The following is a 62,881-nucleotide window of genomic DNA, read 5'->3' as shown; positions in this document are numbered from 1 at the left end:
ACAACCGACGTGGTACTGCATAGCCATCAATACTGTGAAATGTATTCTATTATATCTACAGCTGACACCGTTCAGACGCCTGACTGCGGCACCGAGTTTGAATTCTTCTCCCCTCCTCACTTGATGAATTCATTGGGAGGCGTTATATTTGTCTGTGAGGTTGCGTCAGACTGCGCTGTATTTGTTGGAATCAGTCAATGTTCTGTTGTAAAGTCAGTGAGTTGGCAAATGTTGAAATAGGAAACAAACTCGGGGAATGCTGGAAACACTGAACCCCAAGCAGTTTGTATGGAAAGAGAAATCAGTTAACACTCGTGTCAGAGGTGTCTCAGAGAACAGTTCTGTGGAGAGAATCTTCAACTGTTTCCCACATATTTTGTTTTGTCTGGATATGTGTTTCCAGCATTTCCTGTTTTTGTTTCGTCCGTCGGCTGTTCTGTCGCCGACAGGAATCGCCATGGAAGTTGTTGATTGTGTGATGGAAGAATTCCGCCATCAGCGTCCGGATTTGTTCATTTCAACCAGACGAGAGGCGTGAAATCGCCGGTAGAAAATGTTCCATCCAGTATTGATAATGCGGAGGTAGTTACCCAGTTTTTGCTTTCCGCTGCCACTTCACATTTCGCTCATCAGTAAGGAATCCATATTCAGATCATATTGACTTTATTTTAATGCGTAAACTCCTTCCCTGTCCCCGCCAGCTCTGCCCCCTCTCTCGACCCTCCCACCGCTAAATGTAACAATAAAGTGGAAATATTACAGGATCCCATCAAACTGCCGCATTGGCTTCTGCTTAGTATTTTCTCAACTTGCTGTTCCTGTCTCTCTTCCAGCGAACTTGGTGGCGATTGTGATCCTGTCCCGGGGAAAGTGCGGTCTCTCCAAATGTGTCAGTCGCTACCTGGTGGGAATGGCAGCGGCCGATCTCCTGGTCGTTATCTCCGATCCGCTGCTGAACTGGACTGCTCCGATTTATTTTCCCCGATCGTTCCTGTTCACCACTCCTGTGTGCAGACTCGATGGATGGTTGATTTCTGCGAGCACTGCGGCCTCAGTCTGGCTGACTGTCGCTTTCACCGTCGATCGATTTGTGGCGATTTGCTGTGAGAAGCTGAAAACAAAATATTGCACCGAGAGAACGGCGGCTGTGGTTATCGGGACAGTGAGTGTGCTGGCCTGTTTGGTGAGTGTACCCTGCGGATTTATATATGGGCCTGTGGTAATAATTGATGGTGTTCCCTGGGGTTGTGTTGCTACACCGAGCTTCACAAACTCTCCCTCATGGGCGGCATTTGAGATGTTTCACCTCATTTTAACCCCTTGTGTCCCATTCTTTCTGATTTTGCTATTCAATATTCTGACTGTCAGGCGGATTGTAGCGGCCAGTCGAGCCCGCAGGGGGCTCCAGGGACAAAAGAGTGGAGAGAATGACAAGGACCGGGAGATGGAGAACCGACGCAAATCCATCGTTTTGCTCTTCAGCATAACCGCTAGTTTCATATTGCTGTGGGGAACACAAATGGTATTTTCCATCTATAGACGGATTTCAATGAGTTTTTTTTATTCTGTCACGGATCCCCGTTACATCATAAGACACACATCGGACATGCTGCAGATTCTCAGTTCCTGCACCAACACGTGTATTTACGCCCTGACTCAGAGCAAATTCCGAGAGGAACTGAATAATGCGTTGAAATACCCACTGAATCAGATTCTGAAACTCTTGAAACATAAGAGATAAATTCTGTAAGGTATTACAATTCAGCTGCCTACATGCTCCCTATTTTATCCCCCACTTGTGGGGAAATGGAAACAACGTGATGAACAGAGTAACAAAACAAACACGGGAAAATCTGCATCCGCTCGAAATACAAAACAGCACACTCAAAGTCAGATCCTGATGAAGGGTCTCGCCACGAAACCTCGACTGTTTTCACTTTTCCTCACAGAAAATGCCAGAGGAACTCAGCAGGCCAGGCAGCATCTATGAAAAAGAACAAACTTTCGACGTTTCGGTCCGAGACCCTTGTTCAGGTTCCTGTTAACTTTTTCACTCTTTTCCCGCTTTGTTTGTGTTGCCTTAGATACAAATCAGCTGTTTACAGCTGATCTCGACGGCATCACTGGCCTCACCATCCCAGAGAAATCCCCTTTGCTCCTCTCGTCCCACCCTGTTAAATTGAATCTTGGGGTGAACCTGTTTCCCCTGTTTCCCGGTTCTGATTAAACTGCCTGAACTTGTGGAATATTTTCGTCTCTGTCAACCTCTCCTGCTCCCGTCAATACCCGTCCTTTCCTTCATCATCTTTTGTTTCTCCTCCTTCTCTACCTGTAGGTTTTCCTTCTCACTGCCAACTTGAACTATCTCTCTGTAAGAGCATTTTCCTGTTTGACATTTCAAGACAAAGTCGCGTCACTTTCACTTGTTTCTCTGTGAGAGATGGAGATGCGAGTGCTGAGGGCGCGAATGAGACATCGCGAGGAAAGGGCGCGCGGGAAAGCCCGTGAGGGAGAGGACGCGAGGGAGATGATGCCACGGAGATGACGCTAGAGTGAGCGTGACGTAGAGGGCGTGAGGGAGAGGGTGCGGGCGATGGGGCGCGCGAGTGAGAGCGACAGGAGGAGACATCGCGAGGGCGCGAAGGAGAGCACGTGAGGGAGAGCGTGCCGGGGATAGGACAGGAGGAAGATGTGGCAAGATTGAGCGCCAGGGAACGGGAGTGTGAGAGAGGCAGAGAAAGTAGAGTGAGAGAGACAGAGAGATAGTGATGCGACTGAGACAGCGTGAGGGAGTCAGGGAGAGGGAGAGGGTGGGGGGAGAGAGAGAGAGAGAGGGAGAGGGAGAGGGAGGGGGAGAGAGAGAGAGGGAGGGGAGAGGGAGAGGGAGGGGAAGAGGGAGGGGGAGAGAGAGAGAGATAAATAGATGGTTAGATAAATAGTTAGATAGGTAGAAAAAAAAACAGTCCGAGGAACATTGCCGGATCTGTGGTTTCACTCTTTCACAGAGATCGGCTTGTTTAGTGATGATAAGTATTCTTTTGAATTATGTGCAGCTACTACTGTAGACATTAGTTTATTTTTTTTTTGTTCTATGTTAAAATCCTACGAGTTCTAACAAATTGCGTGGTTTCAAAACCTGTGGAGTCTCCTTTGTTTGCGAATGCACAAGTAAATTGCCTGAGCTGAATCAAAGAAGAATACAATGAATGAATTCTCATACAATGTTCATTACAAACAGGCTATAAGAAATCACATAAATACATGGGGATGTAAGGATATGACTCACACGTAGCAAACACTTTAGCGGGATCACAGACGGGAGTCTGTGTGTAAATGAGTGAGACTGCAGGATGATGCGTTACCCCAATCATACCATGGCCAAGGATGTCTCTGAGAAGTTACGGGTCATTCTGAAAGGGTCGGGTGAACAGCCAGAGGTCATGTTCCTTATTAGAACTAACAACAGAGACAAGTTCCTGCAAACAGAATTTAAGGAGTAGGGCAGAAAGTTCGGAAATAAAAACTCTCGGGTGGTGATTTGGGGATTAGTTCAGGTGCCACATGCTTGAGAGGTAACAGATGGTAAGTTGGTACACTTAAATATGAGGCTAACAATTTTGTACAGGAAGGAGGGCATCAGGAACACAGATAATTATGCTCTCTTCCAGGATAAGTGGGACTGGTGTAACATGAATTGGTTACAGTGAAGAGAAAGTAATATTCTCACAGAGAATCTTGCTGGAGCCACGCTGACGATATTTATCCTGTGACATGAGGAGGGGGTGTTGGGATCCAGAGCTACAGGTCAGTAAGTAGTATTGAGAGGACGGGGCATTATTTGTTTGGTGTGTTCAGGAAGGTTTCCAGAAACAGTATGTAGATGGTCCACCAGGGAGGGAGACATACTTGGTATGGTATTGGGAAATAAACCTGTCAAGATGATTGGAGTTTAATTCGGAAAGATTTATGGATCTCAGTTCTAGAGGGTTTCAGATGGTTATTGTTAAGAGCATGTTTGGACCTGCAGGTCGATGATTGTAAATTTGTGGAAGAATTGGGCAGGTGTCATAGAGATTTGCCTCGGAGCTGATATTACTGGCTGTTACTGGATGGAGCTAATGTTAGCTGATGTTTGACATGTGAGAGTCACCAACATCATGCCGATCAGTATTTAGTAGTTCCCTGTGGCTGTGAGGAGGGTAGAGAAGGACAGGGATAGTCAGGTACTTAGGGTGATGAGAAATATTGTATTTGTTTTAAAATGTAAAAGGCGTCATACGTAAGGACGAGGAAGATTAAATTGGACAGGGTCTTGGAAGAACATACAGGAAGCAAGAAAGAAGTCACACAGTGAATCAGAAGAGTGAAGAGTTACCAGGAAATGTCCTCATTCAGGAGGATCAATCAGAATCCCAAGGCATCTTATGCATACACAGAAAACAACAGTGGAGTGGGGAGAGGACAGGACCACTCAAGGACAAAGGTGGGAGTTTACACCCGGAGGCAGAGTTAGCATGTGAGGTAGTAAATGAACACTGGTGTTCACTCAGTGTACAAGGAGGAAAGCGTGATGAGAAAGGCGGTATGGTGATATTCTCCAGCGTGTTCATACTAAAGAGGAGGTGCTGTTGGGTCTCTCAGACCATTTAGGTGGGTAAGTCCTTTGGGGGATTTAGACCATTGGGGGGACACAGACCACATGCAGTTAAATGTGATGTTTAAACTGCCGGCACCGTACTGTAAGAACAGAAATCTTAACAACATCTGACCCGTACTGTAAGGGAACGGACTGGTCTATCTCTGGTGTAAGCATATCCTGCATATGTGACTGCACAAGAATAATCAACATTTGACTACAGAGACAGTGAACTTCACAATATCTAGAGCTTCACTACCAGGACACAGACCAATAAAACTCACAGCACTGTGCAGTGAGCACACGGTCCTGTACACACCCAGCACTGTACTCCACCGTTAAACACTTCAAGCACAGGGAACTGTACAAACGTGATATTGGACTGCAATTCATGAACACTATCTATCCCCTCAGTCCCACTGGACATCTCTCAGGATGTAACAGAGAGTTGACAAAGAAGAACCTTGAATGATGTGTGCTTCAATTTGCAAAGGTTTTTGAAATGCTGCTGGCAGAAAGAGGAACAGAAACGTAGGCAGATTCTGTAAAGTTGGAAAGAGTAGTGTGTGGCTGTAATTTCCCCAACATCTACTCAGATTTTCTTAGTGTAGAGGCTCCGAGGAGTGGAATTTGTTGGCATTCTGGAAATACTTACCAGCATTTACAGCCTATACTATGTCAGTTTCAGCAGATTTAGCGTGTGATCTAAAACTTTGATAATGTTCTCTAGATATTTAGTGGAGAATAGCCTGACTGGTCTGGTTTAGAAACACCAACGCCCTTGAATGCAATAACAATTGAAATACTGTGGATGCAGCCAGTCCATCACAGGTAAAGCCTTCCTCACCACTGAACACATCTACAAGGAGCGCTGTCACAGGAAAGCTGCATCCACATTCAAGAACCCATCATCCAGGCGATGCTCTCTTCTCCATGCCGCCATTAAGAAGGAGTTACAGGAGCCTCAGGTCCCACAGCACCAGGTTCAGGAATAGCTATTAAACCCCAACGATCAGGCTTTGGAAGCAGAGGGGATAATGTCACTCAGCACAACAATGAACTCGCTCTCAGGGAATCCACAGCTCATGTTCTTGATAGTTACAGCATATTTATCATCCATTTTGCTTTGCTTTTTGTTGACTTACACAATTTAGTCTCTTTGTTGTCTGTTCTACATTGGTGATTTGCCAGTCTCTGATGTGTGCAGTGTTTCATTGATTCCTTCTCGTATCTTTGTATTTACTGTGCACGCCCGCAACAAAATGTATATGTTGACATTTGTACTTTAACAATACATTTACTTTCAACATTGAACTTCACAGAAAGTATCTTGTGAGGATAGGTGGAGTAAGATAGGGCTTTTCTCTTTGGCAGGAAGCAGGATGAGAGGGGACTTGATGGAGGTATACAAAATGATAGGAGGCATCAAATGAGTGGAAATCCAGAGCATGTTTCCCAAAGGGGATCTCGCTAAAACAAGGAGGCCCAATTTTAAGGCGATTTGGAGAAAAGTGTGTGTGTGTGTTTGGGGGGGGGGGGGTTGTGGCGGGTGGGTTGTGCGGATGACTGAGGATAACTTTTAAGCACAGAAAATGTGTGGAGTTTACTGCTAGGGATGGCGGTAAAGGCAGATGCATTAGGGACACTGAACAGTCCTTGCACTGGGCATGACCCTTGCAATTGATGAATTTCAGTGGGAGATCATTTTGATAACAGTCATCCTCAAAGATGGATACAATCTTGAAGGATTTTGCTAAACTAAGGGCAGCTAATGATCACATACCACCTTGTACTTCCTGCTCACCTTCTACTGCCTTCTTATCCTGACTGATGGAATGAAGGGATAGGTAAATAGGGGGAAACAGCGGAGAATGATTAAATTATAATCAACCACCTTGTGGGCGCCTTAGCTTACTGTTTTGGACAGTCAAAAAGAAGCTTTACCCAGCAACCGGTGACGTACTAGACATTGTTCTCTAAAGATTGGCAAAGGCTCAAATAAGGAGCAATCTGATCTTGCAGAAGGAGCTCAAGGTATAGCTAAATATGGGAGGGATGAGGTAACGCCTAGAATGTTCTGGAGAAAGGGGGAAGGTTCCGAACGAGGAACTGATGGGCTAGTTTTGGCTTAAGATAATTATAACTAACTTACCAATGATTATCTTACACCTAGTTGTATTTTAGCATGTGATTAAAATGATTCTAATGTTGTCTGAACTTGTAATCGTAAGATTTCCTGCTACCTGATCAATGTTATAAATTGTGGAGAATTGTGTAATTCGGGGGCAGTTTCTGGACTGGTTCCTTTGGGAGGTCAGTCTGTAACTTCCCCCATAGCATGCTATGAGTAGAGAATAAAGGTTTGAAAAGAATTACGTGTGTCAGTGTATTTGTAGTACAATTCCTATTGCATCGGGTCCGATCAAGTACGACAGTATGATTGTCGCCATTTTGACGCGCGCGTGTGTGTGTGTGTGTGTGTGTGTGTGAGAGAGAGAGAGAGAGAGAGAGAGAGAGAGAGAGAGAGTTTTCCCGTGCTTGAAAGAATGAGAAAGAGAATCTGAGAGTTCCCATTTGGATTCAGGAATGTTTCCAGTAACTGGTGTGTCTCGAAAGAGGGGTCACAGTGATGGGACGAATATTCAGATCAGAACAAAATCATTTACGCAGCAGGTAGTGAACCTTGGGAGCTCACATTCCACTCTTGTGTTTGAGAGAGACATTTACAAATTTAAATGTACAATTTAAAATGAACAAAGTAAATGTATTGTCAAAGTATATCTATGTCACCATGCGCAATCCTGAGATTCATTGCTTGAGGCAAACTCAGTAAGTCCAAGAATCAAGACTGAATCAATGAAAGACCAAACCCAAGATCATGGACATAAATACAATGTGCAAAAGAGAACAAACTATGCAAATACAATATAAAAAAAGGAAATAATAAATAAATAATAATAAATATTAAGAAGAGAGAGAAAAAAAAAATAATAAATAAATAAGTAAATAAATTACAGTATACATATATTTAACAGATTAAAAATATGCAAAAACTGAAATACTGTATATTAAATAAGTAAGGTAGTGTCCAAGGGTTAAATGTTCATTTAGGAATCGGATGGCAGAGGCGAAAAAGCTGTTTCTTCATCGCTGAACGTGTGCCTTCAGGCTTCTGTGCCACCTACCTGATGGTAACAGTGAGAAAAGTTCATGTCCTGGATGCTGGAGATCCTTAATAATGGACGATGCCTTTCTAAGACACCTCTCCCTGAAAATGTTCTGGATACTTTATAGGCTAGTACCCAAGATGGAGCTGACTACATTTACAACTATCTGCAGTTTCTTTTGGTCCTGTGCAGTAGCACGCCCCCCCCCCCCCACTCCCACCCGCATACCAGACTGTGATGCTCACGGTCAGAGTGCTCTCCATTATACTTCTATAGAAGTTTTTAAGCCTATTTGTTGACATGCCAATTCTCGAGTTTGTTCGTCTATAAATACTTCAATAATTAATACAATATGAATTTTGACCTCTAGATGATGCACCCTTAAAAAATCTATATAGCTAAGGTGAAAGAATATTAGAAAAGGATTTGAAAAAATTCTACTGTGAAACCATTCGAACCAGGTGCTTTACCTGAATTCATCGAAAAAATAGATAAAGATCCCACAGAATGTGTACAATATAGGCCTATAACTTTGCTGAATGTAGATTCCAAATTTTTTTCTAAAATATTAGCGGCCAGATTGGAAAAAGTATTGTCTCAAATTATTTATGTTGATCAGACGGGTTATATTAAAAATCGTTGTTTTTTTTTAATATTAGGAGATTAATGAATATTGTTTTTACTCCTTCACCTTGAACTCCAGAACGTGTCATTTCACTAGGTGCTGAGAAAGCGTTTGACAGGGTTGAATGGACGCATTTATTTAGTTCGACGTTTATATCTTGGACTAAATTAATATACTTTACCCCTTCGGCGTCGGTATTTACCAATAATCAGAGATCTCCTATTTTTCAGTTGTTTGGCGGCAGCAGGCAAGGTTATCCTCTTAGTCCATTGCTGTTTGATATTGCTTTAGAACCCTTGGCCATTGCTATTCGTGAATCAACTATTATATTTGTTGTCACTCGTGGGAATGAAACACCTAAGTTATCACTATACGCTGATGATTTATTACTATATATTTCTAACCCCGAAATTCCGGGCACTCCTATCCTTGCTTGATAAGTTTAGTAATTTTTCGGGCTCTAAATTGAACCTTAATAAAAGTGAACTTTTCCCTTTAAACATGCAGGTTCCAATTTATAGATGTTTACCATTCAGACTGCTTAATGATTATTTTACTGATCTGGGTGTTAAAATTACTAAGAAACATAAGGATTTATTTAAGCATAACTTTTTTTTGCCTTGAATTGATCAAATTAATCACATTTTTATTAAATGGTCGCCATTGTTTCTCTCAATGCTTGGTCGAATTAACGCTATTAAGATGATTCTCCTACCAAAACTTGTATACTTGTTTCAAGCATTACCAATTTTTATTTCTAGATCCTTCTCTGATACTTTGGATTCTAAAAATCTCTTCATATATATGGCAGAACAAAAATCCTAGATTAAGTAATAAATATTTACTGAAGTCTAAAGAGGGCGGTGGTTTGGCTTTACCAAATTTTAGATTTTACTATTGGGCAATTAATATCCGATATTTAATATTTTGGACACAGGATTTGGATATAACTTTACGCCCGCAATGGGTAAACCTGGAATGTAAATCTCTCCAAGGGTTTTCTTTGACTTCCATTTTAAGGACTTCTTCACCATTTGTTAGTTCTAAATTAAATAAACAAATGGTTAATCCAATAATTAAACACAAAATACAAATAAGGTTTCAATTTCGTAATTTTTTTTGGCTTGACCCAATTTATTTCATCAAGCCCTATTACGTCTAATTTTTTCTTTCAACCTTCTATTATAGATCAAGCTTTTTCGGTATGGAAAATGAAGGGTATATTTAGCTTTCGTGATCTATTTTGGAAAACTGTTTCATATCGTTTGAACAGTTATCTAATAAATATAATTTGCCTAGATCTCACTTTTTCAGATAATTACAAATTAGAAACCTTTTAAATATTAATTTACCCACATTTCCAACTTCACATCCAATTGATATTATGGAAAAATTCCAAGTTTAAATCCTTTTCAGAAGGGTTTAATAGCATTCATTTATCATTTGAATTTGAAAATAAATTCAGGTATATCTGACAAAATTAAGACTGAATGGGAAGGAGAACTCCAACTTCCTTTACCTATAGAAAAATGGGGGAAACATTTCAATTAGATAACACGTCCTCTTCATGTGCTAAACATACATTGATACAATTTAAGGTGGTACATAGGGCACATAAGTCTAAAGACAAATTAACTCGTTTCTATGCAGGTATAAGCCCAATTTGTGATCGATGCCATTATGAAGTTGCTTCCTTGACTCATATGTTTTGGTCTTGCCCTTTCTTACATAAATATGGGAAAGATATCTTTGATATTATTTCTACTGTTTTGCATATTAATTTACAACCACACCCTGTTTCTGCAATATTTGGGTTACCAATGATGGATGATAGTTACTTCTCCCCTTCATCCTGTCGAATGATTTTTTTTTTTAACATTAATGGCTAGAAGATGTATCTTATTGAACTGGAAAGAGGTCAATCCCCCTACTACATTTCAATGGTTTTCTCAAACTACATCTTGTTTAAATTTAGAGAAAATTAGAAGTGGCACCTTCGACCCTTCCATTAAATTTGAAGAAACTTGGAGACCATTTATTCAACATTTCCATATGATATAATTTGACCTTCTCGAATCCTTTTTTTTTTAACTTATAATACACGTATAGAGGAGTGGAGTTAACGACATTAATGATTTTATCTAATGTAATATGTTAGCCTGTCTTTTATTTTTCTATAGTCCTGTTTTCAGTTTTATTTAGTTTAGGTTAATATTGCTTAGTTTAATTAATATGTCTTTTTTTTTCTTTTCTAATTTGTTTTTTTTTAGATTTTTTCTCATTTATCCTTCTACCATGTTTAATTATATTTAGAGTCTGGGAAACTTTATACATCTGTATTATTACCAATGCAATATTTGCAATGCCAATTATTAATAATGTCATCCCAATCTCTGTTTATTAATAGTGTTGCTATGTTTATAATTTTGAAAATTAATAAAAAGATTGGAAAATAAATTTTGAACTCTGTTCTTGCTTTTTTTTAAATGGCGACAGCCATTTTGTGAACAGTTTTATGAACAGTTGTGAACAGATACATGGATGGGAGGTGTATGGAGGGATATGGTCCGTGTGCAGGTCAGTGGGACTAGGCAGAAAATGGTTCGGCACAGCCAAGAAGGGCCAAAGGGCCTGTTTCTGTGCTGTAGTTTCTATGGTTTCTATGGTTTCTATAAGTTTGAAATGATTCTTGCTCTGGGATTATCTCATGAGCAGGTGGTGGTGTCTGCTGATTTGGAGCTGTTACAAGTCTCAAGGTTGTTTCATTTGTACATGCATTAATAATAAATGCAGTTTGAATCTTGACCTCAGCTCTTGCTTCTTGATGGTTGAGGTAGACATTTTGTGAAGTGCTTGAAATGAGAGTTCGAGGGCACCTGCAGTTTTCGGAGACAGATGGGAAGGTTCTAAACCAAGGGGGATGAACTGAATTGGATACGGACACGAGTATATACGGGCAGGGTCAAGCAGAGACGATGGATCTACCCCCCCCCCCCACACACACACAGAAACACACTGACACACACTGAGACACACACACACACACACACACACACACACACACACACACTCACACACACACACACAGAAACAAAGACAGACAAATGCACAGAGACACGGACACACACATACGCACACAACCACACTTTCTTATCTCCGTTTCCAGCTCTCTGCCGTGTTCTTTGACACATACGGGGTGATAGGATTAGACTGCTGTGTTTGATGACCATGCGTTATGGTTAGGGATAGGTCCTGAACGAGCCCACAGATGTTCTGATTGTGACTAAGTCACTGAAGATATTAGAGGGTTGCGCGGACGTGAAAGTGTTTATTCATCACCACAGACATTTTCTTGGAGACCCTCTCGGTAGAGTCCCCCGAACACAAACTGCATTGCGAATTTATAATCTTGAGGAGAATGGTAACAGTAGGTGATTCAATACTATTTCAAAAGCTACAATGACATAATTTACTTCAATATTCTGTGTTTGACAAATGGTTCCTTTGAAGTACATATTTACAGTAAAAGCACATTTAATTGTTAAGACACCTCGGAGGGTTCAGTTACCTTTGTTGGGACAAACTAACTCCCACAAATGTCTAAATAGTAATTCAGAAAATTAAACACAAACTGTCACCGCGGGTATTGCAGCTGTCTGAGGTAATCGGCTTGTAAATACTGTAATGTGAAACCCTTTATTTTTAAATCTGTTGAATCTGTCCCTGTGGAGTAGCTAAATGGCATTAAAACCACAGGCATGTGCTGCCTTAACATTTCACTCAGAGACACCGCGCAGGGGGACAAGTCACTGGACAGAGACAATATCTGCAATGTTGGATAGGTACGAGCGTGTGGCGAAAATGTTGTACGTGTTCATTGCCGTCATTGGAGTTCCTGGTGAGTGAGCAGAGCAATTCATGTTTGGTATTTCTGAGTGTTAACCGGCGTGAACCTGTTTATGACAATTTTACAAGTTTCCCACTTGATGACCATTACAAAAATAATCGACAGAGATATCGATCCCGTCAGCTCAACACTCTCATGCTCAGTACGTATTGATAAGTGGAATTAAGCCTCTGTCTGTCTTTTAACTCACGGGATCGACTTGAACGATGTTCTTTCCTTTAATGACACCATGTCCAGATTTATCCCAGTGTAGGGGAGGGGAATCTCCCCGTAAAGGGTTGACTGCGGGGGGGGGGGGGGGGGGGGGATGGTTACATTGTGAAGTTCCCTCTATAGAACATAGAACATAGAATAGTACAGCACAGTACAGGCCCTTCGGCCCACAATGTTGTGCCGAACCTCAAACCCTGCCTCCCATATAACCCCCCCCACCTTAAATTCCTCCATGTACCTGTCTAGTAGTCTCTTAAACTTCACTAGTGTATCCGCCTCCACCACTGACTCAGGCAGTGCATTCCACGCAAAAAACACTCTCTGAGTGAAAAACCTCCCTCTAATATCCCCCTTGAACTTCCCACCCCTTATCTTAAAGCCATGCCCTCTTGTATTGAGTAGTGGTGCTTTGGGGAAGAGGCGCTGGCTATCCACTCTATCTATTCCTCTTATTATCTTGCACACCTATATCATGTCTCCTCTCATCCTCCTTCTCTCCAAAGAGTAAAGCCCTAGCTCCCTTAATCTCTGATCATAATGCATACTCTCTAAACCAGGCAGCATCCTGGTAAATCTCCTCTGTACCCTTTCCAATGCTTCCACATCCTTCCTATAGTGAGGCGACCAGAACTGGACATAGTACTCCAAGAGTGGCCTAACCAGAATTTTATAGAGCTGCATCATTACATCGCGACTCTTAAACTCTATCCCTCGACTTATGAAATCTAACACCCCATAAGTTTTCTTAACTACCCTATCCACCTGTGAGGCAACTTTCCGGGATCTGTGGACATGTTCCCCCAGATCCCTCTGTTCTTCTACACTACCAAGTATCCTGCCATTTACTTTATACTCTGCCTTGGAGTATGTCCTTTCAAAGTGTACCACCTCACACTTCTCCGGGTTGAAATCCATCTGCCACTTCTCGGTCCACTTCTGCATCCTATCAATGTCTCTCTGCAATCTTCGACAATCCTCTACACTATCTACAACACCACCAACCTTTGTGTCGTCTGCAAACTTGCCAACCCACCCTTCTACCCCCACATCCAGGTCGTTAATAAAAATCACGAAAAGTAGAGGTCCCAGAACAGATCCTTGTGGACACCACTAGTCACAATCCTCCAATCTGAATGTACTCCCTCCACCACCACCACCCTCTGCCTTCTGCAGGCAAGCCAATTTTGAAGCCACCTGGCCAAACTTCCCTGGATCCCATGCCTTCTGACTTTCTGAATAAGCCTACCGTGTGGAAACTTGTCAAATATCTTACTAAAATCCATATAGATCACATCCACTGCACTACCCTCATCTATATGCCTGGTCACCTCCTCAAAGAACTCTATCAGGCTTGTTAGACACGATTTGCCCTTCACAAAGACATGCTGACTGTCCCTGATCAGACCATGATTCTCTAAATGCCCATAGATCCTATCTCTAAGTATCTTTTCCAACAGTTTTATCACCACAGACGTAAGGCTAACTGGTTTATAATTACCCGGACCACCCCTACTACCTTTTTTGAACAAGGGGACAACATTCGCCTCCCTCCAATCCCCCGGTACCATTCCCGTGGACAACGAGGACTTAAAGATCCCAGCCAGAGGCTAAGCGATCTCTTCCCTCGCCTATGGAGCAGCCTGGGGAATATTCCGTCAGGCCCCGGGGACTTATCCGTCCTAATGTATTTTAACAACTCCAACATCTCCTCTCCCTTAATATCAACATGCTCCAGAACATCAACCTCACTCATATTGTCCTCACCATCGTCAAGTTCCCTCTGATTGGTGAATACCGAATAAAAGTATTCATTAAGTATCTGAGATATTGATCAGAGAAAACCCCTAGTCCTGTATTTCACCTCTCCCTGTGGAGATCACAGTCGGATCCCGCTGACTGTTGGTCAATAATTGGGTCCGATCACCTGGATCAGAGTCCTTGGATCTGCTGACAAGAGTTATCAAATTGAACTGCGCTGTGGAATTAATCCTTAACGGACGCGCTCAGCCTCCGGTTACTAAGTTGTCGCTACTTTCCCCTGAGATCCGTCGTAAATCGGGACAGCGTTTCGTCCTGAAGACGGTCTCGGCCCGCATCAAGAGTTTGTTCAATTCCATGGATGCCGCCTGCCCTGCTGAGTTGCACCAGCATTTTGTGCGTGTTACTCCCCTCTGTATCGCTTCTCGGCCCCCTCAGATGCTGAGTTTCCAGAGACCTGGTGAGTCACGGTTAAATCGGTGAAACCGGCCCCATCAGCGACTGGAATCGGGATCAGCACCGATTGTTCTTCTCCATGTCGCTCGTTCTTATCGCCGACGATTGCCGACTCATCATCTTATCTGCACACTGAAGAAGGCAGGTTAGAGACAGTGTGACCCGTGTCTATTGTTAGATTAGCAGCCGCTCACAGAGTCTAGCACTCCTGAGGTTCAGCTGAAACACGATCCCTGGTCAATTCCCGGAAAATAAATTCAGTTATGCCCACTGTCTGCCCTCTCTCTCTGTCTCCCCCTCTCCAGTGAATTTAGTGGCGATTGTGATCCTGTCCCGGGGAAAGTGCGGCCTCTCTACCTGCACCACTCGCTACCTGGTGGCCATGGCAGCGACCGATCTACTGACCATTGTCACCCAGGTCATTTTGTATCGAATTAATGTGTATTACTTCCCGTGGAGTTTTCTGAGCATCACCCCTGTGTGCAGTGTTATCGAAGTCCTGACGTTCACAGCCACAGACTGTTCTGTCTGGTTCACCGTCACTTTTACCTTTGATCGGTTTGTCGCCATTTGCTGCCAGAAGCTGAAAACAAAATATTGCACCGGAAAAACTGCGGCTGTGGTTCTGACAACAACCGGCGCAATGTGCTTTCTGAAACACGTCCCCCGGTACTTCACACTCGAACCCAGAGTGATCATCGGCGACGTACTGTGGTTCTGTGTGATGAAAGACAATTACTTCACCGACCCCGGGTGGGTGGGATATGACTGGTTCGATACGGTTTTAACTCCGTTCCTGCCTTTCGCTGGGATCCTGCTGCTCAACGCTCTGACAGTCAGACACATTTTAGTGGCCAGTCGGGTCCGTAAGGGTCTGAAGGGTCAGAGCAAGGGGGAGAACCGCAGTGACCCGGAGATGGAGAGCAGGAGGAGGTCTGTGGTTTTACTCTTCACCCTCTCCGGCAGCTTCATCCTCCTGTGGATGACATACGTTGTAAATTTCATTTATTATCAGGACTCAGGAAAAGGATTCGATTTCAATGATTCTGAACGGATCTTTCAGCTCGTCGGGTTTTTGCTGAGGGATTTCAGCTGTTGCATCAACACATTTATTTACGCGGTGACTCAGTCAAAATTTAGGGAGCAGGTGATCAGCGCGGTGAAATATCCGGTCTCCTCGGTGCTTCAGTTGATTAATAAAGCCGCGACCTGAGCACAAGCCAGAGGCGGCCGCAGTGTCTCCAGTCCGGGCTGTGGCTCCTCACAATCACCGCCTGATCTCCCAGATATTAATCCCGGGCGGATTGTTCCATCGACCGGCAGGTACGGGACATTAGGATAGTGTGTCGGGGATGGGGGGGAGGATAAGCAAAACATCGTTCTGGAGACTGATTACAGTCCTTCATTAGGCCCGCCAGATGTCAGTCACAGAACTACTGCAGAATGCGCACATCCATTAGTCTGTGGATATGTCCATCTAATCCGATTCCGCCTACCAACCTCACAGTCCGACGTTACAAGACGGCTGCGGTCTAGTCTGATGCTGGTTGGCTAATCCAATGACAATCACAACAGTCTCCGCCTTCCCATTTAATGATTGGCCAACGTGTTGAAGTAGGGCGGGCTTTGCATAAACGGCGATTGACACTCCAAATTGAAGTCGCATTTACGCGACTACTGAACTGAGGTGTGGTGTAGAGAATTGGGAAACAACGCTTACTAAAAGCTAAATTACCCCCCAAATCCCCATAGATTGTACGTAATGAAACACTGTATCGCAAATTAAATTAAAGACACTCCCATAATTTAAGAAATTTTTCAAATGAAAGCTTTCAAACAACAAAGATTGTAGTGAAGCTGCATTTGATTTCCTTCTGCCTGATATGCTTCACCCTGAAATAGTATCTGTTCAACTGTTTCAAATGACAAAACCGACAAGACTCGGAATCATGTGTTCCAAAAAAGATAGAAGAAATACTCAATCGTACAATATACAATTCTCAGTCCTTTCAATATAATCCCCCCCCTTATTGTTTTATCCCTTTTCCAATAGACCTAACTGTGATGTTCTCTGCAAAGTTGTCTCCTCCCATGCCCATTATCCCAGCAGACCTGCAATTCTTACCACACCATCCCCTTAACTTCTGCTTTGCTCAGTGGAAGGTCTTTATCCACAGTTGAAATTTGAACAGCTGTTGTAACTAAAGCTCTAAGTGCAAGGATCCATAACAAGTGGACAGAGAAACTAATACTCTCTGTATGAAATAATGTTTGATCAATTTCCAATAGTAAATCTGACCGACTGCTAGAGTAACCTGTTTAAGACTCATTAAATCCGAAAAGGCATTGAACACTTTACATAGTCAAATTTCCTCCACCCACTGTAATTCTATTTTATATACTGATAAATGATTGGTAAGTTGTTTATTTATCGTTACCTGTAGTTCAGGCACAACAAACAGCTACATCAACATTCATAGTTGACCTATACTTTGATTCTTCTGTAAGAATGGTAACAGATCATGATAATTTTGCTTCATAAACTGAGAACCAACAGACTCTCAGGCATAACAGAATGCTTTGACTTTATTAAACTGTGTAACCTGAGACCAACTAGTCATAGGGAGAAGATGGTGTTTCAGAGAACGTGACAGTGAGCATTTGCGTAATCCAACAATCCCATTTTCCCAGCGTGATGAGATCCCAACCTCCTAAAACTAAAAACACTCTTCCTGTGATGCTCCCAACAGTTCTCTTACACAACTGCAACAGGATGATCATTTCATTGTCCAGTCAACTTAATCCAGTGTGTTAACATTAACTGCAATCTCCACAATTGATTAGATTAGATTGGATTAGATCAACTTTATTGCCATTGTGCCGAGTACAGATGCAAAGCCAATGAGATGCAGTTAACATCTGACCAGAAATGCAAAGAAGTGTTATTTTCAAAATAGCTGCAAATAAAAAAGTGCTACAGCACACAAATATAACAGTACTGAGACAGTACAACATGGATGTAATACTGCTTAGCGCTGTGATGAGAGGTTCAGCAGTGTCACAGCCTCAGGGAAGAAGCTCTTCCTGTGTCTGCTGGTGCGGGAGTGGAGGCTCCTGGAGCGCCTACCGGATGGGAGGAGAGTAAAAAGTCCATAGTTAGGGTGAGATGCATCTTTGATAATGCTTTTCACTCTGCCCAGGCAGCGTTTATGGTAGATGTTCTCAACGGTGAGCAATTGGGTGCCGATAATCCGCTGGGCAGTTTTCACCACACGCTGGAGTGCTTTGCGGTCCGAAACGGTACAACTGCCATACAACACTAAGATACATTCGGTGATTATGCTCTCAATGGTACAGTGGTAAAAGTCCATCAGTATCCTGGGACAGAGGTGAGCTTTCTTGATGCTCCACAGGAAATAAAGGCGCTGTTGCGCCTTTTTCATCAGGATGGCGGAGTTCAGGGACCAGGTGAGATCCTCGGAAATGTGGACACCAAGCAATTTTAAGCTTGATACACGGTCCATTACAGTTCCGTTGATGTAGATGGGGATGTGAGTGTGACTCTTAGCATGCCTGAAGTCCACAATTATCTCCTTGGTCTCCTGGGTGTTAAGGGCCAGATTGTTGTCGGCACACCATGAGGCCATGTGCTGGACCTCGTCTCTGTAGCCCGTCTCGTCATCCCCTCTGATCAGGCCAACCACCGTGGTGTCATCTGTGAAGTCGATTATGGAGTTAGAACCATGTAGAGGAACGCAGTCATAGGTTTCAGTCGAAGCAAGCAGCTGGGAAGAAGAGAGTGAAGAAATCGGGTAAAAAAAAGTCATTTTTTTTAAACACTGCTCGGGGAGAAGGGTCTGCACTGCGCAGGCGCGTGACGTAGCGTGCCAAGGTTTAAAAGCAGACCACCATATACAACGGCCATCGCCGGAGTGGACTGAGTCAGAGTGGGACGGCTTTGGCTCAACAGGCTTCGGCAAGAACAGGCAGAGGCCGGGGTAGGTTCTGGCAAGTTTCTTTGTTCAGATTGTTGGAGTAGAGAGAATGGCAGGCAGGATGTTGGAATGCTCCTCTTGCAGGATGTGGGAAGTCAGGGAGCCCTCTGGTGTCCCGGACAACGACACCTGCAAGAAGTGCATCCAGCTGCAGCTCCTAACAAACCATGTTAGGGAACTGGAGCAGGAGCTGGATACCTGCGGATCATTCAGGACAATGAGGAGAGTAGAGATAGTAGCTACAGAGAGGTAGTTACGCCTAAGGAGCAGAGGACAGGAAATTGGGTCACTATGAGGCGAGGGAAGAGGAAAGGGCAGGCAGAGCAGGGTTCCCCTGTGGCCATTCCCCTCAACAACAAGTACACCGCATTGGATACTGTTGGGGGGGATGACTTACCTGGGACTAGCTGCAGTAGCCGGATCTGTGGCACTGAGTCTGGCTCTGCAGTGCAGAAGGGAGGGTGGAAAAAGAGGACAGCGGTAGTGATAGGGGACTCGATAGTTAGCGGTGCAGATAGGAGGTTCTGTGGTCGTGACAGAGAATCCAGGATGGCTTGTTACCTCCCGGGTGCCAGGGTCAAGGATGTCTCTCATCGCTTGCATGACATTCCGAAGTGGGAGGGTGATCAGCCAGATGTTGTGGTGCACATCGGTACCAATGACATAGCAAGGAAGAGTGAGGAGGTCCTGGAGAGTGAGTATGGAGAGCTTGGTAGGAAGTTGAAAAGCAGGAGCTCAAGGGTGGTAATCTCAGGATTGCTACCTGTGCTACGTGCCAGTGAGGGTAGGAATAGGATGCTCTGGAGGATGAACAAGTGGCTAAGGAAATGATGTAGGGGGCAGGGTTTCAGATTTCAGGATCATTGGGACCTCTTCTGGGGCAGGTGGGACCTGTACAAGAGAGACGGGTTACACTTGAACTACAGGGGGACCAATATCCTTTCAGGGAGGTTTGTTAGTGCTTTTGGGGAGGCTTTAAACTAGATTTGCAGGGGGATAGGAACGAGAGTGCCAGAGCTGACAGTGTGGCTGGGGTGAAAATAAATGTTAAAAGTTCAAGCAAATCCGCTAATAGAAAGGTTGTGAATGGTGGTAAAAATATTCTGAGGTGTATATATTTCAATGCTAGGAGTATTGCGGGGAAGGTGGATGAGTTGAGGGCATGGATTAACACATGGAATTATGATGTTATAGCAACTAGTGAAACTTGGCTACAGGAGGGGCAGGACTGGCAGCTTAATATTCCAGGGTTCCGATGTTTCAGATGTGATCGAGGCAGAGGAATGAACGGTGGGGGAGTGGCATTGTTTGTTCGGGAAAATATTACAGCAGTGCTCTGGCAGGACAGATTAGAGGGCTTGTCTACTGAGTCCTTATGGGTGGAGCTGAGAAACAGGAAAGGTATGGCCAGATTAGGGGGATTGTATTACAGACCACCCAATAGTCAACGAGAATTAAAAGAGCAAATCTGCAGAGAGATAGCAGACAACTGCAGGAAACATAAAGTTGTGGTGGTAGGGGATTTTAATTTTCCATACATTGATTGGGACTCCCATACTTTTAGGGGTCTAGATAGTTTAGAGTTTGTAAAATATGTTCAGGAAAGTTTTCCAAATCAGTATATAGAGGAACCAACTAGAGGGGATGCATTATTGGATCTCCTGTCAGGAAACGAGTTAGGATAGGTGACGGAAGTCTGTGCAGGGGAGCGGTTTGGTTCCAGTGATCATAACACCATTAGTTTCAACTTGATCATGGACAAGGATAGATCTGGTCCTAGCGTTGAGGTTCTGAACTGGAAGAAGGCCAAATTTTAAGAAATGAGAAAGGATTGAAAAAGTGTGGATTGGGACAGGTTGTTCTCTGGCAAGGATGTGATTGGTAGGTGGGAAGCCTTAAAAGGAGAAATTTTGAGAGTGCAGAGTTTGTATGTTCCTGTCAGGATTAAAAGCAAAATGAATAGGAATAAGGAACGTTGGTTGTCAAGGGATATTGCAACTCTGATAAAGAAGAAGAGGGAGTTGTATGACATGTATAGGAAACAGGGAGTAAATAAGGTGCTTGAGGAGTATAAGAAGTGCAAGAAAATACTTAAGAAAGAAATCAGGAGGGCTAAAAGAAGACATGAAGTCGCCTTGGCAGTCAAAGTGAAGGATAATCCAAAGAGCTTTTACAGGTATATTAAGAGCAAAAGGATTGTAAGGGATAAAATTGGTCCTCTTGAAGATCAGAGTGGTCTTTTATGTGTGGAACCAAAGGAAATGGGGGAGATCTTAAATCGCTTTTTTGCGTCTGTATTTACTAAGGAAGCTGGCATTAAGGGAAACAAGTAGTGAGATCATGGAAACTGTACAGATTGAAAAGGAGGAGGTGCTTGCTGTCTTGAGGAAAATTAAAGTGGATAAATCCCCGGGACCTGACAGGGTGTTCCCTTGGACTTTGAAGGAGACTAGTGTTGAGATTGCAGGGGCCCTGGCAGAAATATTTAAAATGTCGCTGTCTACAGGTGAGGTGCCGGAGGATTGGAGAGTGGCTCATGTTGTTCCGTTGTTTAAAAAAGCATCGAAAAGTAATCCGGGTAATTATAGGCCGGTAAGTTTAGCGTCGGTAGTAGGTAAGTTATTGGAAGGAGTACTCAGAGACAGAATCTACAAGCATTTGGATAGACAGGGACTTATTAGGGAGAGTCAACATGGCTTTGTGCGTGGTAGGTCATGTTTGACCAATCTATTGGTGTTTTTCAAGGAGGTTACCAGGAAAGTGGATGAAGGGAAGGCAGTGGATATTCTCTACATGGACTTCAGTAAGGCCTTTGACAAGGTCCCGCATGGGAGGTTAGTTAGGAAAATTCAGTCGCTAGGTCTACATGGAGAGGTGGTAAATTGGATTAGACATTTGGCTCAATGGAAGAAGCCAAAGAGTGGTAGTAGAGAATTGCTTCTCCGAGTGGAGGCCTGTGACTAGTGGTGTGCCACAGGGATCAGTGCTGGGTCCATTGTTATTTGTCACCTATATCAATAATCTGGATGATAATGTGGTAAATTGGATCAGCAAATTTGCTGATGATTCAAAGATTGGAGGTGTAGTAGACAGTCAGGAAGGTTTTCAGAGCCTGCAGAGGGACTTGGAACAGCTGGAAAAATGGGCTGAAAAATGGCAGATGGAGCTTAATACAGACAAGTGTGAGGTATTGCACGTTGGAAGGACAAACCGAGGTAGAACATACAGGGTTAATGGTAAGGCACTGAGGAGTACAGTAGAACAGAGGGATCTGGGAATACAGATACAAAATTCCCTAAAAGTGGCGTCACAGGTAGATAGGGTCATAAAGAGAGCTTTTGGTACATTGGCATTTATTAATCAAATTATTGAGTATAAGAGCTGGAATGTTATGATGAGGTTGTATAAGGCATTGGTGAGGCCGAATCTGGAGTATTGTGTTCAGTTTTGGTCACCAATTTACAGAAGGATATAAATAAGGTTGAAAGAGTGCAGAGAAGGTTTACAAGGATGTTGCCGGGACTTGAGAAAGTCAGTTACAGAGAAAGGTTGAATAGGTTAGGACTTTATTCCCTGGAGCGTAGAAGAATGAGGGGAGATTTGATAGAGGTGTATAAAATTATGATGGGTATAGATAGAGTGAATGCAAGCAGGCTTTTTCCACTGAGGCACAGGGAGAAAAAAAACAGAGGAGATGGGTTAAGGGTGAGGGGGGAAAAGTTTAAAGGGAACATTATTGGGGGGGCTTCTTCACACAGAGAGTGGTGGGAGTATGGAATGAGCTGCCAGACGAGGTGGTAAATGCGGGTTCTTTTTTAACATTTAAGAATTTTTTGGATAGATACACAGATGGGAGGTGTATGGAGGGATGTGGTCCATGTGCAGGTCAGTGGGACTAGGCAGAAAATGGTTTGGCACAGCCAAGAAGGGCCAAAAGGCCTGTTTCTGTGCTGTAGTTTTTCTATGGTTTCTATTTGTCGGAGCTGTTGGGGAAGGTGTAAACTAACTTGGCAGGGCAGGGTGGGAATCGGAGTGAAAAGACTCAGATTAAGATGGATGGTAAAAAAGTAAAAGCAGCGTGCAGTCAGACTGTCAGGAAGGGCAGGCAGGTGTTGGGACTTAGATGTAGCCAACAAATCATTAGGGATGCAAAATCAGAAAGGACAGCAAATACAGTACTCAAGGTGTTGTATCTAAATGCGCGTAGTATAGGAAATAAGGTGGATGATCTTGTTGTTGCAATATTACAGATTGCCCGGTGTATGTTGTGGCCATCACTGAATGGTGGCTGAAGGATGGTTATAGTTGGGAGCAGAATGTCTCAGTTTACACATTATATTGGAACATTGGCAGAGGGGGTGATGTGGCTCTACCGGTAAAGAATGACAACAAATCAGTGGAAAGATGTGACAAAGAGTCAGAAGATGTTGAATCATTGTGGGTTGAGTTAAAAAACTGCAAGGGTAACTGGACATTGATAGCAGTTATATACAGGTCTCCCAACAAAGCAAAAATTAGTGGGAAAATAGACGATTGGAACAGTTTTAAAAAGCTACAGAGAGCAATTAAAAAAAATTAGAAATTAAAAATTAAAAATAATTAGAAGGGAAAAGATGAAATCTGAAACCAAACTAGCAAATGATAACGAAGTGGATAGGAAGAGTTTTCTCAAGTATGTTAAAAATAAAAGAGAAATGACAGTGGACATAGGACCGCTAGAAAATGAGGCAGGAGAAATAATAACAGGGGACAGGGAGATGGCTGATGAACTAAATGAGTATTTTGTGTCAGTTTTCACTGTGGAAGACACTAGCAGTGTGCCTGATGTTGTAATGTGTGAAGGAAGAGAAGTGGGTGCAGTTGCTGTTTCAAGAGAAAAGCTGCTCAAAAAGCTGAAAGACCTAAAGGTACATAACTCCCCCGGACCAGAGGAACTGCACCCTAGGGATCTGAAAGAGGTAGCACCAGAGATTGTTGTGGAATTAGAAATGATCTCTCAAAAATCAATGGACTCTGGCATGGTGCCAGAGGACTGGAAAATTGCAAATGTTACTCTACTCTTTAAGACAGGAGGAAGGCAGCAGAAAGGAAATTATAGACCAGTTAGCCTGGCCTCAGTGGTTGGGAAGATGTTAGAGTCAATTGTTAAGGATGAGCTGATGGAGTACTTGATGACACAGGACAAGATAGTACAAAGTCAGAGTGGTTTCCTTCAGGGAAAATCTTACCTGACAAAACTGTTGGAATTCTTTGAGGAGATTACAAGTAGGATAGATAAAGGGGATGCAGTGGATGTTGTGTATTGGGACTTCCAGAAGGCCTTTGACAAGGTGCCACACATGAGGCTGCTTACCAAGTTAAGAGCCTATGGTATAACAGTAAAGTTACTAACATGGTTGGAGCATTGGCTGATTGGTAGGAGGCAGCAAGTGGGAATAAAAAGATCATTTTCTGGTTGGCTGCCAGTGACTAGTGGTGTTCCACAGGGCTCGGTGTTGGGACTTCTTTTTATTCTGTATATTAATAATTTAGATGATGGAATAGATGGCTTTGTTTCCAAGTTTGCTGATGACACGGAGATTGGTGGAGGGGCTGGTACTGTTGAGGAATCAGGTAGGATGCAGAAGGACTTAGGCAGATTGGGAGAATGGGCAAGAAAGTGGCAAATTAAATACGATGTTGTAAAATACCTGGTCAGGCACTTCGGCAGTAGAAATAAACGAGTGGAATATTATCTAAACGGGGAGAAAATCCAAGAATCTGAGCTGCAGATGGACTTGGGAGTCCTTGTGCAGAACACCCTGAAGGTTAACTTGCAGGTTGAGTTGGTTCGGTGATGAGGAAGGCAAATGCCATGTTAGCATTCATTTCAAGAGGTCTAGAATACTAGAGCAAGGAGGTGATGCTGAGGATTTATAAGGCACTGGTGAGGCCTCACCTTGAGTATTGTGAACATTTTTGGCTCCCTCATCTGAGAAAAGATGTGCTGGCATTGGAGAAGGTCCAGAGGAGGTTCACAAGGATGATTCCAGGAATGAAAGGGTTATCATACGAGGAATGTTTGATGGTTCTGGGTCTGTACTTGCGGGAATTCAGAAGGATGAGGTGTGGGGGGGGATCTCATTGAAATCTTTAGAATGCTGAAAGGCCAAGACAGTAGATATAGAAAGGATGTTTCCCATGCTGGGAGTGTCCAGGACAAGAGGGCACAGCCTCAGAATAGAGGGGCACCCTTTCAAAACAGAGATGCGAAGAAATTTCTTTCAGCAAAGGGTGGTGAATTTGTGGAATTTGTTGCCACATGAAGCTGTGAAGGCCAGGTCATTGGGTGTATTTAATGCAGAGATTGACAGCTTCTTGTTTGGACATGACAGCAAAGGTTACAGACAGAAGGCCAGGTTCTGGGATTGAGGAGGAGATTTAAAAAAAAAAGGATCAGCCATGATTGAATGGTGGAGCAGACTCGATGGGCCAAATGGCCTAATTTTGCTCTTGTGTCTTATGGTTCTTATACTGTACCTGGACTTTCAGAGAGCCTTTGATAAAGTTCCACATAGGAGATTAGTGGGCAAAATTAGGGCACATGGTATTGGGGGCAGAGTACTGACATGGATTGAAAATTGGCTGGCTGACAGAAAACAACTAGTAGCGATTAACGGGTCCCTTTCGGAATGGCAGGCGGTGACCAGTGGGGTACCGCAGGGTTCAGTGCTGGGACTGCAGCTGTTCACAATATATATTAATGATTTAGATGAGGGAATTAAAAGTAACATTAGCGAATTTTCCGATGACACAAAGCTGGGTGGCAGTGTGAAATGTGAGGAGGATGTTATGAGAATGCAGGGTGATTTGGACAGGCTGGGTGAGTGGGCAGATGCAGTTTATTGTGGATAAATGTGAGGTTATCCACTTTGGTGGTAAGAACGGGAAGACAGATTATTACCTAAATGGAGTCAAGTTAGGAAAAGGGGAAGCACAACGAGATCGAGGTGTTCTTGTACATCAGTCACTGAAAGCAAGCATGCAAGTACAGCAGGCAGTGAAGAAAGCTAATGGCATGCTGGCCTTCATAACAAGGGGAATTGAGTATAAGAGCAAAGAGGTCCTTCTGCAGCTGTACAGGGCCCCAGTGAGACCACACCTGGAGTACTATGTACAGTTTTGGTCTCCAAATTTGAGGAAGGACATTCTTGCTATTGAGGGACTGCAGCGTAGGTTCACAAGGTTAATTCCCGGGATGCCGGGACTGTCATATGTTGAAAGATTGGAGCGACTGGGCTTGTATTCTCTGGAATTTAGAAAGCTGAGAGGGGATCTTATTGAAACATATACGATTATTAAGGGATTGGATACGCTGCAGGCAGGAAGCATGTTCCCGCTGATGGGTGAGTCCAGAACCAGAGGCCATGGATTAAGAATTAGGGGTAGGCCATTTAGAACGGAGTTGAGGACAAACTTTTTCACCCAGAGAGTTGTGGATAAATGGAATGTTCTGCCCCAGAAGGCCAAGTCTCTGGATGCTTTCAAAAAAGAGATGGATAGAGCTCTTAAAGATAGTGGAATCAAAGGTTATGGGGATAAGGTAGGAACTGGATACTGATAGTGGATGATCAGCCATGATCACAGTGAATGGCGGTGCTGACTCAAAGGGCCGAATGGCCTACTCCTGCAGCTATTGTCTAATGGACTATTTTCTAAATGGAGAGAAAATTCAAAAACTGAGATGCAAAGGGATTTGGGAGTCCCTGTGCAGGATTCCCTGAAGGTTAATTTGCAGGAGTCTGTGGTGAGGAAGGCATATGTGTTGTCACCATTCATTTGAAGAGGACGAGACTACAAATGCAAAGATGTAATGTTGAGTCTTTATAAAGCACTGGTGAGGCTCACTTGGAGTACTGAGAGCAGTTTTGTGTCCCTTATCTTGGAAAGGGTGAGCTGAAACTGGAAAGGGTTCAAATGCAGTTCATGAAAATGATTCCAGGATTAAATGGCTTGTTATATGAAAATCGCTCAATGGCTCTGGGCCTGAATTCACTGGAATTCAGAAGACTGAAGGGTACCCTAATTGAAACCTATTGAATACTGAAGGACTGTGATGGAGTGAATGTGGAGAGGGTGTTTCCTCTGGTGGGTGGGTCTAAGACCAGAGGACATAGCATCAATATAGAGGGGTTCCTTTTGGAGCTGAGATGAGGAAGAATTTCTGTAGCAGAGAGAACTGAGTCTGTGGAAATCTTTGCCCCAGGCAGCTTGGGAGGCCAAGTCATTATGTATATTGAAGACAGAGGTTGATTGATTTTTGATTGGTCAGGGCATGACGGGATATGGGGTGGGGGGTGCGGCAGGAGATATTGTAGCTGCAGACAGGAAAAAATTGATCAGTCATGATGAAATGGTTAAACAGACATTATAGGGAAAATGGTCTCATGGTCTAATACAAGAATAAAGATCTCCTCTGAAGGTATGTGGGGTCCTGTTGAGGGCCAACATGGAACACTGTGCACAGGTCTGGTCTCCTTCCCAGAGACAGTCTATGGGATAAAGGGAATGAAGGATTTTCCCAGATTGACTTCAGGGATGTGGTTGTGTCCTCCGAGAGATTACACTGACTGGGCCTGTCTCAAAACTAGATAAATGAGAGGTGGTCTGACTGAGACAGACACAGTTTCACAGGGTTTTGACAGGGTGCGGAGAAATTTCCTCACTCAGATTGTGGTGAATATTTGGAATGTTCTTCACAAGTTTTCTAAATTCAAAAAGCCAAATTTAAGGGCTCTGCGATGTTGGGAACGTTGCAGGAAAGTGGCGCTGAGATCAAAGATCGGGTGTATTCTGAGGAAAGGGTAGGACAGGCGCAACGGGCCGAATGGCCACGCCTGCTCCTGTTTCTTATTTTCTAAAGTACGAGTTTACCTTTGTGCCTTGTTTTCCTTTGGATTTCAGCCATTCGGATTGCACAGGGGAGCGGTGAGAGCTCCGGAGATCCATCGGCAGCCGCTGCGGGGCAGCTCCCGTCTCCCAGCAGCAGGGGACGAGTCCAGACAACAGGCCCCGATCCTCGGCGGGGAAAGGCCGGGCGCCCTCCGTGTAGCTGAAACATATCACGGAATCTCCGTCAGTCTCTTCAGCTCTGCCTTCGAAAGGATTCAGGACCCGCCGGTGTTGCAGCCGAAACCCGAGGCGCAGCTCCCAGTCTCCGGCCTCACTCGGTCCCGATTCCGGACTCCGGCCCGCTTCCAGCGCTCAGCGTCCCGCCCACTGACACCCCTCAGCCAATGAGAACATCCTTCTCCCAGCAGTGATCGCTGATTGGCTGAGAGTTTGTCTGAGAACGGGCTGCTACTGGGAGCTGGAGATGTCAGTCTCAGTTCGTTTTCAGAATCAAAGGAAGTCCCCCGAAACTCAAATTTAAAAGTAAATTTTATTATCCGAGTACATATAAATCACCACGTACAACCCCGAGAATCATTTTCCTGCAGACATACTTAGAAAAAAGTATAGGATAGTAACCACAGCAAAATCAGGCAGCGAAAGATCAACCAGCGTGTTGAAGGTAACAAACTGTGAAAATGCAAATATAAATAAATATCGATAAATAACGAGAACATGAAATAACCTCAGCGTCTGTTGATGGATCTCTGGAGCTCTCACCGCTTCCCTGTGCAATCCGACAGACTGAAGGCCAAGGGAGAACAAGGCGCAAAAGTAATCTCGTGTTTTAGAAAATAAGAAACAGGAGCAGGCGTTGCCATTCGGCCCCTTGCCCTGTTCTGCCGCTCACTCAGAACATGGCTGATCTTTGACCTCAGCGCCACTTTCCTTCAACGTTCCGAACTTCGCCGAGCCCCGAAATTTGTCGTTTGAATTTAGAATCCTTGCGGAGAAAATTCAAAAGATTCACCGCGCTCTGCGTGAGGAAATTTCTCCGCATCTCAGTCCTGCTGAGGTGACTTCGGATTTTGAGTCTGTGACCCCTGGTTCCACACCCCAGCCGGGGAGAAACATCATTCCTGCCCCTACACTGCAAATACCCTGTGAGACTGTGTCTGTCTCAGTCAGGAAGCTTCTCCATGTGAACCTCGTGATAATGATGTTGGTTACAGTTCTTTCAGACCAGCAGCTTTGACCACAAGAACATCAGACAGTGGTCAGCACGGAATGTCCTGCAGTTCCTGCAGGAGAAGGACTGGATGGACACAGTGAAGTGGTTCCCTGAGCAGACAGTCCAGACCATCTGGCAGAATATCTCATCACCAGATCTCACCAACAGGCAGCAAGACCTTACCTGGCTGGCGGCGAGAGGGGCCTCCCAGTCTGATCCTTGCTGCATGCCCGGAGATCACTCCCACAGCGCGCTGCCCCGAGATTACTGCAGTGGAGACGAGACGGTCTCTCACCTCTTTGCGGACTGTGGGATGGTGAAGATGTGTGGAGAAAGATACAAGGGCCTGCGCCACAGCAGCTGCGTGACAGAAGGATCACTGATCCTCGGGCTGTTCCCTGGACGCACAGAAAGACGGACATCAAGTGCTGCTGGCAGATCATCAACTCGGTGGAAGACCCCCAAAGCCTGTTGGTCTGTCATCACATCGAGATGTCCGCAGAGCTGATGTTCCCAACCTGGGGTCCACGGTTAATGACATTGATCCATGGCATGGAAAATGTTGGGGACCCCTGTCGTACAGGAATGTTGCCGACCGGCACTTTCCAGGCTGCAGGGACAGCATTGAAACTACAGGGTCCCCCTGCTCCTGGACAGGGAGGGGCCAGGTTGGCTGAGGAAGCTTCTCAGTTATTGTCGTAGTGAAACACCCCGGGGGACACATGAGCGACAACAGTCCTATCGGTTTTATCGAATGTAAAATAGCACTAAATACCCCACTGGCAAAGAATGTAAAATCACTGGGTAAAGGCACTGCACGATTTAACCCTGTGAATATCTATATGGACTTTAGTCACCATAATAATATTCAACTTCTGGGCTGAGTGAGGGAGACCGGGCCTTCCATTGGAGCCGGGATGGACATGCGTTAAATCACGAAGTTTCTCTCACAAAGGGCTGTTGAAATCAGGACGTTACCGAAAAAATAATGTTTTGCTCCCTGTGACGTTGAATATCCGGTCCTGTGTTTTTTTTCCCAGTAGTCACAGGTCGGTCATTATCACTTCATCTGTCTCCGCAAAGCACAATATTCTCTCCATAACCCCAGTTTCATGGCATTAACTAATTTTATAGTTGCTTTCAATATTTGCCACCGTTTTGCACCCAAACCTTACTCTCTTTAGACCTGGAGAAACAATAAAAAGGAGCTGCTGGAATTACTCATCAGGTCAGGCATTTCAGGTTGAGACAGTCCAGATGAAGGATCCCGACCCGGAAAGTCGATTTTACATTCCCCTCCACAGATGCTGCCTGACCCCCTCAGCTCCTCCAGCATCATATTTCTGACTCGAGATTCCAGCATCTGCAGTCTCTTGTGCCTCTCTTTTCAGAACTTGCCCCTTTCAGTCCTGCCTCAGACTGAACCAGGCTCTTCTCTCCGGCTTCATTTCTGTTCTGCTTCTTCCTTCGCCCATCACGCCTACTGGGGCACAGGCCAACAGCAGCTCTCCAGCGTTCCCTGAAGTATCTGTCGCACTGGGATTACTAGCCCCATGCCCACCATCCTCCTTTTGCAGCCGGGCTTGGGCAGTCCATGGCCAAGTGTTTATTTCCGACCAGTTTATGTGTTTCCGATCCCACCCTGGTGTGGAAATCACAGGCAGTAACGTAATGTTCATTCGCTGAGTCTGCAGCGCCTGTAGTGGACAATCGCGGTACTGCAGGGGATCGGCAGCGTTCTGAATCAGGAAGTGCCAGGAGTTAACATGGCTTCGAAAGGACAGGTCGAGAGTTTGAGCGAGGAGGCAATTTGTCCCATCTGCCTGGATTTCTTCACAGATCCGGTGTCGCTGGAGTGCGCGCACAACTTCTGTCGCTCTTGTATCACACGGTGTTGGGAAAGGGAGGAGAGAAACTCCTGCCCGGAGTGTAGAGAGGTGTTTGCTGACCGCACCCTCAGGGCCAGTCGGGCCTTAGCAAATCTGGTTGAAAAAATTCGAAATCTAAACCTGAATCCGAAAGGGAAGGAAAGTAAACTTCACTGCGAGGAACATGAGGAAGAACTGAAGCTGTTTTGTGAAACGGACAAGACACTGATCTGTGTGATCTGTAGAGATGCGCAGGAACACACAGAGCACCGCTTCATGCCGATTAAAGAAGCTGTTAAAATCTACAAGGTAAAACTAATCCGAATTTGATACTCACCCCATCGTCAACTGAATCTCCAAAGTGCTACCTACAAACACACGAGGTTCCATAACTAACATATCGTTCTCTGCATCTTTCACCATCTCCAACGCGATTCTATCACCAAGCACATCCCACCGCCATGTCACTTCCACAACTCTCCGCTCTCCGTAGAGATCGCTCTCTACGTAACTCCCTTATCCACTCGCTCCGTCCAACTGATCTCCCTCCTGACACCGATATCTGTAAACGGGACAGGTGATACACCTGACTCCGACACCTCCTCCCTCGTCACCATTCAGGGGCCCAAACAGACCGAATTCCTCCCTTTACTTCCATGGCCAATTGTCCTCTCGTGTTAGTTTCCTCCTTCTTCAGCTCTTTGCCTCTTCCACCTGTCCCCTCTCAGCTTCTCACTTCACCACCCTCCCCCACGTTCCCCCTCACGTTGTCTCACCCGTCACCTGTCAGCTGGTTCTCGTCCCCAACCTTTTTACTCTGGCTTCTGCCCCATTCCTTCCCAGTCCTAGTGAAGGGTCTCATCCCGAAACGTCGACTGTTTCTTTGTCCTGCACACAGTGGCTTGCAAATTTTGGGCACTCCTGGTCAAAATTTCTGTTCCTGTGAATAGCTAAGCGAGTAAAAATGAACAAATTTTGAAAAGGCATGAAGTTAAAGATGACACATTTCTTTAATATTTTAAGCAATAAATGTTTTTATTTCCATCTTTTACAGTTTCAAAATAACAAAAAAGGAAAAGGGCCCGAAGCAAAAGTTTGGGCACCCTGCATGGGCAGTACTTACTAACACCCCCTTTGACAAGTATCACAGCTTGTAAACACTTTCTGCAGCCAGCTGAGTTTTTCATTTCATGTTTGGTTGATTTTTGCACATTCTACCTTGCAAAAGGCTTCAAGTTCTGTGAGATTCTTGGGCCGTCTTGCATGCACTGCTCTTTTGAGTTCTATCCACAGATTCTTGATGATGTTTTGGTCGGGGGAACTGTGAGGGCCATGGCAAAATCTTCAGCTTGCGCCTCTTGAGGTAGTCCATTGTGGATTTTGAGGTGTGTTTAGGTTCATTATCCTGTTGTACAAGCCATCCTCTTTTCAGCTTTTTTACAGACGGTGTGACATTTGCTTCCAGAATTTGCTGGTATTTAATTAAATTCATTTTTCCCTCTACCAGTAAATGTTCCCCAGACCACTGGCTGCAACACAAGCCCAAAACATGATCAGTCCACCCCCGTGCTGAACAGTTGGAGAGGGATTCTTTTCATGAAATCCTGCACCCTCTTTTGCTCCAACATACCTTTGCTCATTGTGGCCAAAAAGTTCTATTTGAAGAGTTCAAAGAACATCCAAACAAGCCTGATGCATTTTGGAAACAAGTCCTGTGGACTGATGAAGTTAAAATAGAACTTCTAGGCCGCAATGTTATTGTTATTTTGAAACCGCAAAATATGGAAATAAAAAAACCATATTTGCTTAGAACATTAAAGAAATCTGTCATCTTTAACTTTATGCATTTTGGAAATCAGTTCATCTTTTACTCGCTTAGCTATTCTCAGTAAAAGAAATTTTGACCGGGGTGCCCAAACTTTTGCATGCCACTGTAGATGCTGAGTTCCTCTGGCATTTTGTGTGCGGTAATCGCGTTTGATCCCCTGTTTCTTTTGTTCTCCCTTTTTTCTATTTCTTACGCTCTCTGACTTTCAGGATCAGCTAAAATCTTCCTTAGACTCTCTCACAAAAAAGAAATCAGACTTCCAGGAAAAGGAGCAGCAACAGAAAGAGAAGATTTCCGGAGTTCGGGTGAGGCTTCCTGAGCGGATTTTCTGATATTACTGTATACTTTTGCTCCCTTTAATGCAGAATAGCAGAGTATCGCAGCTCTAGTGACTCGGGTTCGATCTTGACCTCTGGTACTGTCCGTGTGGAGTTTGCATGCTCTTCCTGTGACCACGACAGTTTCAGACACATCCCAAGGACATGCTGGATGAATGGTTAATTACAATTAACCCTGTGAAGGTGGGGGAAGTTGTATGTGAATCAGGTAGGAGTTAATAGGTCAATGAGGGAGGTTTCAGGAAAACGTGAGGGAATGGGGTTGACGGGAATGATTCAGAAGCATGAACTTTAATGGACCGAATGGTCACCTTAACGTCATCAGGAAATACAGACAGCAATATAGTAAATTAATCTTCACCTTTCATTCGATAGGAACAGTCACACAGTGTTCAGACCCACATCACGTCTCAGTTTGCAGAACTGCGCCAGATTATCACTGAGAAAGAGCAGAGCTTACTCAGGGATCTCAGGGAGGAAGAGGAGAGGATTCTAAATCGAATGGAAAAAAATATTCGAGAGATTCAAGAGAATATCGGGTGGATTCAGGAGGAAATCTCAAAGTTAAAGGAACAGATGGATCAAAAAGACAGTGTGATATTTCTCAAGGTGAGGGATTATATTTCAATTTTTTCCTGTCAAAGAGCACGAAATGAACAGTGGTATATTTGAAATAAACACAGCACAGTGACCAGTTCTGACAAATCAATTGCCGCTGCAGGCAACCTCACACAGATTGTTATACTTGAATGACGCACCCTCCAATCACTCCAACGATGACGTTCCAAAATGTCTAAGATATGTATTCGATCCTCTATAAGCAACATACAATCTAGAAGCGATGAATCTTAAGTATTATAAATCGTAAGTTAAGCTGCAACGTATCGTTCAACAAAGATATGACATCCGTCCGTCCCCAGCTCAAAACTTTTGAGAACAAAGTTCGAATATGTAACTTATTCGGTTCGCTTTTCCCACGCCCCCACTCACATGACGTGTTACCATAATAAACACGTAACACAGAATACATTGCAGACAGAAAACAGATGCATTGCTCCAACACACAGCATTTACAAATGGCAGTAAACTGTTTCTCACTAGACAATTGATGAAACTATACAGGGTTGTTGCTGTCCCAGAACTGGACTTCCACAACTTCTGTACATTCCAGGACAGAATGTAATCTGCTCTGAAATTATTTGCTCTGAAAATAACACAGAGTTGCAGACTGTGTCCTTAATTACCTGTTAAATATCCTCTAAATCTCACATTAACACCCAGTTCCAATCACAGGCTGTGAGTGTGTCTGATGTGGTGGGTGTGAGGGTCTCTCTGTCAATCACTGAGAACAAAGAATGTGACCCACACATCAGACTTATCCTCAATATCCGGTTTCCATCAGATTAGGGAAACATTCACTGTTTCTTTACTTTCTCGGATAAACTTCATACAGGATAATATCCCATTCTCCATCATAAACAGGCCATTCGGTCCATCTTCTCCGATCTGCTTCCCTGCTAAACAAACCTCCTCCCACCTACTCACCACACCCAGCAACAGTGCCCGAACTCCCTGGTCCCTCGTGTTCATCCAGTTTCCCCATGACATTCAATCTCTGCTGTTCCGCTTCAATCACTCCTGTGCTTGTGAGTTCCACGTGCTCTTCACTAAATTTCTTATGGGATTTTTTAAGATCCATCTGCCCATAAATAGATATACTTTCTCCACATGCACACAATCAAATCCATCATTGATCTTAAATTACTCCATCTTATCACCCTGACGTCTTATCCAGATGAAAATGCGCAACCCGTCCTGTCTTTCCTGTAAGTTTCATCCTCTCAGTAATGATCTAATTTTCAGAAACCTTTCCTGTAATTTAACCCCTGGTTCTGTATTGTCTGTGTGTGTGAGTGACTGCAGGAGTGGGAATTTTCAACCCCTGGTTCTGCATTGTTTGTGTGTGTGAGTGACTGCAGGAGTGGGAATTTTCAACCCCTGGTTCTGTATTGTCTGTGTGTGTGAGTGACTGCAGGAGTGGGAATTTTCAACCCCTGGTTCTGTATTGTCTGTGTGTGTGAGTGACTGTGGGAGTGGGAATTTTCAACACCTTGTAATGGTTTGGATGAAATTCAGGATGTCGGTAGTCTCAGTCTATTCAGATTTGTGTTTTATTTCTTTCAGGAGGAAGCTCATCGGAACAGGAGGTAGGACATGCTCTTTACTGAAACCCTGTATGGATTTGTAAAATAGTGTAGAATAGCAGTTTATCACCATCAGTTTATTATTTACAGGATTAATGATGATGTCCCGGAATTGTCAGTGACAGATGAGGCCCTACCGGTTGAAAAATTTGATCACCTCTATTTGCTGAACACAGTGCTGAGAGAAACACTTGATGCCATTAATCGAGGTAAAACTTACAAAAATTCATTTCTTCTTGTTTGTGAGATCACAATTAATTTCAAATTTGAGGCAAAGATTACTGTAATATTGGGTTGAAGTGGAACTGAAGTTTATTCCACATCAACCCCACCGACTGGGGGGGGGGGGCGTCACTGTCACATGGTCAGCTGGAGATGTCAGACCCCTGAACACACCAGCACAGAGCCACAATACAACCAATACACGGGACTGGCCGATGAACCACTGTGTCCCGATCCCAGGCACACTGCACTAACACGCCAAGACATGAGTTTGAATCCTACCAGAGGAGCTGGGAAATTAATACTGACTTGATGATATTGTAGGGAATAAAAGCGGGCATCAGTGTGATCACCGGGCTTGTCAGAAAAATACACAAGTCCTTCGTGCGCTGTGAGTGCAGACTCTGAATGATGCAGGTCTCCCTCCTTCTGGATTGGCAACTCTCACTGTTGTTCGAGGGAAAAGAGGGGAGTGGTAGTGATTGGGGACTCAGTCGGGAACAGACAGGAGAATCTGTGGATGTGAACGGGACACCCGAATGGTATGTTGCCTCCTAGGTGCCAGAATCAGGGATGCTTCGGGTCGTGTCTGCAGCATTTTAGAGAGTGAGGGAAAACAGCTGGATATGTTGGTATATTTCGGGACCAATGACATTGGAAGTAAAAACAAAGAGGTCCTGAAAATAGAATTTGGAGAGCTTGGTGGAAAGCTCAGAAGCAGTACCTTCAGGTTTATAATTTCTGGACTGCTGCCTGTGCGACGTGCTGGTGAGGGTAGGAGCAGGATAATTTGGCAGATTAAAGCATGCCTGAGAAGCTGGTGCAGGGGGCAGGGCTTCAGGTTTTTGGATCATTGGGATCTTTTCTGGTGGAGAAATGACCTGCTCAAAAGGGATGGGTTGCACCTGGACCCGAGGGAGAACAATATTCTCACAGAGAGGTTTGATAGAGCTGTTGGGGAGGGTTTAAACTAATTTGTTGGGGGGGGGGTGGTTAGGAACGAGTGAAGGGGTAGGATTGATGGTAAAAATGCAAAGATAGTGTGCAGTCAGACTGTCAGATGGGGCAGCCAGATACGAGGACAAAACTGCAGCCAGCTGGGTGAGTATCAGTGCATTAGGGATGCAGAATGAAAAAGGATAGGAAATACAGTACCCAAAGCGTCATATCTCAATGCATGGAGTATAAAGAATAAGGTGGATGATCTTGTTGCAGAGACAGAGCTGTCATTTAGGGCGGACAGATGTGAGGACAAAATTGCAGCCAGCAGGTTGAGTATCAGTGCATTAGGGATGCAGAATGAAAAAGGTAGCAGGTATGGTACCCAAAGTGTTATATCTCAATGCATGGAGTGTGAGAAATAAGGTGGATGATCTTGTTGCTCGGTTACAGATTGTCAGGTATGATGCTGTGGCCATCACTGAACCATGACTGAAGGATGGTTGTAGTTGGGAGATGAATTTCCAAGGTTACACATTTGTATCGGTGGTATAGGAAGGTAGGCAGAGGGGGTGACATGGCTCTCCTGGTAAATCAATAGAAAGATGTGACATAGGATTGGAAGATGTTGATTCCTTGTGGGTTGAGTTAAGGAAATTCAGAAGTGAAAATGACACTGATGACAGTCACATACAGGATCCCAACAGTAGCTGGATGTGGACCACAGATTACAACTGGAAATAGAGAAGGCCAATGAAACAGACAATGTTACAATAGTCATGGGAGAGTTCAACAAGCAGGTCAATTGGGAAAATTAGATTGATAATGGATCTCAAGAGAGTGAATTTGTTGAATGCCATGTGATAACTTTTTAGTGCAGTTTGTCATTGAGCCTACTGGGGGAACAGCTCTACTGGATTGGGTGTTATGTATTGAACCAGAGGTGATATCTTAGGAAAAAAACCTGAGGAGAGAATGCTCACAACATGACTGAGTTCAACTTGAGATTTGATAAGGAAAAAGTTAAGTCTGACGTTGTAGTATTCCAGAGGAGTAAAAGAAATTACAGTGGTCTGAAAGAGGAGCCGGCCAAAGTAAATTGGGGTGAGATGTTGTCCAGAATGACAGCAGAGCACAAATGATATCAGATTCTGGGAAAATGAGGAAGGTGAAGGATAGATATATTCCAAAAGTAAATAAATACTCAAATGGCAAAATAGTACAATCGTGGCTGATAATGCTGATGTAAATGAAAAAGAGTGGGCATACAACAAAGTGAAAATTAATAGGAAGACAGAGAATTGGGAGGCTTTTAAATACCTACTGAGAGGAACTGAAAAAAATGATTGGGAGGGGAAAAATGAAATATGGAATTGAATTGAATTGACTTTATTACTTATATCCTTTCTATAAACGAGCAGGAAAAATCTTCTGTCTAAATGTGCAGTTTATAGTAATTTATGAAAAATAATATGTATAACATTCCAGTCAATATAACATCGAAATACACTTGTCTCAGCACGAGTTAAGCAGTCTGATGGCCTGGTGGAAGAAGCTGTCCCCGGACCCTGTTGGTTCTGGTGTTTATGCTGCTATACCAGTTCCTGTATGGTAGCGACTGGTACAGTTTGTTGTTGGGGTGACTTGGGTCTCCAATGATCCTTCAGGCCCTTTTTACACACCTGTCTTTATAAAACAAGTAAGCAAACAATATCAAGCAACACACATCAAAGTTGCTGGCGAATGCAGCAGGTCAAACAAACAAACAATATCAAATTGATTTTCAAGTATTGTGAAAAAATAAAATAAAGATGAGAGTGGATATAGGACCACTAGAAAATAAGGCTGGATATATAATAACAGGGGACAAAGAGATGATAGATGAACTAAATGAGTATTTTCATCAGTCTTCACTGTGGAAGACACTGGCACTGTGTCAGGTGCTGAAGGGTGCGAGGGAAGAGAAGTGAGTACAGTTACTGTTACAAGGGAGAAGGTGCTCAAAAAGGGACATAAGTCACTCAGACCAGATGAACTGCACCCTAGTGTTCTGAAAGAGGTAACGGTAGACATTGTGGAGGCATTTGAAATGATCTTTCAAAAATCATTGGACTCTGGTATGGTGCCAGAGGACTGGAAATTACAAATGTCACCCAACTCTTAGTCATGAGGAAGGCAGCAGAAATGAAGTTATAGACCAGTTAGCCTCACCTCTGTGGGTGGGAAGACATTAGTGTCAATTGTTAAGTATGAGGTTATGGAATACTTGGTGATACTGGACAAGATAGCATATAATAAGATTGGTGGAGGGGCCGGTAGTGTTGAGGAAACAGGTAGGCTTCAAAGGACTTGGATGAGGAGACTGGGCAAGAAAGTGGCAAATGATACACAATGCTGGGAAATTCATGGTCATGCACTTTGGTAGTAGACATAATATGCAGATTATTTAAAATGGGGAGACAATTCAAAAATCTGAGATGCAGATGGATGTGGGGGTCCTTCTGCAGAGCACCCTGAAGGTTAACTTGCAGGTAGAGTCAGTTGTGAGGAAGGTAAATGAAATGTTAGCATTCAGTTCCAGGAGTTTAGTATACAGGAGCAGGGATGTGATGCTGAGGGTTTATAAGGCAATGGTGAGGCCTCACCTTGAGTATTGTGAACAGTTTTGGGCTCCTCATCTGAGAAAAGATGTGCTGGCATTGGAGAGGGTCCAGAGGAGGTTCACAAGGATGATTCCAGGAATGAAAGGGTTATCATACGAGGAATGTTTGATGGTTCTGGGTCTGTACTTGCGGGAATTTAGAAAGATGATGGGGGATCTCACTGAAACCTTTTGAATGTTGGAAGGCCAAGACAGAGTAGATGTGGGAAGGATGTTTCTCATGGTGGGGGAGTCTGGGACAAGAGGGCACAGCCTCAAGATACAGGGGTGTCTTATTTAAAAACAGAGACGCAGAGAAATTTCTTTAGCCGGAGGGTGGTGAATTTGCAGAACTTGTTACCACAGGCAGCCGTGGAGGCCAGGTCATTGGGCATATTTAAGGCCGAACTTGACAGGTTCTAGATTGCACACAGTATCAGAGGTTGTGGCGAGAAGGCCGGGGAGTGGGGCTGAGGAGGAGATGAAAAGGATCAGCCATGATTGAATGGTGGAGCAGTCACAGTGGGCCAAATGGCCAAATTCTGCTCCTATATTTTATGAGCTTATGGTTATCAGACCACAACATTGAAGCATTGTGAGAATGAGCCCGGACAACCCAGCCAGCATTGACATTGTTCAGGATTTCATCTCAGGAGAAGCACAGACAGCATAACCAGACTGGCAAAACAGCCCGACACACACATACACAGGAAGGATTGGCAGATTGTAGTCAGAGACGCAGCAATGTACGTTGATATTTCCTTCAGTAACCTAGAAACTATTCTCTTCAGACACGGTAATTTATTTGCTTAAACAACTCACACATGTCACACATTGTCAGCACACACCAGACATGTGATGACACACTGTAACATAGAAATACTTCAATGTGCACAAACACACTGATATTTACCACAATCAACACACACACATACTCACACATAATATCTGAGTGTGACACATGGCCAAAGAAATAGGCCCACGTTCTGACTTAGGAATGAAACCTGCCGTCCTTACCCAGTCTGTTCTGTGCAGAGAGCTGCCCTCTGACGTGATGTCACATCAACAGTTCACAGACAGACTCCAGGGTGAGATTCCTCAGGAGGATGATCTGGGAGGGTTTGAACCCATGAACCACTTCATACATCTGCAAGACCAAGATGTCTTCTTGAGCATGTCCCATTTGTGTGTGTTTGCCCCATATCCCTCTAACCACTTCCTATCTATGTACCTGTGTAAGTTCATCTTAAACTATTTTAATTTTACCTGTTTCTACAGCATCTGACAGCAAATTCCATCTGCCCACCCACCTGTCTGTGGGAATGTTGCCCCACAGATCCCTCATAAAAACTTCCCCTCTCACTTTCAATCTGAGCCCTCTGGTTCTGTACTCCCATTTCTCAGAAAAAGACTCACTTTATCTCAGCCCGTTGTGAATGTATTTACCTCGATAAGGGATCAACAATCAACATCCTACACTACAGCGAAATAGCCCAAGCTTAAACACTCTCTACTTTTAATCCAAACCCCCCAGTCCCGGTAACATCCTCCTGATTCTTCCTGTCCAGTGTAATGACATCCTACACGGGTTGACTCTGTGGTTAAGAAGGCGTACGGTGCACTGGCCTTCATCAATCGTGGGATTGAGTTTAAGAGCCGAGAGGTAATGTTGCACGTATATAAGACCCTGGTCAGCCCACTTGGAGTACTGTGCTCAATTCTGGTCACCTCACTACAACTACAGGAAGGATGTGGAAACCAATAGAAAGGGTGCAGAGGAGATTTACAAGGATGTTGCCTGTTTTTTTTTTGGAGGGGGGTATGCCTTATGAGAATAGGTTGAGTGAACTCGGCCTTTTCTCCTTGGAACGACGGAGGATGAGAGGTGACCTGATAGAGGTGTAGAAGATAATGACAGGCATTGATCGCGTGGACAGTCAGAGGCTTTTTCCCAGGACTGAAATGGCTAGCATGAGAGGGCATAGTTTGAAGGTGCTTGGAAGGAGATACAGAGATGTCGGAGGTATGTTTTTTATGCAGAGAATGGTGAGTGCGCGGAACGGGCTGCTGGTGGTGGTGCTGCAGCCGGAAACGACAGGGTCTTTTAAGAGACTCATGAATGGCTACATGGAGCTTATAAAAATAGAGGGCCATGGGTAAGGCCTAGGTAGTTCTAAGGTAGGGACATGTTCAACACAGCTTTGTGGGCCGAAGGGCCTGTATTGTGCTCTATGTTTTCTGTGTTTCTATGTTTCACTATATTCGAGGAAGTGGACATGCAGACAATACCCGAACTGTGGTCTATCATTGATATCATAGATCTTGCTTAAGTTCATGTGGACAGTGTCGAATAGGCTGATGAATACAGGACTGAAGGTGTTATATTTGAATGCTCCAGTATACGGAATAAGGTTGATGATGTTGTAGCACAGGTAGAGATTGGCAGGTATAACGTTGTTGGCGTCACTGAGTTGTGGCTGAAAGGAGATGCTGGTTGAAGCCCAACATCCAAGGATACACCTTGTATTCAAAGGACAGGCAGGTAGGCAGAGGGGATGGGGAGGCTCTGTTCTAAAAAATGAAATGAAATCCTTCGAGAGAGTTGACATAGGATTGGAATATGTTGAGTCATTGTGGGTGGAGTTAAAAAACTGCAAGGGTAAAATGACCCTGATGGTAATTATATACAGGCCTCCAAATAGTAACCAGGGTCGAAATGGGATACAAATTACACTAGGAAATGGAAAAAAAAAATGCAATGTGACAGTCGGAATGGGGGATTTCAACAAGGAGGTAGATTGGGAAAATCATGTTGGTGCTGCATCCCAAGAGAGGGAATTTGTAGAAAGTCCCCAAGATGGCTTTTTTGAACTGCTTGTGGTTGAGCCCAATGGGAGAAAGGCAATTCTAGAGTGGGATTTGTATAGTGAACCAGATATGATTTGGGAGACTAAGGGAAAAGAATCTTTAGGAAGTAGTGATCATAAAATGATAGAATTCACCCTGGAGTTTGAGAGGGAGATAAAGTCAGATGTATTGGTATTAGAGTGGAGTAAAGTTAGTTACAGAGGCATGAGGGAAGAGCTGACCAAAGTAGAGTGGGAGGGGACACCAGCAGGGATGATTGCAGAACAACAAAGACTGGAATTTCTGGGGGCAATTTGGATAGGTAAATCCCAAAGACGGAGGAGTATTATCCACGGAGAATGAGGCAACCTTGTTTAAGAAGGGAAGTCAAAGACAGCATAAAAGTGAAAGAGAGGGCATACAATAGAGCAAAAATTAGCAGGATGTTGAAGTGTTGAGGAGATTTTGATAATCAACAGAAAGCAATTACAAAGCCCGAAGGAGAGAAAATGAGATATGAGGGAAAGCTTGCCTACAATACTCAAGAGGACAGAAAACTCTAAAGAGTAAAAGAGAGGCAAGAGTGGATATTGGACCCCAGGAAAATGACAGTGGAGAGGAGACATGTGACAAAATACATTGTCGAAGTGCTTATTTAATATTTTGTGTCAATCCTCACTGTGGAAGATGCCAGCTGTATGTCAGAAATGTGAGAGTGTCTGGGGACAGAATTGAGTGTTGTTGATGTTACTGAGGAGAAAGTGCGTGGGAAGATTGATGGTCTGAGGGTACCTGGACCAGATGGACTACACCCCAGTGTTCGGAAAGAGTTAGCTGAAGAGAATATGGGGGCATTTATAATGATCTTTCAGGGATCACTAGATAATTGGATATTCAAGACGAATGAAAATTGCACAGGTCACTTCACTCTTTAAGAAGGCAGAGCAGCTGAGGAAAGAAAATTACAGGTGTGTTAGTCTGGATGTGGTGTGCTTGGAAAGATGCTGGAGTCCAGTATTAATGGAACTGCTTTTGGGTACATGGAGGCACATGATAAAATAGGGCAAAGACAGCGTGTCTTCCCTGAAGGGGAAATCTTACCCGACAAATCTGCTGGAATTCTTCGAGGAACACAAAGCCAAGATAGACAAAGAATGATTTGGATGACAGAATTGTTGCCTTTGTGGCCAAGTTGGCAGATGATATGAAGTTAGGTGAAGGGGAAGGTAGTGGTGCAGAAGCTCAGAGTCTGGGGAAGGACAGAGACAGATTCGAAAATGGACAAAGATGTGATAGATGGATTATCGAGTAGCGAAGTCGTGCATGCAATTTGGCAGGCGGAATAAAGGCATAGACGATTTTGTAAACAGTGAGAAAATTCAAAAATCAGAGGTGCAGAATGGACTTGGGTGTCCTTGTGCAGGATTCCCTTATGTTTAATTGCAGTTTGAGTCAGTGTTAAGCTCAGCAAGCTCAACGTTAGCATTCATTTCGAGAGGATTCGAATAGGATGTCATTCTGAGTGTTTATAAGGCATTGGTCAGACCACACGGAGTATTGTGAGCAGTTTTGGGTCCCTTATATCGGAAAAGATGTGCTGGCATTAGAGAGGATCCAGGAGGTTCACAAGAATGATTTTGGGAATAAAAGAGTTAACATATGAGGAGTGTTTGATGGTTCTGGGCCTGTACTCATGGGAGTTCAGAAGAATGGCTGATTTATATCCCTCTCAACTCCACTCTCCCGCCTCCTCCCCATTAACATTTGACACCCTGACTAATCAAGAAGTTTACATATCAACTTCTGCTTTAAAAATCAAACATGAGAAAATCTGCAGATGCTGGTAATCCAAGCAACACAGGTCCTGATGAAGGGTCTTGGCCTGATCTCACTGACACCTACCTGGAGAGAGTGGATGTCGGAAGGATGTTTCCTATAGCGGCTGGGTCGAGAACACAAGGCACAGCCTTCGACTAGAGGGTGTCGATTTAGAACAGAGATGAGGAGGAATTTCTTCAGCCACAGGACAGTGAATCTGCCACAGGCAGCTGTGGAGGCAAATAATTAAGTATATTTAAAGTAGAGCAAAAAACACAAAATGCTGGGGGAACTCAGCAGGTCAGGAAGCATCGATGGAAAAGAGTAAACAGTCAACAGTTCAGACTGAAACACTTCATCAGGACATGTGTTGCTTAAGGGTCTCTGAAAATTCCTCCCCTTTCCTCTTGAGGGGCTGCGAGTGATGGGGTTGTGGGAAAGGGGACAAAGGGATCCTCATCTCCACCTTTGTCCCACTCCAGCTTCTCGTTACGTCTACACACACAGTTCACCCACAGGCTTTCCACCCCTCTCCCACCTGGTTCTGGTTCAATCTGCCGTTTATCTCTCCGCTGCTGTTTCCCATTATCACCTCCTTTACTGTCTCGAACCTTCACACTCCCCCACTCCACACTTCACACTCACAAATGAATGTTAACATTGGATGAAGGGCCTGTTCCTGTGCTGTACTGTTCTATGTTCTCTGTTCCCTGTTCAGAAGAAAGAGAGGAGATCTCAGGGAAACAAAAAATTCTTCTGGGGTCAACAGGCAGGATACAGGGAGGATGTTTCCCTGTCTGAGGAGTCAAGGATCAGGGGTCACCGTCTGTTTGAAATTCCCAGCACCCGAAGGGAGAGGGGGGTTTGGGGGTTCTTATCCATTCAGTTCACAGAACCATCGCCGTACAGCATAGAAATGTGCCCTTCGACCCATCACATCTGTGCTGACCTATTTACCCATCTACATTCATCGCATTGGCCAGCATTAGGTCAGTCTCCTTCTGTGCCTTGCCTATTGAAGTATCTGTCCAAGTGTCTCTTAAACACAGAGGACAGGAGGCCTGTGACCTGCAGAGGTCAGTGCTGGGGCCGGGGTTGTTTGTCATTCCTATTAATGATTTGGATGATAATGTCGGTGACATAGTTAGTAGGTTTGTTAATGGCACTAAAATTCATGGTACAATGGACAGGGAAGAGGGTTATCTCTGTTTACACCGGGCCCTTGATCAACTGTAGAGATGGGTACAGGGAGAATGTTTTACAACACATCCTGGCAGGGCCGTGGATAAGAAAAGGTGAAAAGAATAATGGGCAAATGGGACTAGCTCACTCGAGCAAGTTGGTCAGCACAAACAAGTTGGGCCGATGGGACTCCGTGACCTCCAGTTTAAATCTATTCACTCACCTCTTTCCCATCTTAATCCACCCCTTTCCCGCAGTCGTTTCTGCTGTCTATTTCTATCCTTGAGGGAAGATGTCGACCTGAACCGTAGTCTGTCCATCTCTCTCCACACCTCCTGCCTGACCCGCTCGGTTCCTCCAGCATTTTGTGTATATTTGATCGGGAAATCTCTGCTCTCCGTCCAGCGGAAAACCCTTGGGGAGACATTCGTTGTCCATCCGCTTTCGTTCGGTCAAACCTCGGGAAAGGTTCGTGTCGGCCACCAGACCGCGCCTGAGGCCTAGCGGCCTTTCCCCGATCCCCGGGGTCGCGCTGCCCGAGTCTCCCCCCGATCCCTGGGGACGCGCTGCCCGAGTCTCCCCCCGATCCCCGGGGCCGCGCTGCCCGAGTCTCTCCCCGATCCCCGGGGACTCTCTAATTCTCTGCTTCTCCCCCCGATCCCCGGGGCCGCGCTGCCCGAGTCTCCCCCCGATCCCCGGGGGCCGCGCTGCCTGAGTCTCCCCCCGATCCCCGGGGCCGCGCTGCCCGAGTCTCCCCCCGATCCCCGGGGCCGCGCTGCCCGAGTCTCCCCCCGATCCCCGGGGCCGCGCTGACCGAGTCTCCCCCCGATCCCCGGGGCCGCGCTGCCCGAGTCTCCCCCCGATCCCCGGGGCCGCGCTGCCCGAGTCTCCCCCTGATCCCCGGGACCGCGCTGCCCGAGTCTCTCCCCGATCCCCGGGGACTCTCTAATTCTCTGTTTCTCCCCCCAGTCTCTGTCACCCTGGATGTGGAAACGGCGAATCCGTGTCTCGAGGTGTCTGAGGATCGGAAGAATGTGAGATGGACCGAGACCAGGAGGGATCTCCCTGACACCGGGAAGAGATTCACATACTGGGCTTGTGTGTTGGGATCGGAGGGATTCACATCGGGGAGACATTACTGGGAGGTGGAGGTGACGGGGAATCGGGTCTGGGGTCTGGGAGTCGCCGCAGAGTCTGTGGAGAGGAAGGGAGTGTTCAGTCTGAGTCCGGAGACCGGATTCTGGGTCATCGCGCGGTTTAGTGACGTATTACATCGGGATTGTGACGTGTCGGGTCTGCTCGCCGCCCCTGGGCCCCGTCTCCCTGCCGGTCCCATCCCCGGGAGGGTGGGAGTTTATCTCAGTTACCAGTCCGGGACAGTTTCATTTTACAACGCGGAGACCAAGTCCCATCTCCACACCTTCACTGGGAATAAATTCACGGGGAAACTTTATACTTTCTTCGTGGCCTGGGATGAAAACCAGTCGGTGAGAATCTGCTCCGGTTCCGCTCCGGGTCTGTAAACGTGTCGGGTCCCGGGACCGGCGTCAGGAGTAATGTCCCTGTAAATATAAATGTGCGGAGAGTGAAATAAACACGAAATGAGAATTATCGATCCGTTAATTTTAACTCGTTCACCGCATCCGACAACCGAACAAAAACACCGCGGATTCAGCAGCAACGGCGGGGCGGCGGGTCCTGAGCTCCCCCGGGTCCTTAAGTCCACACGTACTGACACAGGTTAAATGGGACAGGTGGGGACGGTGCTAACTGGGAGAGGGGGGTCAGGGTGAATCTTGGTAAGACCATTAACACACAGGAGCAGAATTAGGCCGTTCAGCCCATCGACTCCGCTCCGCCGTTCCATTATGGCTGATCCCGGATCCCACTCATTCCCATACACCTGCCTTCTCGTCATGTCCTTTGATGGCCTGATCAATCAGGAAATGATCAACTTCCGCCTTAAATATACCCACAGACTTGGCCTCCACCGCAGTCTGTGATAGAGTATTCCACATGGTCACTACTCTCTGGCTAAAAATATTCCTCCTGACCTCTGTTCACAAGGTCTCCCCTCAATGTTGAGACTGTGTCCTCTAGTCTGGATATCCCCACCACATGAAACAACCTCTCCACATCCACCCTATCTAGTCCTTTCAACACTCCGTAGGTTTCAATGAGACTCCCCTTTCCCTTTTGAGATATGGGGCCCAAAACGTTGACAAAACTCCAAGTACGGCCTAACTTGTGTCTTGTAAAGGTTCAGCATTGTCTCCTTGCTTAAATATCCTATTCCCCTTCAAAGAAAAGCCAGCATTGCATTTCCCTTCTTTACCACAGACTGAAAATGTGAAATAACCTTCTGGGACTCTTGCAGGAGAACTCCTAAGCCCCCTGCACCTGTGAATTTTCTGTCTATTTAAATAATACTGAAAAATATTATTCCTTGGACCAAAATGCCTGATCATATATTTTCCAACACTGTATTCAATCTGCCATGTTTTTAAACACTTCTTCAAATTTGTCCAAGTCCTGCTGTAATCGCATTGCTTCCTCAGCACCACCTACCCCTCCACCTATCTTTGCATCATCCACAAACTTTGCCACAAAGCCATCAATTACATTATCTAAATCACTGACAAACAACGTGGCAGTCCCAACACTGACCCCTGAGGAACACCACCAGTCACTGGCAGCCAACCTGAAAAAGCCCTATTTATTCCAACAGGCTGCCTCCTGCCTGTCAGCCATTCCTCTGTCCATGCCAGTATCTTTCCTGTAATGCCATAGGATTTTATAGTGTTCAGCAGCCTCGTGTGTGCTACCTTATCAAAGGCCTTCTGAAAATCCAAGTAAATGATATCCACTGCCTCTCATTTGTCCACCCTCCTTTTCACTTCCTCAAAGACTTCTAAAGGTCTGTTAGGCACTGTTTTCTTTCACAGAAATCATGCTGACATTGACTTATTTTATCATTAGTTTCCAAACACCTTGAAAACACCTCCTCAAAGAAAGGACGACAATACTTTCCCAACCACTGCGGTTCGGCTATCCGGCCTATAATTTCCTTTCATTTGTCTTTCTCCCTTAAAGAGTGCAATTTTCTATTTTCCAGTCCTCCAGGACCATGCCAGAATCAAGCGATTCTTGGAAGATCGTGACCAATGCATCGATTTTCTCTTCAACATCCCTCAGGACTCTGGGATGTAGTCCATCTGGTCTAGATGACTTATCCATCTTAAGACCTTTGAGTTTGTCCAGCTTTTTTTCCTTTGTAATAGCAAAGTCACTCAATCCTGCTGTGTCTTCCACAGCGAAAACTGCTGCAAAGTATTCATTAAGTTCATCTGCAATTTCTTTGCCCATTACGACCTCACCAGTATTATTTTCCAGTGGTCCAATATCAACTCTCGTCTCCCTTTCACTCCTTATTTAACTAGGGGGAAAAAACTCTGAGTGTCCTGCTTTATATTATTGGCTAGTTTGCCTCATATTTCATCTTTAACATTCATATCGCTTTTTAGTTGCCTTTGTTGGATTTTCAAAGAATCCAATAATTGAGCATGTCATTTTCTCAGGTTTTACGCAGTCCTAAAGTTCCCTTGGCAGCCACGGGTGCCTATCCCTGCCATTTGAGAACTTCTTCTGTGGGACATGTCTATCCTGCACCTTGCAAACTATTGCCAGATGCTTTGGCCACCTCCACTCACCGTCATGTCACCAGTATCCTCCAATTCACTTGGGCAACCTCCTTTCTCATACCTCTGTAATTCCCTTTATTAGGCTCCTCTCTATGACATTGCAGTATGAATTCAATTATATTATGATCACTGCCTATGACGGGTTCCTTTATTTTAAGCTCCTGAATAAGGTCAGGGGTATTGTCCAAGACCTAATGAATGACGACCTTTCCCCAAGTAGGCTCAAGCACAAGCCGTCTGAGAAGAGGAATAGTCCAGATAGCCGTGAGAGTCAGTAGGCTTATAGTAGACATCAGTGGATAAACTGTCTCTGGAGATAAAGACAGAACGATCTAGAAAGGGGAGGGAGGTGTCAGAAATGGACCAGGTAAACTTGAGGGCAGGGTGTAAGTTGGAGGCAAAGTTAATAAAGTCAGCAAGCTCAGCATGCGTGCAGGAAGCAGCGCCAATGCATACAATGCAACAGCCCACACCCATATGGGTCCTAGCTGTGCCTGCCTTTTTGTTGGCTTTGTGGAACAATCTATGTTCTGTACCTATTCTGGTATCGGTCCCCCACTTTTCCTTCGCTACATCGACGACTGCATTGGCGTTGCTACCCGCACGCGTGCTGAGCTCGTTAGCTTTATTAACTTTGCCTCCAACTTTCACCCTGCCCTCAAGTTTACCTGGTCCATTTCCAACACCTCCCTCCCCTTTCTAGATCTTTCTGTCTCTATCTCCGGAGACAGCTTATCCACTGATGTCTACTATAAGCCTACTGACTCTCACAGCTATCTGGACTATTCCTCTTCTCACCCTGTCTCTTGCAAAAATGCCATCCCCTTCTCGCAATTTCTCCATCTCCGCAGCATCTGCTCTCAGCATGAGGCTTTTCATTCCAGCACGAGGGAGATGTCCTCCTTTTTTAAGGAAAGGGGCTTCCCTTCCTCCACCATCAACTCTGCTCTCAAACACATCTCCCCCATTTCACGCACATCTGCTCTCAATCCATCCTCCCGCCACCCCACTAGGAATAGGGTTCCCCTGGTCCTCACCTACCACCCTACCTGCCTCCAGGTCCAACATATTATACTCCGTAAACACCAGTAAATACATCTTTCCCTCCCTCCTCCTCTGCTTTCCGCAAGGATTTTTCTGAGATCACAGCCCTGGATAAGTTGTCTCTTTACTTAGCACCTCACTAACTGAACTTCCTTTGCAGAACCTTGTTAGTCTACCCCGCTTCCCATCTGAGCCTTAGAACCATACCAAGTGCCAGAGACCCTACAGCTGTGACTTCACTTTGTGAGGTCATCCCCCCATCCCAACAGCATCTAAGGTGATATATGTGTTGTTCAGGGGGATGGCCACAGGGGTGCACTGCACTCACTGTTTTACCCCTTTCTCCTCCCTGACTGTCACCCAGTTTCTTGTGCTGTCACCTTGGGTGCAACTACCTCTCTATATGTCCTACCTATCACCCCTTCAGCCTCCCGAATGGTCTGGGGTTCATCCAGTTCCAGCTCCAACTCCTCAATGTGGATCATTCGGAGCTGAAGCCGGATGCCCTTCTCACAGGTGTAGTTACCAGGGACACAGGAGGGTCCCCTGCCTTCCCACATCCTGCCAGAGGAGCTTTCCACTATCCTGCCTGGCATCTCGACTGTTCTCACTGAGCAAATGTAAAGAAGGGGGCAAAAAAAAGTTCCACCTCCAGCATAATTTTGCCTTCTCTGATTGAAGGCTCTCCTCACTGAAACCTCAAAGTCTCCGCTCCAACTTTGTCCACTCTAACATGGGCCACTCCTCTTGCTCCTGCCTAACATTAAGTTATTTTTGATAATAAATCCTGTACACTGATTGGCCACTGCTCAAAGCTTTAATAAATACCGTCCTGAGCCACTGCCATTAATACTCAATTGTCAAACCTGAGTGAATCACATCCTCTGAAGCTTCTGATCTCTCCGATTAACGATGGGTCAAAGCCCGGCAGGGTGACACAAGGATGAATGACTGATTGAAACCCATCCCACATTCAGAGCAGGTGACCACCCTCACCACAGTGTGAACCCGCCACTGTCTCTGCAGTGTGGATGAGTGTGTGAATGCCTTCCCACAGTCTGAGCAGGTCAACGTCCTCTCACTGCTGAAAACAGTCTGGTGTGTCGTTAGGTGAGATGTCTGAGTGAATCTCTTCCGACAATCTGAGGAAGGTGAACAGTTTCTACCCACTGTGAACTTGCTGATGTTTTTTCAATTGAGATGACTGAGTGAATGTCTTCCCACAGTCTGAGCAGGTGAATGGCCTCTCCCCAGTGTGAATGAACTGGTGTGTCAGTAATTGAGTGGAACTAGTGAATGCCTTCCCACATTCAGAGCAGGTGAATGGCCTCTCCCCAGTGTGAACTCTCTGGTGTGTCTGTAGCATGGATGACTGAGTGAATGTCTTCCCACAGTCTGAGCAGTTGAAAAGTTTCTCCCCAGTGTGAATTCGCTGATGTTCCTTCAATTGCGAAGACCGAGTGAATCCTTTCCCACATTCAGAGCAGGTGAACGGCTTCTCCCCAGTGTGAACTCGCTGATGCACTTTGAAGTCAGATGACCGAATGAATTCCTTCCCACAGACTGAGCAGGTGAATGGTTTCTCCCCAGTGTGAACTAATTGGTGTGTCAGTAGGTGAGAAGATCGAGTGAATCTCTTCCCACATTCGGAGCAGGTGAATAGCTTCTCCCCGGTATGAAGTCGTTGATGCACTTTCAAGTCCGATGACCGTGCAAATTCTTTTCCACAATCTGAGCAGGTGAATGGTTTCTCTCCAGTGTGAACGAGTTGATGTACTTTTAAGTCAGACGACCGTGTGAATCCCTTCCCACAAACTGAGCAGATGAATGGTTTCTCCCCAGTGTGAACAAACTGATGTTTCTTTAGTTGAACTGACTGAGTGAATCCCTTCCCACAGTCTGAGCAGGTGAATGGCTTCTCCCCAGTGTGAATTCGATAGTGCTTCACAAGTGTGGATGACTGAGTGAATCTCTTCCCACATTCAGAGCAGCAGAATGGTTTCTCTCCGGTGTGAACTCGCTGATGTACCTTCAGTTGAAATGACCGAGAAAATCCTTTCCCACATTCAGAGCAGATGAACGGCCTATCCCCAGTGTGAACAAACTGATGTTCCTTCAGCTGAGATAACCGAGTGAATCTCTTCCCACATTCAGAGCATGTGAAAAGCCTCTGCCCAGTGTGAACTAACTGGTGTCTCAGTAGGTGAGATGGTCGAGTGAACCCCCTCCCACAGTCTGAGCAAGTGAATGGCCTCTCTTCAGTGTGAACTAACTGATGTTCCTTTAGTTGAGCTGAATGAGTGAATCCCTTCCCACAGTCTGAGCAGGTGAACGGCCTCTCACCAGTGTGAACTCTGAAGTGCTTCACAAAGGTGGATGACTGAGTGAATCCCTTCCCACATTCAAAACAGCTGAACGGCCACTCCCCCATGTGAACTAACTGGTGAGTCAGTAGGTGATTTGACCGAGTGAATCCCTTTCCACATTCAGAACACGTGAATGGTCTGTCCCAGGTGTGAACTAACTGGTGTGTCAGTAGGTGAGATGACTGAGTGAATCCTTTCCCACAGTCTGAGCAAGTGAATGGCCTCTCCCCAGTGTGAACTCGCTGGTGCCTCTGAAGTGTGGATGAGTGAGTGAATCCCTTCCCGCAGTCTGTGCAGGTGAACGGCATCTTCTCAGTGTGAACCCGCTGGTGTTCGTTCAGTTGAGATGACTGAGTGAATCTTTTCCCACATTCAGAGCTGGTAAATGACTTTTCCATGCTGTAAACTTGCTGGTGTCACTGTGGTGTGTTTGAGTGTGTAAATGCCTTCCCACACTCACAGCAGGTCAATATCTTCTGAGTGCTGAATTTTTGGATATATCTTTCGCATCAATGACAGAATGAATGGCTTCCCACAGTCAGAACAGGTGGAGCATCTCACTATGGTGTGAAATTGCTCATCTATCTTCAGGCTGGATGACTGAGTAGCTCCCCTCCCTCACACAGAACAGGTGAAAGTCAGACATTTGAATCGCTTGTAGAATCAATGCAGTTGAAGAACTGATCTCCAGTGAACAAATGCTGGTGTGTTCTCAGCTCCCGGTTCCAGTGAATAACACTGAGTTACAACAGAAAACTTCATTTCAGACACAAAATGCTTTTCCAGTTTGGATGAGATACTTCTTCATCTCCAAGGATTGACAACAGATGTGTTGTTGTTGCAAAGACAATATTTGTCCACTCCTTAAATATCCATTCAGTGACAGCAAAACTGAGGTGCTGCTGTGTTTGAGATTACCGTGCACAAGTGTTCTGGAACTTTAAACCTGTAAAAATATTTGCAAAAGATATCAGTGGGTGAAGGACAATATTTCAGGTGCGATTTTAGTCTGTCATGAGTTCCAGCATCACAATGTTAGAAAGTTCATCTCAAGTTGAAGCTGAAGGTTTAGTAATGTACTGTAGATTTCTATGTATATCTATGAATTCCTCACCTTCTAACTGGGCTGGGATCAGGCATTCGAACTGACCAGAAAATTCTCTGACTGTATTCCTGTCTGGATGAGAATGGGCTATTTCTGCCCTCAATCAACCTGTGACTTGGCTCAATTTGTTTCTGTCGTTTGGTATTATTTCAAGTTCTGGTCATGTTCCACAACACTACAAAGAACCTTTGTTACTACATGTCTGATCCTGGAGATTTTCTAATTCCTCGGATCCCCTCTCCCGAGCTGATTGACAGTCATGAACCCATCGATGGCAATGCCAATTAATATGAAGGGGAAGGCAGCAGTTATTCGAGTGTGGCACTTTTGTGATGTGAAAGCCACAGGTCACTTGTCATCGATGACAAACGTGTTTCGTATGCTTATTTACCCGGAGAAAACAAAAGCTGACGGAATGTGTTTTTCCCCCCCAATTCAGCACTAAATGACATTTTTACTGACTGGAAGGTAGACTATTCATCCGAGATTAACTTGAACTATATTTCTGTTCCGAGTTCTTAATCCTCGGATTTAAACAGCTGGAGCTCGGCAGTAGTTGGGAGATACATCCACCCACACCATTTCCTCAGCCTGTACGGGGACAAGGCTGGCAATTTCACCCATGGCTGCCTCTTTACCCAGAATGCCGGATGAACCAGAAACCTGTCTACTCGCTGTGCAATGATCCAGCGATGCGCATGCGCCGCAGGGCTGGCCGCGGCTACAGCGCTCATCAGACGAAAGGTTCCTTGGGCCCGGGTACAGATTGTGGGGCTGAGAAAGAGGAACAGCATCGGGGCTGCCGCGGGGTGTAGAACCAGTGTGGCCGGAGCTCAAAGTAATTGTACTTCAGTCGCGGTTCGAACACCGGTGATTAATTTCCCACCCGGAGCCTCCTCTTACCTGCGGCCAAACCTCCTCAGCCTCTCGTCTACTGAGCGCATGTGCGATATCCGGGATTAGCTCAGCTTTCTACGCATGCGCATTTGATCCCGAGCGGAAACAGTGACGGAAGTATCATTTAAAAACTCACTTGGAAGTTTGCAGACTTTGCGAAAAATAAAATATAGAACTATAATAATAGAAACATAGAAACCCTACAGCATAATACAGGCCCTTCGCCCACAAAGTTGTGCCGAAAATGTCCCTACATTAGAAATTACGAGGCTTACCTACAGCCCTCTATTTTTCTAAGCTCTAAGCTCCATGTACCTATCCAAAAGTCTCTTAAAAGAGACTCTTAAAAGACCCTATCGTATCCACCTCTACCACCGTTGCCGGCAGCCCATTCCAGGCACTCACCACTCTCTCAGTAAAAAAACTTACCGCTGACATCTCTTCTGTACCTACTCCACAGCACCTTAAACCTGTGTCGTCTCTAATCATCTTATATACCTCTATCAGGTCACCTCTCATCTTCCGTCGCTCCAAGGAGAAAAGGCCGAGTTCACTCAACCTATTCTCATTAGGTATGCTCTCCAATCCAGGCAACATCTTTGTAAATCTTCTCTGCACCCTTTCTATGGCTTCCACATCCTTCCAGTAGTGAGGCGACCAGAATTGAGCACACTGCTCCAAGTGGGGTCTGACCAGGGTCCTATATAGCTGCAACATTACCCCTTGGCTCCTAAATTCAATTCCACGATTGATGAAGGCCATCTTAACCGTACGCCTTCTTAACCAGAGAGTCAACCTGCGCAGCTGTTTTGAGCGTCCTATGGACTCTGACACCGAGATCCCTCTCATCCTCCACACTGCCAAGAGTCTTACCATTAATACTATATTCTGCCATCATATTTGACCTACCAAAATGAACCACTTTACACTTATCTGGGTTGAACTCCATCTGCCACTTCTCAGCCCAGTTTTGCATCCTATCAATGTCCCACTGTAACCTCTGACAGCCCTCCACACTAACCACAACACCTCCGACCTTTGTGTCATCAACAAACTTTCTAACCCATCTCTTCACTTCCTCATTAGGTCATTTATAAAAATCACCAAGCGTAAGGGTCCCAGAACAGATCCCTGAGGCACACCACTCGTGAACGACCTCCATGCAGATTATGACCCGTCTACAGCCACTTTTTGCCTTCTGTGGGCAAGCCAGTTCTGGATCCACAAAGCAATGTCCCCTTGGATCCATTGTCTCCTTACTTTCTCAATAAGCCTTGAATGGGGTACCTCATCAAATGCCTTGCTGAAATCCATATACACTACATCTACTGATCTTCCTTCATCAATGTGTTTAGTCACATCCTCAAAAAAAAAATCAATCAGACTCGTAAGGCACGACCTGCCCTTGACAAAACCATGCTGACTATTCCTAATAATATTATACCTCTCCAAATGTTCATAAATCCTGCCTCTCAGGATCTTCTCCATCATCTTACCAACCACTGAGGTAAGACTCACTGGTTTATAATTTCCTGGGCTATCTCTACTCCCTTTCTTGAATAAAGGAACAACATCCGCAACCCTCCAATCCTCCTGAACCTCTCCCGTCCCCATTGATGATGCAAAGATCATCGCCACAGGCTCAACAATTTCCTCCCTCGCCTCCCACGGCAGCCTGGAGTACATCTCATCCGGTCCCGGCGACTTATCCAACTTGATGCTTTCCAAAAGTCCCTGCACACACTCTTTCTTAATATCTACATGCTCAAGCTTTTCAGTCTGCTGAAAGTCATCACTACAATCACCAAGATCCTTTTCCATAGTGAATACTGAAGTAAAATATTCATTAAGTACCTCTGCTATTTCCTCCGGTTCCATACACACTTTCCCACTGTCACACTTGATAGGTCCTAATCTTTCACATCTTATCCTCTTGCTCTTCACATACTTGCGGTACCTTGGGGTTTTCCTTAATCCTGCCCGCCAAGGCCTTCTCATGGACCCTTCTGGCTCTCCTAATTTCCTTCTTAAACTCCTTCTTATTAACCTTATAATCTTCTAGATCTCCAACATTACCTAGCTCTCTGAACCTTTTGTAAGCTTTTTTCTTTCTTCTTGGCTAGATTAATTACAGCCTTTGTACACCACGGTTCCTGTACCCTATCATAACTTCTTGTCTCATTGGAACGTTCCTATGCAGAATTCCACACAAATATCCCCTGAACATTTGCCATATTTCTTCCGTACTTTTCCCTAAGAACATCAGTTTCCAATTTAAGCTTCCAATTTCCTGCCTAATAGCCTCATAATTCTCCTCACTCCAATTAAACGCTTCTCTAACTTCTCTGTTCCTATCTCTCTCCAATGCTACTGTAAAGGAGATAGAATTATCATCAGTGTTAACTAGGGGGCCGTTCACAATCCTGATTTGATGGAGACAGACGTGAAGAAGCATGGAGGAACACCTGGAGAAACTTCTGAAATGCTCGCTTTGCTGCCGCTACTACTGTGCGATCGAGAATCTCCGGAGTGGAAGACCCCAACTCCTCAGCTTTCCCTATTGCCTGTTGCCGGGGACGGGGTCGAAGTGCTCGGCAGAGATGGTGGTCGCTGCTCGGTGTCGGAGAGCCGGTCGGAGGCTCGGGGTTTTCGGATGGACTCGGAGTTGGACTATGGTCGGATGCTTCCGGGATGCTGCATCGGCAAGTTTGCGGTGCTGGAGGTTCAGCGTCTGCGTGAGATGATGGGACTTCCGAGAGACTTTGAGATTTTTTACAGTGCCCATGGTCTGTTCTTATCAAATTACGATATTGTTTTGCACTGTTGTAACCATACGTTATAATTATATGATTTTTGTCAGTTTTTCAGTCGGTTTGTCATGTGTTTCTGTGATATTATTTTGGAAAAACATTGTATCATTTCTTAATGCATGCATTACAAAATGACCATAAAAGAGGACTGCGTGTCCCCATAATCAAAATCGAAATCTAAAATCACTATCTCCAAAATGCTCTCCCACTGAGATCTGACACCTGACCAGGTCCTTTTCCCAATAGCAGATCAGGTACAGCCTCTCCTCTTGTAGGCTTATCTACAAATTGTGTCAAGAAACCTTCCTGCGCTGACCTAACACCCCATCTAAACCCCTTGCTCCAGGGAGATGCCAATAGATATTTGGGAAATTAAAATCTCCCATCATGACAACTCTGTTATTATTGCACCTTGCCAGGATCTGTTTCCCTATCTGACCCTCGATATCCCTGTTACTATTGGGCAGCTTATAAAAAGTACCCAGTAAAGTTATTGACCCTTTCGTGTTCCTAACCTCCACCCACAGACACTGTACCAATAATGTACCAATTCGGACCTTCACTGAGACCATTTCTCATCAGTACATGTTTTACAAACAAAACATTTAGAAGTTCAAGTTCAACATAAATTTATTATCAAAATGTGTTAACCAGATGCTATCAAACAATTCATTTTCTTGTTGGCAAGGCAAATCAATGCCCACCCCCAGCCTGGGGTAGGGAATGCGTCCAATTCCAGAGGGGGACGGTTGGGAGAGTCTGAGACTTTGTGAATGAGCCCTAACACCATCTTCCTCATTCCCCTTATCCCTTCTCACTCCCCTCCCTCACACTCCACTGCATATGTTTGTTTGTGTGTGTGTGTGTGTGTGAGAGAGAGAGAGAGACCTGTCTGCCCACTTCACCCTCCAGCAACGATGTCCCCTCTCCCCCAACGCACTCAAACTCCTGTACATACAGTAATCCTTGCGGGCTCAAATGATCCAATAACATTATGCCCTCCCTCCTGCACCAAATCCTTAGACACATGTTAAACTGTATAATCTTCCTATTCTTGGCATGTGGCACAGATAACAGACCTTTGGTCACAGCCCTGGATGAGCTGCCCCTTAACTTAGCACCTCACTCCCTGCAGAACCTCGTTACTCTACCAGCCCATATCATTGGCACCCACATGGATCACGACCTTCACTGTTCACCCTCCTGAGCACAGCTGAGTGCTCGGCCGGAGATAACCCAGACCTGGAGCACACAGGAAGCTACATACCATCCTGGAATCCCATTCTCACCCACAGAACATCCAGTAAGGTCCCTTAGCTAATGATTCACCAATGACCACAGCTCGCCTCTTCTCCACCCTCCCCTTCTCAGTCTCAGAGCCAGACTAAGTGCCAGAGACCCTCCTGCTGTGACCTTCCTTTGCCAGGTTATCCCACCAACTGTAACTGTGACCAAAGTGATATATGTGTTGTTCAGGGGGATGGACACAGGGGTACACTGCACTTGTTGTTCCCCCCGCCCCACTTTCCTCTTTGCGACTGTCACTCAGTTTCCTGTGGCGTACAGCCTGGTTACAACTACCTCTCTATATGTCCGACCTATCACCCCTCCAGCCTCCCGAATGATCTGGAGTTCATACGGTTCCAGCTCTCACTCCTTAATGTGGATTGTTCGGAGCTGAAGCTGGATGCCCTTCTCACAGGTGTAGTTATCAGGGACACAGGAGGGTCTCCTGCCTTCCCACATCCCGCAAGAGGAGCTTTCCACTATCCTGCCTGGCATCTTGACTGTTCTAACTGAGCAAATGTGAGGAAGGGGGCAAAAAAACTTCCACCTCCAGTATAATGTTGCCTTCTCTGTGCGAAGGCTGTCCTGACTGAACCCTCAAAGAGGTAAAGCCTCAAAGTCTCCACTCCAACTCTGTCCAGTCCAGCATCGGCCACTCCATTTGCTGCTGCCTAACGTTGGCATCTTCTTGATAATCAATCCTGACTGTTGACTGGCCCCTGGTGAAAGCTCAAAAATAACCTGCCCTGAAACCACTGCCTTTAATGCTCAATTGGCGAACTTGAGTGAATTCCGTCCTCTCAAACTTCTGATCTCTCCGATTAACGATGGGTCAAAGCCCGGCAGGGTGACACAAGGATGAATGACTGATTGAAACCCATCCCACTTCAGAGCAGGTGACCACCCTCACCACAGTGTGAACCCGCCACTGTCTCTGCAGTGTGGATGAGTGTGTGAATGCCTTCCCACAGTCTGAGCAGGTCAACATCCTCTCACTGCTGAAAACAGTCTGGTGTGTAGACAGGCGAGATGAAAGTGTGAATTCATTCCCAGTTGGAACAGGTGAACGGCTTCTACCCAGTGTGAACTCGCTGATGTTCATTCAGTTGAGATGACTGAGTGAATTCCTTCCCGCAGTCTGAGCAGTTATACAGTTTGTCCCCATTGTTTACTCGCTGAATTTCATTCAATACTGGACTGAAAGTGTTATATTTGAATGCACGCAGCATAAGAAATAAAATGGATTATCTTGAAATTCAGCTGCAGATTGGCAAGAATGACGTTGTGGATATCTCTGAAACTTGGTTAAATGATGGCTGCCATTGGCAGCTGAATGCCCAAGGATATACAGTGTATCAGAAAGACAGGTTAGCAGGCAGAAGGGGTGCTGTGTTTCTGTGCATAAGCCCCACGTGGCTGTTGAGTTTGATTGACATGTGGTAGAGTTATGAGTGTGTCCTGGACCAGCTCACAAATGTTCTGACCGTGACTGAGTCACCGTAGAAATTGGAGGATTTAATGAGTATAGAAGTGTTTATTCATCATCACAAACTGATAGTTTATGAGGACACTCTTGATAGAGTCCCCACAAAAATCAAACTACATCCGGAGCTTATAGTCTTGAGGAGAATGGCAACAGTCGGTGATTCAATACTGTTTCAGACGCTACAATGACATAATTTACATTGGAAGTACATTTAATTGAGATGGCACATCGGAAGGTTCAGTCACCTTCGTTGGGGCAAACTAACTAAGACAAATGTCCTAAATATTAATTCATTAATTTAATCAGAATCTGCCACCGCGGGAATTGCACCTGTCTGATGTAATCGGTTTAGTAAATATTTTAAATACCTTTATTTTTAAATCTGTTGAAATCTGTCCCTGTGGAGTCGATAAATGTTATTAAAAACCCCAGGCATGCAGCCTTAAGATTTAATTCCGAGAGATCACCTGTCACACAGGGGAACATATCACTGGATAGAGAGAATATCTACAATGTTGGATAAGTACAAGAGTGTGGAGAAAATACTGTACGTTTGTATTGCCGTCATTGGAGTTCCTGGTGAGTGAGCAGAGCAATTCATGTGAGGCATTTCTGTGTGTTAACTGTTGTGAACCTATTGATCATCATTTGTCAGGCTTCCAACCTGATGAATATTGTGCGAATATCCGTCAGAGTTATCTATCCGGTCAACTTAACATTCTGATTTTTCATCTAAATTGACAAGCGGAACAACACGTCAGACTCTTGTCAAACTCATAGGATCGACTCGAACGTTGTCATTGCCTTTAACGACACCTTGTTCGCATTTGCTCCGGATCTGGGCACAGACAGCTCTCCGGGGAGGGATGATTGGGAGGGATTTAATGGGACTTTTTCGAGATTTTGCCCTGTGCTGGGCAAAGACAGCTCTCCGGGAAGATTTGCCTGGGAGCGTTTACATTTTGAGATTCACTGTTTCTGTGTTTTGATCAGAGTGAATACCTGGTCCTGTTTTTTCATGTCTCCCTGTGGAGTCGCAGTCGGATACCATTGCCTCTTGGTCAGTAATTAGGTCTGGTCGTCTGAAGCAGTCTCCAAGGATCTGCTGACGAGTGGTATCGAATTGAACTGCGTTATGGAATTAATCATTAACGGAGCCACTCAGTCTCCGGTTACTAAGTTGTTCCTGCTTTCCCTCTGAGACCCGTCATGAATTGGGGCAGCGCTTCGTCCTGAAGAAGGATCTTGTCCCGAAATGAGAGTTGGTTCAATGTCATGGATGCTGCCTGACCTGCTGAGCTACTCCAGTATTTTCAATGTGTTGCTCCGTTCTGTATCCGTCCTCGGTCCCATCAGATGCTGAGTTTCCAGAGACCTGGTCAGTCACGGTTAAATCAGTGAAACCGGCCCCATCAGCGACTGGAATCGGGATCAGCATCGATAGTCGTTCATGCAGCTCGTTTTTATCGCCGACGATTTCCCATATATTTTCTGATTAACTGCATTTCATTGGCTTTGTATCTGTACTCGGCACAATGATAATTCAATCTAATCTCGTCTAATCTAATCTCCACACTGAAGAAAGCAGGTCAGAGACAGTGTGGTCCGTGTCTGGTATTACATTAGCAGCCGTTCACAGACTCGAGCACTCCCGATCTTCAGCGGAAAGCCGATCCAGTGTTGGATTCCCGGAGATAATATTTAGTAATACACAGTGTTTTTTTTTTCTTTTTTTCCCCTTCCTTCTTTCCTTCCTTCCTTCCTTACTGTCTCTCTCTCTCTCTCTCTCTTTCTCTCTCTCTTTCTCTCTCTCCCCCCCCCCTTTCTCTCCTTCCTTCACTCCTTCTCCCGCTCTACAGTGAATTTAATGGCGATTGTGATCCTGTCCCGGAGAAAGTGCGTCCTCTCTACCTGCACCACTCGCTACCTGGTGGCCATGGCAGCGGCGGATCTACTCACCATTGTCACCGAAGTCATTTTGTATCGAATCAATGAGTATTACTTCCCGTGGAATTTTCTGGACATCACTCCTGTGTGCAGAGTTATCGAAGTACTGACGTTCACAGCCACAGACTGTTCTGTCTGGTTCACCGTCACTTTCACCTTTGATCGGTTTGTCGCCATTTGCTGCCAGAAGCTGAAAACAATATATTGCAGTGGGAAAACTGCGGCTGTGGTTCTGACAACAACTGGCGTACTGTTCTGTCTGAAAAACGTTCCCCAGTATTTCACACTGGAACCCTGGACGATCATCGACAATGTGCCGTGGTTCTGTAACGTCATAGACAATTATTTCACTGACTCCACGTGGGTGGTTTACGACTGGCTCTTTGCAGTTTTAACTCCGTTCCTCCCTTTCGCTGGGATCCTGCTGCTGAACGCTCTGACAGTCAGGCACATTTTAGTGGCCAGTCGGGTCCGTAAGGGGCTGAAGGGTCAGAGCAAGGGGGAGAACCGCAGTGACCCGGAGATGGAGAGCAGGAGGAGGTCTGTGGTTTTACTCTTCACCCTCTCCGGCAGCTTCATCCTGCTTTGGATGACATTCGTTGTAAATGTGATATATTATCAGGTCTCAGGAAAAGGATACGATTTCAATGATTCTGAACGGATCTTTCATTACGTCGCTTTTTTGCTGAGGAATTTCAGCTGTTGCACGAACACATTTATTTATGTGCTGACTCAGTCAAAATTCAGGGAGCAGGTGATCAGCGTGGTGAAATACCCGGTCACCTCTGTGTTTCAGTTCATTAATAAAGCAGCCTGCTGAGTACAAGCCAAAGGCGACCGCTCTGTCTCCTGTCCAAGCTCCAGCTCTTCACGTTCATCCCCTGATTTCCAGGTGTTATTCCTGGACAATTATCCCATCGACCGGCAGCTCCGGACATTAACATAGTGTGTGTGTTGGGGGAGGGGATGGCGGGGCAAAGCACCGTCCTGGAGGTACAGTATGTCATTGGTTGTGCCAGATGTCAGTCAAAGAACCACTCCGGAATGCTGCACACCCATTGGTCTGTAGCTATGCCCATCTATTCCCATTCCCGCCTGCCAACCTCACAGACCAACATTCCCAGAAATCGACGGAGGTCAACTATGAGGCTGGTTTTCTAATCCAATGTCAATCACACCAGTCTCCGCCTTCCCCCTGAAAGATAGTCTAGCGTGATGAAATAAACAGCAGATAAACAGCGGTTGACACTCGAGCTACTAACTGGTCTGGAGTGTGGTGTAGAGAACTGTGAAATACGATGGTGTGATTGCTAAGTTCGTGGCCTAAAGTAGAAGGACTCAATTTTAGAAAATAGAGCACATTTATTTTTTTTCAACATAGTCCCCTCCTACAGTTACACACTTATTCCAGCGGTCGCGGAGCATACGGATCCTTTCTTTGTAGAAGTCGGCATCTTGGACCTCCAGAAGTGGTCCACAGCAGGGGTGATTG

The 62,881-nt window shown here is 45.2% G+C and overlaps 4 protein-coding genes and 1 long non-coding RNA gene across 8 annotated transcripts; 2 read left to right on the top strand and 3 right to left on the bottom strand.

The window, feature by feature from the left end:
- Positions 1-2,593: 2,593 nt before the first annotated feature.
- Positions 2,594-15,975, top strand: LOC140184994 (probable G-protein coupled receptor 139). The gene is made up of 3 exons (XM_072238223.1): positions 2,594-2,652; positions 11,773-11,855; positions 15,068-15,975. The coding sequence occupies exons 1-3, from the start codon at positions 2,594-2,596 to the stop codon at positions 15,973-15,975; spliced, it is 1,050 nt and encodes a 349-aa protein (XP_072094324.1).
- A 1,627-nt stretch (positions 15,976-17,602) lies between these two features.
- On the bottom strand, positions 17,603-27,994 carry LOC140185240 (uncharacterized). The gene is made up of 2 exons (XM_072238634.1): positions 27,671-27,994; positions 17,603-18,547 (listed from the first exon to the last, which is right to left on the bottom strand). Exons 1-2 carry the CDS (start codon positions 27,743-27,745, stop codon positions 17,792-17,794), a joined length of 831 nt encoding a protein of 276 aa, XP_072094735.1. The 5' UTR covers positions 27,746-27,994; the 3' UTR covers positions 17,603-17,791.
- A 2,204-nt stretch (positions 27,995-30,198) lies between these two features.
- On the top strand, positions 30,199-46,334 carry LOC140185243 (zinc-binding protein A33-like). The gene is made up of 6 exons (XM_072238635.1): positions 30,199-31,036; positions 32,765-32,860; positions 33,269-33,502; positions 35,078-35,100; positions 35,188-35,306; positions 45,716-46,334. The coding sequence occupies exons 1-6, from the start codon at positions 30,626-30,628 to the stop codon at positions 46,267-46,269; spliced, it is 1,437 nt and encodes a 478-aa protein (XP_072094736.1). The 5' UTR covers positions 30,199-30,625; the 3' UTR covers positions 46,270-46,334.
- On the bottom strand, positions 37,625-46,182 carry LOC140185244 (uncharacterized). Of its 4 annotated transcripts, none has more exons than XR_011882538.1 (4): positions 46,167-46,182; positions 43,649-43,794; positions 39,917-40,046; positions 37,625-37,944 (listed from the first exon to the last, which is right to left on the bottom strand). It is a non-coding gene; the product is annotated as an uncharacterized lncRNA (long non-coding RNA). The 4 variants fall into 4 exon arrangements; XR_011882537.1 differs by lacking the exon at positions 46,167-46,182 and adding an exon at positions 45,726-45,776; XR_011882539.1 differs by lacking the exon at positions 46,167-46,182 and adding an exon at positions 44,970-44,984.
- Positions 46,335-50,384: 4,050 nt separating the features above from the next.
- On the bottom strand, positions 50,385-52,346 carry LOC140185223 (uncharacterized). The gene has a single exon (XM_072238612.1). It carries the CDS (start codon positions 52,253-52,255, stop codon positions 50,654-50,656), a length of 1,602 nt encoding a protein of 533 aa, XP_072094713.1. The 5' UTR covers positions 52,256-52,346; the 3' UTR covers positions 50,385-50,653.
- Between the last annotated feature and the right edge of the window lie 10,535 nt (positions 52,347-62,881).

Source organism: Mobula birostris, chromosome 20 (assembly GCF_030028105.1).
Source record: "Mobula birostris isolate sMobBir1 chromosome 20, sMobBir1.hap1, whole genome shotgun sequence".
Lineage (NCBI taxonomy): Eukaryota > Metazoa > Chordata > Chondrichthyes > Myliobatiformes > Myliobatidae > Mobula > Mobula birostris.
Note: the sequence above shows the minus strand (reverse complement) of the source record. Positions and strands in the feature narration are given on the sequence as shown.

What these genes read in the sequence shown, in the direction of transcription:
- LOC140185243 (XM_072238635.1), top strand. Translation starts at nt 30,626, where the DNA reads ATGGCTTCGAAAGGACAGGTCGAGAGTTTGAGCGAGGAGGCAATTTGT. An exon ending in AAGCTGTTAAAATCTACAAG is followed by an intron (nt 31,037 to 32,764) that starts GTAAAACTAATC and finishes TCTGACTTTCAG; the next exon opens with GATCAGCTAAAATCTTCCTT. An exon ending in ACTTGATGCCATTAATCGAG is followed by an intron (nt 35,307 to 45,715) that starts GTAAAACTTACA and finishes TTCTCCCCCCAG; the next exon opens with TCTCTGTCACCCTGGATGTG.
- LOC140184994 (XM_072238223.1), top strand. Translation starts at nt 2,594, where the DNA reads ATGGGGCGCGCGAGTGAGAGCGACAGGAGGAGACATCGCGAGGGCGCG. An exon ending in GAGGGCGCGAAGGAGAGCAC is followed by an intron (nt 2,653 to 11,772) that starts GTGAGGGAGAGC and finishes TCATCACCACAG; the next exon opens with ACATTTTCTTGGAGACCCTC. An exon ending in TCTTGAGGAGAATGGTAACA is followed by an intron (nt 11,856 to 15,067) that starts GTAGGTGATTCA and finishes CCCCCTCTCCAG; the next exon opens with TGAATTTAGTGGCGATTGTG.
- LOC140185223 (XM_072238612.1), bottom strand. Translation starts at nt 52,255, where the DNA reads ATGGAAAAGTCATTTACCAGCTCTGAATGTGGGAAAAGATTCACTCAG.
- LOC140185240 (XM_072238634.1), bottom strand. Translation starts at nt 27,745, where the DNA reads ATGGATCTCCGGAGCTCTCACCGCTCCCCTGTGCAATCCGAATGGCTG. An exon ending in AAGGAAAACAAGGCACAAAG is followed by an intron (nt 18,548 to 27,670) that starts GTAAACTCGTAC and finishes TCTTCTTCCCAG; the next exon opens with CTGCTTGCTTCGACTGAAAC.